The sequence below is a fragment of the Sus scrofa genome, chromosome 13 (assembly GCF_054392235.1).
Source record: "Sus scrofa isolate SSC_HxYL_T2T_F1_AM1 chromosome 13, Sscrofa_HxYL_maternal_Yorkshire_Landrace_v2.0, whole genome shotgun sequence".
Lineage (NCBI taxonomy): Eukaryota > Metazoa > Chordata > Mammalia > Artiodactyla > Suidae > Sus > Sus scrofa.
Window position 1 is genome coordinate 218,555,957 of NC_139395.1, and position 70,954 is coordinate 218,626,910.

The following is a 70,954-nucleotide window of genomic DNA, read 5'->3' on the forward strand; positions in this document are numbered from 1 at the left end:
TTTGGTCTGGGGGAGCTTTGTTTAATGATTCAGAAAATGGGTGGTGGACTGAAAAATCTAAGGAGGATACTGTCTTCCTGGCAACCCCATTTTCCAGGCCTCAAAGAACCTTTGATGTGGTCTCTGAATTTGCATGAGGGTCTCCAGGACTGTCTCAGCCACAGCCGCTGGTTCCACCAGGTTCATTGAAGGGCAGGGCTTCCTGCTGGCAGCAGCTGTCCCCTCTCCGAGACGAGTGAGCAGCGGACCACAGCCCCATCTCCTGAGACTGTAACACCAGATCAGGAGGGAAAGTCTCTTCCTGGCCTTTCCCAATCCCCGAGACCCAAGCCAGCAGCATAAATGGAGCCTCCTCCACCCCCTGCAGCCCTGCACACATCTCTGCCCCTGGCCACCCCTCCCTTATCTGTCGGATCCAGTATTGTTCAAACATCCATGCCAGGCGCCAGGCAGAGCCTCTGCTGCGGATGTGCCTGTCTGCCCTGAAGTCACATTCTGGAAGGGGAGACAGAGCACACAGCAGGGAATAGAGGGACTTGGCCCTGTCAAGGGGGCACTGAACTGAAACTGAGCATGGCCCTATGGGGCTCCTGGGTCCCCCATTTCTTGTCTGTAGGAAATTGGCCTCATTCAGTTTCCATGGCCTTCCCTGAGGTCTAAAGGGTCGGTTCAAACTGTTGTTACTTGGGGAAGGGAGGAGCCGTCAAGAAACAATGGTGTAGGAGTTCCCAATGTGGCTCAGTGGGTTAAGGGCCCAACAGAGTCTCCGTGAGGATCCTGGCCTTGTTCAGTGGGTTAAGGATCTAGTGTTGCTGCAAGCTGTGGTGTAGACCACAGCTGCAGCTCCGATTCGACCCCTAGCCCGGGAACGTCCCTCTGCTGTGTTCTTCTGCAGAACTAAAACCTCCAACAAATGATGTTATGAAGCATTTTTCATTTCAGAAAGGCAGACCACCAGACCCAGGGCTGGGGCCACTAAACACCAACTTTGAAGAAGAATGCAAGCTTGCCTCTACCCTCAATCCTTACCTGTGGCCCTATTTTTCACTCCCAAACGATAAAACCCCCTCCTAGTCTCTCTCAAAGGAGGGCACAGTTTCTTGGGCATCAGCCTGCTGTGGCCCCTTTGGTCTGTTGAAGTAATAAAGCAATTTTTTTTTTTCTCCTTTGCCCCAAACTGTGTCTTTACATTTCTATTCAGCACCGGTGGACAGCGGCTGAGTTTCGGCAACAAATTTTGGGGGCTCATCTGGCATCGACATGTGGGCAGCCAGCCTCTTGGAGCCCATGGGCTTCATCAGATACTTTGGGGTTTCCCTCCATGCCACCCTCCTTTCGGAGAGCAGAGGCTTCGAGGAGGCTCCACGGGCCAGGTAGCCAAGGATCCCTGCTGTAAGGCCGTGCCCCCATCATACCTGGCCTGCCATCTCAGCAGTGGGAACACCGAAGCTGGAGTGGAAGAGGAGAGAGAGGCAGCCCTACAAGGCTATCCTTGTCTCAAGGACCTCTCTTTCTTTTCTGTCTTCACCGGCCCAAACCTCCAACTCTGAGAAATCATTTTGGGGAAGAAGAAAATTAGCATCTGGGAAGTCAGGACACCTCTGCCAGTGTCTGGGGTGCCCTCCAAAGCCCCCTTGTCCTTGTCCATCTGGGGAACCTTTGGTTCCCATTTAGGAATCTTCCTTTTGGGAGCTCCCATTTGTAAGGTGCCTCTTGGCCTAGGGCCGTTTGAAGCAAATCGGAGCCTTGGGTATCTGTTTTTCTGGCTTGTGGCTTTTCCACTGGCTGGCGAGGATTCCAGTTTTGATTTTGGTTTTGGGCACGAGTGTTTAATTCAACTCAACATGGAAGGCACTTCTCCAGTTCTGAAACAGAAACATCTCTGACTCAAACCCAGCCAAAACCCAGACTGGGACTTGAACTCATGTTTTTTTTTAAATTAGAATCACTCACCTGGTGTCTGGACTCACTGGTTCAGGTTCTTTGTGGGTCAGTGTCGAAGGAATTCAGCAAGTGGCAAAGCGATAGGCAGGAACTAGAGTTATTAAAATATGGGAGTTTCCTTCATGGCTCAGTGGTGAACGAACCCAGCGAGGATCCATGAGGATTCGGGTTTGAGCCCCAGCCTCGCTCAGTGGGTTAAGGATCCGGTGTTGCCATGAGGTGTGGTGTAGTTCAAAGACATAGCTTGAATCCCATGTTACTGTGGCTGTGGCGTAGGACAGAAGCTATAGCTCTGATTTGACCCCTAGCCTGGGAACTTCCATATGCTGCAGGTGCAGGCTGTAAAAAGAAAAAAAGAAAGAGAGAGAGAAAGATAGGATGCTTGTGAGAGATGCAAGGGGGCAGGCGAGGAGGCTCTGCCCGAGGCTTAGGTGGGCTACAGTCATTTTAATCCAAGGAGAGTGGGGAGGGAAAAGACCAGCTCTTCCTCATTCTTTGAGTATGCGTCAGGCTTACGTCATTAGCTCCCATTAGCTCCTCCGTATCCAGTGAGAGTATTTGACTCTATGAGGTCAAACTAGGACTGTCCTGGTGCTTATTCAGATTGGCAGAAGGGTGGGAACCGATGCTAAAATAAATGGAATCATCTCAGGTTTCCATATAAATGAGGGTCTCCCACTTTGCTCTTTTTTTTTTTGCTTTTTAGGGCTGTACCTGCGGCATAGGGAGGTTCCCAGGCTAGGGGTCTAATTGGAGCTCCAGCTTCCGGCCTGCACCACAGCCACAGCAATGCCAGATCCCAGCCCTGTCTGCGACCTACACCACAGCTCACGGCAACACCGGATCCTTAACCCAGCGAGGCCAGAGATCAAACCCACAACCTTGAGATTCCTTGTCGGATTCATTTCTGCTGTGCCACAACGGGAACTCTTCGGGTTTCCTACTTTGGAAAGTCAACTTTCTCTTAAAGTCCTACCCCTAGTCTTAAGGTTCATTATCTTGCTGAGCTTGAAGGCAGGTCTCATTTTATCTTTCACTTAATGACCTGAGGCATATCTCATGCTTTCACTTATGGTTTTATAGTTAAGCAAGTCTGTTTGTCCTTGACGTTTTGATAGCTTTCTTGAGTGATTATTAACTTGCAGTGATCTCCCAAGTTTCCCTAGATTTCCCTCTTTCTCTATGGTCCCTATGGGACTTCTCTTACTACCTGTGCCACTGTCCTACTCCATCCATATCATTTCCACCTAACAGTATCCTGGGAAAGCTTTTGTTTTTATTTTATTTTATTATTTTTTGTCTTTTTGCCTTTTCTAGGGCCGCACAAGTGGCATATGGAAGTTCCCAGGCTAGGGGTCTAATTAGAGCTGTAGCCACCGGCCTACACCAGAGCCACAGCAACACGGGATCTGAGCCACATCTGTGACCTACACCACAGCTCACGGCAACGCCGGATCCTTAACCCACTGAGCAAGGCCAGGGATCGAACCCGAAACCTCATGGTTTCTAGTGGGATTCGTTAACTACTGAGCCACGACGGGAGCTCCCTAGGAAAGCTTTTAATAAACAGGTTGGCTTGTTGTTAACGAGCCCATGACTAAAGAAAACTTATTTCAGCTGTTATTTATAAACTAGTGAGTTTTATGTTGTGATATCTGATTTTCACCTAAGCTTAGAAAATGAATCTAAGAGATCTCCGGTTGTGTCTGTCTGCGTTTATGTGTGTATTCTCTCTGCCTTTATCTTTGTGTGGTATTATTGAAATTTGTGAGTGCTACTGAATGGCTTAAAAAAATTTAAGTGCTTATACAAATTCTCAAAAATACTGATGGCAACTGGCTAGGATCAATTTCAGGTTCACATGACCCAGGAAATAGTGCACATTAAATGGATACCTGGTGTCGAAGGTGGCTTGAACTAGATAGTTGGATCAATACGGACATGTTTCTAGAGTCATCAGTGTTAAATATATAATTTCTGTTGTGCCTAGCTTTACGAGAGATCAAAAAACATTATATCTGTTGCACATTTGTTAGCAAGGAAAATAACTTGGTACGATTAAACTAAATTAAATGTACATGAGATACGCGCTCTTGGGTGAGCCCTATAGGAATGATTACATATTAGGAATGTCTACTTAAGACTCTCTCTCTCTGTGTTTGGTAACATAAAAGTTTAGAGTTTTGCTAAACAAGTTAAATGATGGAAGTGTGTTGAACAGCTAAGTTATGCCCAAATAAACAAAAAACTGAGACATCAATTACTCCGCAGGGAAACTAGAGGTATTTAAGACGATTGAATGTGTTTAGTAACATCCTGAGATGCTCTCTGTAAGAAAACACAAGTTTTTAGAAATTACTGGTATTTATGGAGTTCCCATCGTGGCTCAGTGGTTAACGAATCCAACTAGGAGCCATGAGGTTGCGGGTTTGATCCCTGGCCTCGCTCAGTGGGTTAAGGATCTGGCGTTGTCGTGAGTTGTGGCGTAGGTGCAGACACTGGCTTGGATCCCGAGTTGCTGTGGCTCTGGCGTAGGCCGGCGGCTGCAACTCCAATTAGACCCCTAGCCTGGGAGCCTCCATATGCTGTGGGTTTGGCCCTAGAAAAGGCAAAAAAAAAAAAAAAAGAAAAAGACAAAAAAAAAAAGAAATTATTGGTATTTATGTTTACTAGTCTACAAAGTGCTGTTATAGAAGACAGTCCATGGTTGCTTAAGGAAATTAGGATGTATAATTAATTAATTAATGAAGTCTTTTTAGGGCCAGTCACGCCTGCAGCATATGGACGTTCCCAGGCTGCGGGTCACATCAGAGCTATAGCTGAGGGGCTACATCACAGCTACAGCAACGCCAGATCCGAGCCATGCCTTTGACCTACACCACAGCTCATGGCAACGCCAGATGCTTAACCCACTGAGCGGGGCCAGGGATCAAACCCGCATCCTCATGGACATTGTGGTTCCTTACCCCTGAGCCACAATGGGAACTCCAGGATGTGTCTTTTAAACAGAAGGTATGAGGAATGGCACTCCATTTTCTTAAGGGAAAGGGCTGATTTTTGTCCTAGAGGTGGCTGCTTCTGAATGGAAAAGGAAAGAAGAGACAAACTAATGTGGATCCAGAAAGTTGTGGGAGGTCTGTGGAAAAGGAAAAGGACATTTAGTGGGATAAATGGATTTTGTTGGGAATGGGCCGAGACAAGACTGGATTTGGTTTCTCCCAAGTTTGTTTGAAACATTACTTTTAATAACAGATAGTGTGAGGTTCTTTGCCTTTAAGTGATCTGTATTTGCTTTTGAAATACTTTCTCATCTTAGTTAAGCAAATAAGTTATTTGGTAGTTTTACAAGGTCTTTTGACCTCCAGCTAAATTTGGGATGCTCCAGGGGAAGCCTGAGGCATCTCAGAGAAACACTAAATTAACCAGGATTATTTGGTATGTTAAAATGCAGGAAGAAATTTTCACAAGAGGGATAAACCTACTTAGGTCATGTTAATATTATGCGTATTATTATTAGGCATTCTACAAGTACATGAAATTTCTAAATTTGGATGTGCCTGGCATACGGGGCTGTCAACCCTAATCCTGGTTATTGTCAGCAAGTTTTCTTTATTGATTATTTTAAAATCAGGTGTTAAGCTGTGCCCTTTTAAGGCTCTGTGTCATGTATATGTTGCAGAAAGGGGGACCCCTTCCAGGGCCCGAGAACAGGCTTCTTTGTAACACTCAGAAATGACCTGTCCAAGGAAACATACCTGCTGACAAAGCAAAAGACTTTATTGGGAAGGGGCCCCTGGCAGAGAGCAGCAGGGTGGGGGAGTCCAGGAGAACTGCTCTGCCACGTGGCTCCCAGTCCCTGGTTTTATGGGAATGGGGTTAGTTTCTGGGTTGTCCCTGGCCAATCATCTTGCTTGGCCCATACTTGGTCTGGCCCAGGGTCCTTCCTGGTGGAGTCTGCACCTCTCAGCCAAATGGATTCCAGCATCAAGGATCCTGGGAAGTTGGTCATCTCCTCTCTCCTATTGGCTCCTTCCAGACCCTCCTGGGTAGTCTTCAGGGCAACAGCCTATTCCTTATCAGGACCTCCTGTTGTGAGAAAGCCCATGCCAGCGGCTATTAACACGCCTGGCCAAGGTGGACCCTTTCAGCCAATGTCCCCTAAGATAGATATACACTTACTATTATACTCTGGTGGTTCTGCAAAAGTGTGTTATCATCAAGAAAGCTCATAAATTTCAGAAAAAAACTGCTGAGCTGGGTAAAAAAATTATAAAATTCTAGGAGATGGGATTAAGATGGCGGAGTAGAAGGACTGGAGCTCACCTTCTCTCATAAAAGCAACAAAATTACGACCAACAGCTGAAGAATCCTCAATCAAATAGACTGCGAACTGTCAAAAAAAAAAAAAAAAAAAAAAGAAAGAGGTGGCCATATCAAGGCAATGGGAGGGGTGATTACACGATATAAGCAACCCCATGCCCACCAGGTGGATAGTCTAAAGACTGGAAAGTAACTGTATCACAGAGACTCACATATGGGAGTGAGAGTTCTGACTTTGCAAAATTCATTGATGAGTTCTAATAATTTTTTGGTGCTGTCTTTAGGGTTTTGTAAGTATAGTATCATAACATTGGGAAACAGTAATGGTTTCACTTCTTTTCTGATTTGGATTCCTTTTATTTCTTTTTCTTCTCTAATTGCATGGTTAGAACTTTCAAAACTATGTTGAATAATAGTGGTGAAAGTGGACATCCTTGTCTTGTTCCTGATCTTAGTGGGGATGTTTTCCATTTTTCACCCATTGAGAATGATGTTAGCTGTGGGTTTTATATACATATAATTATTATTTTGAGGTAGGTTCCCTCTATCCCCACTCTCTGGAGAGTTTTTTTTTTTTAATCAGAAAAGGGTGTTGAATTTTGTCAAAAGCCTTTTCTGCCTCTATTGAGATGATCATACGGTTTTCATTCTTCAGTTTGTTAATGTGGTGTATCACAATGATAGATCTGTGGATACTGAAGAATCCTTGCATCCCTGGGATAAATCCTACTTGGTCATGGTGTATGATCCTTTTAACATATACTTGGATTCAGTTTGCTAGTATTTTGTTGAGGATTTTTGCATCTATGTTCATCAGTGATATTGGTCTGTACTTTTTTCTTTTGAAATTTCCTAGATTCTAGTTGTAGCTTTTTCCTTTCTGCTTAGAACACTTCCTTTACCAGCTGCTGTAGAGCTGGTTTGGAGCTGCTGAATTCTTTTAGCTTTTGCTTGTCTGTGAAGCTTTTGATCTCTCCTTCAAATCTGAATGAGAGCCTTGCTGGGTAGAGTATTCTTGGTTCTAGGTTCCTCCTCTTTACCACCTTAAAAGTACCTTGCCACTCCCTTCTAGCTTACAGAGTCTCTGCTGAAAGATCAGCTGTTATATTTATGAGGGTTCCTTTGTATGTTATTTGTTGCTTTTCCCTTGTTGCTTTAAATATTTTTTCTTTGTGTTTAATTTTTGTCAGTTTGATTACTATGTGTCTTGTTGTGTTTCTCTTTGGGTTCATCCTGTGTGGGAGCCTTTGTGCTTCCTCAACTTGAGTGAGTGTTTCCTTTCCCATATTAGGGAAGTTTTTATCTATAATCTCTTCAACTATTTTCTTTGGCCTGTTTTCTCTCTCTTCTCCTTCTGGAACCCCTATGATGATAATGTTGGTATGTTGAATGTTGTCCCAGAGATCTCTTAGGCTCTCCTCAGTTCTTTTTATCATTTTCCATTTTTTTTCCCCTACATCAGTGATCTCTACCACTCTATCTTCTATGTCACTTATTTGTTCTTCTGCCTTTGTTATCCTGCTGTTGATTCCTTCTAGTGAATTCTTCATTTCAGGTATTGTGCTATCTATCTTTGTTTGCTCGTTCTTTAGTTCCTCTAGCTCTTTGTCAAACATTTCTCATAACTTCTCCATCTGTGTCTCTATTTTTTTTCTAAGGTCTTGGATCATTTTACTATCATCACTCTGAGCTCCTTTTCGGGTTGATTACCTATCTCCTCTTAATTTAGTTGTTTTGTGTGTTTTTGTCTTGTTACTTTGTCTGAAGTTTATTTCTTTATCGTCTCATAATGTTTAACTATCTATATTTATTATCTCCTTGATGGCAGATACATAGATGCTGTGGTTGTTGCCTTGTCTTGAAGATCACAGAGGTGTTAGTGGCTCACGTGTATCTAGAGCACATGATGGGAGCGGTAGTATTACGCTACCTCCCCTGAAGACAGGTGGCTGTTATGGATGTGGTCCATGTGAGTCTTGGTGGTGGTTCATGGTTCTCTGGATTGCTTTCTTGGCAGTGGGGGGAGGTAAGGACTGACTCTTGTAATTCCTCTTGCTTCCAGGGAGCTCTCAGGACAGTTTCTTGTGATTGCCAATGTCAGCAATTGATCTCACAGTCCCTCCCTTTGAAAGGGAGGTTCTAGGGATTGCTCTCTGCATCTGGGAATGCAGGTGCCTCTCTGTAATCTCTCCCTTTGTTTGTCCAGCCTTGAGGGCATTCCCTGTAGCCCCAGGGGCAGGGGCTGCTCCTTGACTGCTGCTAAAAGGCTTTCTCTGTAGCTAAAAGGCCTGCACCATTCTGGGAATCCCTTCTCCTACCAGGCTGGTGATAGAGTGCTCCCTGTAGCTGCTGAACTATGGACATGCAACATCAGTGGGACCCTCTCAGCAACTTTGGCTAGCCATGCAACATACTCTGCTTCCATGGTCCCCTGGTTGAATGTTGGCCAGGATCCTGGGGCTTGTGCTTTTCCTGAGATCACTATGCCAATCCAATAGACTTTGTCTCCTGGGCTATGAGCATTGTTTCCAGGTTCACTTTGTCCCTTCACTAAGCCCTCTGGGGTTTTCCACCTGCCTGCCTGGGCTCTTCGACTCCCAGGGTCCTTTGTACTGTTTCCAAGTTCTCTTTCTCTGTCCCCTGTGTAGATTGAGGCTCTTTGCCTGCCTGCCAGGTCTTTTTAGATTCCCAGGATCTTTTGTGTCACTTCTGAAACAGCTTTACCAGCTCAGTGGGCTTTTCACAGCTCTCAACCCACATAGGAAGACTTTTGAAGATTTCCAGGATTCTTTGCACTTCTTCCAGGATACTATTCACTGCCCTCTAGGTAGATTATGACTCTGTTTCTGCCCAGGAGGCCCCTTGCATAACCCAGACAGTCCACACTGTTTCCCAAATTACCCTCTGCCTCTTCGGCAGATTGTGGCTCTGTGCTCACCCCAAAGGTCCTTTTCAGGGTCCTGTCCCTCCGTGCTGTTTCAGAAATAACTTTTTTCACCCCTAGGAAATCTGTGGGTTTCCATCAGCTCAGGAGGTCCCCTGCAGATTTCTGGACAGTCTGCACTGTTTCCAAAAACCCCTTTTGTCTTCTAGGCCCATTAGGGATGTACAGTCACCCAGAAGGCCCCTTGTGGACTCATAGGAGCTTCCCTGTTTCTGAGGTAGCTATCTCCACCACAGTAGGGATATCACAGCTCTGTACCCTTCCCAGAGGACACTTGCAGGATCCCTTCCCTCTGTGCTGGTTCCAAAATTGCTTTCTCCTCCCCCTAGGGAATTTGGAGGTCTTCAGCAGGTCAGGATACCTCCTGCCAAATTCTGCCCCCTCCATGCTGCTTCCAGAATCACATTCTCTGTGGTAGGCCAATTGTGGGTCTGTACCCACTTGTAAACTCCTTGAAGCTTTCCCTTTAGCTTGTTTCGAAGGTAACCTTCTCCACCTCAGTAGGGAGGTTGTGGCTCTACATGCTCCCCAGGGGGCACTTGAGAGATCCTGTCCCTCTGCACTGCTTCAGAAATAACTTCCTCCACCCACTAGAAAATCCAGAGGTCCCCAGGAGGTCAGGAGACTTCCTATGAATTCTGGGCCCTCTGTGCTGTTTCCAAAATTGTGATCTGTGTGCTAGGTCTATTGTAGGTCTGCAGCTGCCTGGAAGGCACCTGTGCACTCCTAGGAGCTTTCCCTGTTTCCAGAGTGACTTTCTCCACCTTGGTAGGGAGATCGCAGTTCTATGCCTGCCCCAGAGGGGACTTGCGGAATCCCGCCCCTCTGCACTGCTTCAGAAGTAACTTCCTCCACCCCTATAGGGAATCCGGAGGTTTCTGGCAGATCAGTAGACTTCCTGCCAAATTCTAGGCCCTCTGTGGTAACTGAGACCCCACTCTTGAAAGGTGCATACAGGCTTTCATGTGCACTGGGTCTCAGGGCAAAGCAGAGACTCCATGAAAATCTGGGTCAGACCTGACTGCATTTCTTAGAGGATCTCATGGGAAAACAGGGGGTGACTGTGGCTTGAGGTGGGGAAAGGACACTGGAGGCAAAGGTCTCTGGAACAATCATCAGCATTTGTTCCTCTAGAGGTGGACATTTTGGAAAATTCTGGCCCCACTCATCAGCACTGAGAAGCTCCAGGCCAAACAATAATCCAGATGGGATCACAGCCCCACCCATCAGCAAGCAAGCCTAAAGACCCCCCAGGCACACAGCCCCTCTAATCTTACCCAGAGACAAAACCACACACACTAGAGGGACAGGAATCAGCTCCACCTGCCAGGGGGCAGGGACCAGTCCCTCCCATCAGGAAGCCTACAGCAAAATCCTGTACCAACTTCAGTCACAAGGGGGATGGACATCAGAAGCAAGAGATGCTACAATTCTATTGTCTGCAAAAAGGAGACCACACCAAAAATCTCTATAAAATGAAAAGGCAGAGAATTATGACTCAGATAAGGAAGAAAGAAAAAATCCCAGAAAAACAGCTAAGTGATCTGGAGATTATCAACCTCCATGAAAAAGACTTTAGACTGATGATAGTGAAGATAATTCAAGATATTGGAAATAAACTAGAGGCAAAGACTGATAAATTACAAGAAACACTGAGCAAAGAAATACAAGAGTTAAGAATTAAGCAAGCAGAGATGCAAAATACAATAACTGAAATAAAAAATTCATTAGAAGCAAAACAGCAGAGCACAGGAGGGAGAAGAACGAATAAGCAAGGTCAGACTAGTGGAAATTACTGATGTGGAACAGAAAAGAAAAAGATTGAAAAGAAATGAAGACAGTCTAAGAGAACTCTGGGACAATGTTAAATGCACCAACATCCGTATTATAAGGGTGCCAGAAGGAAAAGAGAGAGAGAGAGAAAAAGGGCCAGGAAAAATATTTGAAGAGATAATAGCAAAAAACTTCCCTAACATGGTAAAGGAATCACTCACTCAAATCCAGGAAGCACAATGAGTGCCAAATAAAATAAACCCAAGGAGGAACACCCCAAAACACATATTAATCAAAGCAACCAAAATTAAAGACAGAAAGAATATTGAAAGCAGCTAGGGAAAAGAAACAAATAACATACAAAGAAACCCCAATAAGGTTATTGGCAGATTTTTCAGCAGACACTATGCAGGGCAGAAGAAAGTGGCATGATATAATTAAAGTGATGAAAGAAAATACCTTCAACCAACATTACTCTACCCAGCCAGGCTCTCATTCAGATTTGAAGGAGAAATCAAAAGCTTTACACACAAGCAAAAGCTAAAAGAATTCAGCACCACTAAACGAGCTTTACAACAAATACTAAAGGAACTTCTCTAGGTGGAAAAGAAAAGGCCACAACTAGAAACAAAAGCATTACAAATGGCAAGGCTCACCAGTAAAGGCATGCATATAGTAAAGGTAGGAAATCATCCACACCCAAATAAGCTACCAAAACCAGAAATCTCATGAGAAGAGGAGAGTACAAATGCAGGACACTGGAGATGCAATGAAGATACCAACAACTTAAAACAATCTTGTACGTATATATATACACATCAAAGCACAAGAGAAGAGAACAAGAGAAGGGAAGTAAAAAGAGCAAGAGAAACAAATCCAAAACAGTTAATAAAATGGCAATAAGAACATACATATCAATAATTACCTTAAGTGTCAATGAACTAAATGTCCCAACCAAAAGGCATAAACTGGCTGAATGGATACAGAAACAAGACCCATATATATGCTGTTGTCAAGAGACCCACTTCACATACACACACAAATTGAAAGTGAGTGGATGAAAGAAAATATTCCATGCAAACAGGAATCAAAAGAAAGGTGGAGTAGCAATGCTCATATCAAAATAGACCTTAAAATAAAGAATATTATAAGAGAGAGATAAGGACATTACATAATGACCAAAGGATCAATCCAAGAAGATATAACAACTGTAAATATATATGCACCCAACATAGGATCATCTCAACATATAAGGCAACTGCTAATAACCTTAAAAAGAGAAATTGACAATAACACAATAATAGCAGGGGACTTTAACACCCCACTTACAGCAATGGACAGATCATTCAGACAGAAAATCAACAAGGAAACACAGGCCCTAAATGACACATTAGACCAGATGGACTTAATAGATATCTATAGAACATTCCATCTGAAAGCAGCAGAACACATATTCTTCTCAAGTGCACACGGAACATTCTCTAGGATTGATCACATTCTGGGCCACAAATCAAGCCTCAGTAACTCAAGAAAATTGAAATCATATCAAACATCTTTCCTGACCACAACGCTACATGACTGGAAATGAACAACAAGAAAAACACTGCAAAAAAAAAAAAAAAAAAAACACCAAAAAATGGAGACTAAACGACATGCTACTAAACAACCAATGGATCACTGAAGAAATCAAAGAGGAAATTAAAAAAAATACCTAGAAGCAAATAACAACAAAGACACAACACTCCAAAATATATGGGATGCAGCAAAAGCAGTTCTAAGAGGGAAGTTTATAGAAATACAAGTCCACCTCAGGAAACAGGAAAAGGTTCAAATAAACAAGCTAACTTTACATCTAAAGCAGTTAGAGAGAGAACAGGCAAGACCTAAAGTTAGCAGAAGGAAAGAAATCATAAAGATCAGAGCAGAAATCAATGAAATAGAAATGAAGAAAACCATAGAAAAGATCAACGAAACTAGAAGCTGGTTCTTTGAAAAGATCAACAAAATTGATAAACTCTTAGCTAGACTTATCAAGAAAAAAAGAGAGAGGACTCAAATCAATACAATCAGAAATGAAAAAGGAGAAGTTACAACGGACATCACAGAAATACAAAGCATCATAAGACACTACTACATGCAACTATATGACAATAAAATGGACAACCTAGAAGAAATGGACAGATCCTTAGAAAACTACAGTGTTCCAAGACTGAACCAAAACGAAATAGAAAAGATGAATGGTCCAATCACAAGTAATAAAATTGAAAATGTGATTAAAAAAACTTCCAACAAACAAAAAGTCCAGGACCAGATCACTACACAGGTGAATTCTATTAAACCTTTAGAGAAGAGTTAACACTTATCCTTCTGTAAATATTCCAAAAAATTACAGAGGAAGGAACACCTCCAAACTCATTCTATGAGGCCACCATCACCTTGATACCAAAACCAGACAAAGACACCACAAAAAAAGAGAGAAAAGTACAGGCCTGTATCACTGATGAACATATTTGCAAAAATCTTCAACAAATACTAGCAACTGAATCCAACAATACATTAAAAGGACTGTACATCATGATCAAGTGGGATTTATCCCAGGGATGCAAGGATTCTTAAATATCCACAAATCAATCAGTGTGATACACCACATTAACAAACTGAAGAATAAAAATCATATGATCCTCTCAATAGAGGCAGAAAAAGCTTTTGACAAAATCCAACACCCATTTCTGATAAAAACCCTTCAGAAAGTGGGCATAGAGAGAACCTACCTCAACATAATAAAGGGAATATATGACAAATCCACAGATAACATCATTCTCAATGGTGTAAAGCTGAAAGAATTCTCACTGAGATCAGGAACAAGACAAGGATATCTGCTCTCACCATTAATATTCAACATAGTTTTGGAAGTCCTAGCCATGGCAATCAGAGAAGAAAAAGAAATAAAAGCAACCTAAATTGGAGAGGAAGAAGTAAAACTATCACTGTTTGCAGATGACATGATACTATACCTAGAAAATTCTAAAGACACTACCAGAAAACTTAAAGCTCATCAATGAATGTAGCAACTCGCAGGATACAAAATTAACACAAAAAAATCGACTGCATTTCTATATACTAACAACGAGAGATCAGAAAGAGAAATTAGGGAAACAAACCCATTTACCATCTCATCAAAATGAATAAAATAATTAGGAATAAACCTACCTAAAGAGATAAAAGACCTGTACTCTGAAAACTATAAAATGCTGATGAAAGAAATCAAAGATGACATAAACAGATGGAAAGACATACCATACTCTGGTATTGGAAGAATCAATATTATCAAAATGACTATACTACCAAAGGCAATCTTCAGATTCAATGCAATCCCTATCAAATTACCGAGGATATTTTTGCACAGAAGTAGAACAAATATTTTGAAGTTTGCTTGGGGAGTTCCCGTTGTGGTGCAGTGGAAATGAATCCGACTGGAACCATGAGGTTGCAGGTTCAATCCCTGGCCTTGCTAACTGGGTTAAGGATCTGGCATTGCCATGAGCTGTGATGTAGGTCCCAGACATGGCTCAGACCACGTGGCTGTGGCATAAGCTGGCACCTGTAGCTCTGATTTGACCCCAAGCCTGGGAACCTCCATATGCCTCTGGTGCAGCCCTAAAAAGCAAAAAAAAAAAGTTTGTTTGGAAGCACAAAATACACAAAGTAGCCAAAGCCATCCTGAGAAAGAAAAATGGAGCTGGAGGAATCAGGCTCCCTGACCTCAGACAATACTACAAAGCTATAGTCATCAAAACCATATGGCACAAAGAAATATAGACAAATGGAACAGGATAGAAAGCCCAGAATTAAACCCATGCACGTAGAGTCAACTAATCTATGACAAAGGAGGCAAGAATATACAATGGAGAAAAGACAGTCCCTTCAATAAGTGGTGCTGGGAAAACTGGACAGCTACACCTAAGAGAATGAAATTAGAACACTTCCTAACACCACACACAAAAATAAACTCAAAATGGATTAAGACCTAAATATAAGACCAGATACTATAAAACTCTTAGAGGAAAACCTATGCCAAACACTCTTCGACATAAACCACAGCAATATCTTCTCAGATCCACCTCCTAGAGTAATGACAATAAAAACAAAAATAAACAAATGGGACCTAATTAAACTTAAAAGTTTCTTCATAGCAAAGAAACCCTAAACAAAACGAAAGAAAAGACAATCCACAGAATGGGAGAAAATAATTGCAAATGAAGCAACTGACAAGGGATTAATCTCCAAAATTTATAAACACCTCCTGAAGCTCAACACTAAAAAAAAAAAAACAAACAAACAAAAAAAAAAAACAAAACCCATCAAAAAAAATGGGCAGAAGATCTAAACAGACAATTCTCCAAAGAAGACATACAGATGGCCAAAAAAAAAGAAAAAAGAAAAAATGTTCAACATCACTAATTATTAGAGAAATGCAAATTAAAATACTATGAGGTACCACCTTATACTGCCCAGAATTGCCGTCATCAAAAAGTCTACAAACAATAAATGTTGCAAAGGGTATGGAGAAAAGGGAACCGTGTTACACAGTTGGTGAGAATGTGAATTGGTGCAACCACTGTGGAAAACAGTATGGAGAGTCCTCAGAAAACTACAAACAGCATTACCCTTTGATCCAGTAGTCCTACTTCTGGGGATCTATCCAGAGGTAAAACCATGACTCAAAAAAGATACATGTACTCCAATTTTCATTGCAGCACTATTTACAATAGCCAAGACATGGAAACAACTTAAATGTCCATTGACAGAGGAGTGGATAAAGAAGAAGTGGTACATACATACAATGGAATACTACCCAGTCAATAAAAGGACAGATATAACGGCATTTGCAGCAACATGGATGGACCTAGAAATTATCATGCTAGGTGAAGTCAGTCAGACAGTGAGACACCAATGTCATATGTTATCACTTACATGTGGAATCTAAAAAAGGACACGATGAAATTCTTTGCAGAACAGATACTGACCCACAGACTTTGAAAATCTTTTGGTTTCCAAAGGAGACAGGTTGGGGGTGGGGAGATGGGTTGGGGTTTTGGGATGGAAATGCTATAAAATTGTGTTGTTATGATTGATATACAACTATAAAAGTAATAAAATTCATTGAATAAAAAAATTCCAATGCACAGCCTGATGACTTTATAAAGCAAATAACAGAAAGGATTATTTACAGAGTCAATTGGTGAATATGTTTATTATGTGTATGGTTTACTCTGTGTGGGGCATCACTGGTTTTGATCTGTATTTTCCAGACATAGGGAAGCCCTTCCACTGAAGCTACTTATGACTTAGAGCAGTTGGGCAAATTATACCTCTTTGAATAAAACTGAAATATTTTGCTTTTCCCTCTGCCTGGTCCCTCCAGAAACTGGAGACTCTTGGGTTCTGAGCAGCCTTATCGCATGAATAGGAAAGACTGCCTCCTGGCATGTGCAGGAATCTTGATATTTTGGGGACTTCTAGAAAAGAGAAATCCATGGCAGAATCTGATGGCAAGTCTTTGGCGTGGCTTCCCTGGCCTTGAGAACCTTTCCAGGAATTTAGTCTGAGGGTCCTGAGGAATTACACCAGAATCAACATGGAGGAGCTTATGGAGCAGACTTATTTTTGAAACAAATTAGACTTGGTTTGGCTGTGTTCAGTGGAGATGAGGGTAATTTTAGAGAAAAAGATTACATTTCAACAGCTCTGAAATTCTAGGTCTGTTAATTGAAGTCTGTATAAAAGTAATTGTGTTAGCCACACCTTTGCCCTGATGTTCAGAAGGAAAAGAAAATTACCTAATGGAATTATCACAGAGTAACTACTCATGACATACCAGTGCTTGCTTTAGCTGTACTGCTAAAAGCACATGCACAATATTTGTGTGACAATTGGGTGTAAATGAGCAAATGTATGGCCAATACAGTATTTCCTCATTGATATACTCCTGAGCTGGTTCATGTTATCAGATCAGTTTTCCCCCAGTGTGGACTGACTAGGCAAATATGAAGAAAGACTAGCACCAAGGTAAATGATCTACGCCTGGTGCAAGCAGCTGAATCACCCCAGCATAGAGGAACAGATAATTTGATCATCAATGCTTTCTATTCAAGGACTTACAATCAAAAGGGGGAAACGATGGGAAATCTGCATGTACTGAGAAATAAGGAAGTCACCCTGGCTTATACATGGCTTAATTTAAACTTTATTTACTCACCAAAGTGGCCTGCTTCATGGCCTTTCGGACATCACTGTACATCTGCTCCGGCCATTGTGGATTTCAGACCTCCTCCTGTATGGCTGAGAACCTGAGTTTTTCTGAGCCATGTCAGATGTCACTAGCCATTCTCAAAGCAATGTCTGCTGGTAGCTGCAACCTTATGATTTCAAAGTATCTCTTGTAAACATTAAATTTTAAACAATGAAATTTTAGATCCTATATTAACAGAAATTTTAAACAATGAAATTTTAGATCCTATATTAACAGAAAGAAGAGACATATGCGTAGTGACCCATAGCTCCTATTACGTATACATTAACGTTACATCAGAAGTTAAAACCTAGTTTTATTCTCCTGAACACCTCAAGGAATGGCATCTATTTTGTCTATTAAAGTTCCACTTGACACTCTCCCTACTTCTAACTGAGTCTGCTGCACGGGTGATGGTGGACCCTCAGCTAAAGGGACTTAGATCTTAATCATAGACTCCCTGATTAAGAAGTCCACGATTAAGAGGGTGTGGGGTGGGGGTGGGGGACACAGAGGCAGAGCTTCCTCTGCTTGGGCAGAGCCCTTTTCTGGGGCGGGAGAGGGGAGAGCAGTGTGCAAGGCTCACAGGTGAGAAACCTCCCCACCCCACCCCACCCCCGCCCCGTGCCCGCTCCCCCAGAAGAGAACAGAGCAGCCACTGCCTGGGCTCCTCCCTGAGCTTAGCAAACACCAGCCAGCCTCAGAGCCTTAGACAGCCCCCCTCTGATCCAGGAGAAGGGGCTTTTGTTTTCCCGACAGATGTGTTCAAAGCTGGGTGAGCTGTGCACACAGACCTGTGTCATTACAGAGAACTGAACCACCGGCAGGCAAATTCCTGTCTCAGCCTTTCCTCTGCCCGTGGCTGTCCATCATTCCGATCTCAGGGGATTCCATCTCTCAGTTTGGTTCTCCCCAGGCCCTTTTCTCTGGGGTCTGCACCTTCCTTGCTCTCCAGGATTAAAAATCACCTGGCCTGGGGTCACAGTCCCTTGAGGTGCCAGAATACAGGCCGCTGAGCTCTCTGAGCTAAGATGTGCGTGGCTGACAGAGGCATGGCTTGGTACCAACTCAGGATGGAGGAGCCGCTGGAAACGGAAGCCGAGATTGGGAGGGGCCTCCGGGAGGTCGAGGACAGGGGTGCAGGGGGGAGGCCAGGCTTCTCCTCACTCACCCTCCCGGCTCTGCCAGGCCCACTTAAGGCTGCGGAAGCGGCATCCGCCAGGCTGTGCGAGCGGCATCCAGCAGGCTGTGCTGGCTAATAAGCGCTCTGCTGTGAGGCCCCTTTGGTTACCCCAGGAGACGTGCTCCATCAACCGAGTGCATAAGCGCGGGGGAGGCCAATCACCCAGGCTGGTATTGGTGCTACCCTGCTACCAGGGCTGACTGCGCTCGGATTAGCCTCTTCACAGGGCGCCCGCCCCGCCAGCCACAGCTCCACCCCCTTGAGCCCTGGGGCCTCTTTCTTGCTCTTCAACTCCGCAGTGGCCTGCACCTTTCAGGCTTCCGCGCTGCAGCACATTAAACATTTGGGGGTCTTCTTCCTCCTTTGCCCCACCGTAGCTCATGTGCTGCAAGAAGGATCACATGCTAATCGTGGTGAAATAAGGCCTGGCATTGATCCTAGGCTCTTGCAGATATAAGATTAAGGGAAAAAAGTCAGTTCATTTCGCCGGGGTAGGGCCTGAGCGTTGGGAATTTTAAAACTTTCTCAGGCATTTTTACTGGGCAGCCGGGGGTTGACAACCCCTGAATTAGATGATCAATGATATGTCCCCAACTCTTAAAAAATGTACATTTTGTACATGAATCAATCAATCAATCAATCAATCTAGCATCGATCTATCATAATCATCATCTATTTTCTCTCAGCCAGAGAGCGCTGGGGTCTCACGGCCACCTTCTCAGCCATCTCACTGGTCATCCCCGCACCCCCTTCACGCTCCTTAATTTCCCCGTGCCTCAGTTTCTTCCTCTGTAAAGTGGGAATGGGACTAGTACCAACGTGGCCGTCCTGTGGATGAAACAGCCCGGATACGTCCACATTCCGTTATCTGACCTTGACTCTGCTCCTAACCCAACAGTGTGCTGGGAAAATGGCATCTCTTTTCTGAAAGGGCGGGGGGGTGGGTGTAGGCACGGCGGGGCCGCGCGGCCTTCCCCGCACAGACAGCGTTTTCAAAGTTAACTTTAGGATCGTCCCCTGGGAGGGCTGGACGCTGAACTCGGAGCCTCGGCCTAAGGGGATCTGAGCAAACTCCACCAGGGGGAACTGCCGGGGCTCCGGGAAAGATGCCCGTCCTCCAGGGGCCGCCGCAGCGGAACATGGCAGACCGTGCCTGTCGCCTCCCCTGGCGCTCGGCGCCGGGATCCTGCCGATGCCCGGAGCCCCGCGCGGGGCGCTGGCGGGGAATCCGGGCGCCCCGCCACCCCAGCCGCCGCGCCCCGCGTCCCCGCCCGCCCGCCGCCTCCTCACCTATCAGATTTCCTGTGCGCACCGCGCGCCGCTCCTCCCACCTCCTAAATGCAGTGCGGAGGGGCCAGCCGCGCTCGGCCTGGACCCAGCTCCTCCGGGGACGGTCCCCACGCGGCTCTGAGCTCGCGGCGGCTGCACCGGCCCCGCGAGGGGAGTGCGGGGCGCACGGTGAGGACCGGCCGGGGCGGCGCGGGCGCGCGGCCGGGAGCGCGGGGGCGCGGGCGGCGCGGGGCGCGCGAGGTGAGGCCCCGGGGCCGTGGCGCGGGGGCGGGGGTCCGCGCGCCTCTGCCCGCCCGCGCACGCCCGAGGGCCGCCTCCTGCCAGCCTGACCCCCTTGCTTTCCTCTTTTTAGATCCAGGAAAAGGAAAGGTTCCAGACCAGATGTGATCAAACTTGGTCTAACGGTGGATTCATGTTAAAAACTGATCTTGTTGAGAACATTCAAGTTCTGCCCTTTTAGCGATTTTCAGTTATGCAATATAGTGTTTTCAGTTGTAGTCACCTTGCTGGCCCGTGGCTCCTCAGAACCTCTCTTTTCCTCACTGCTCTAGCCCTTGGAAGTCACTTTTCTCCTGTTTCTATGATTTCCACGTTTCTTCCTCTTTTTCTCTTTTTTTAATGAAGAGTCTCTGTATCAGTCATGCAGTGCTTATCTTTCTCCTTCTGGCTTCTTCGACGGGGCATAATGCCCTCTGGGGTCATCCTTGTCGTTTGCAGAGGGCAGGATTTTTTTCTTCCTTTTTCTTAAGGCTGAGAACATTCCATGTATATATTGGGTCTCCACCTTGGCTGTTGTGAATAATGTTGCAGTGAACATGGGAGTACAGCGAGCGCTCTGAGATGATGTTTTCATTTCCTTTGGGCTGTATCTTCGGAGGTGGGATTGCTGGGTCATATGGCAGTTCTGATTTCTTGAGGAACCTCCATGCTGTTTTTCCTTGTGGCTTCTGCACCCCTAAGCATTCCCACAAACGCAGTGCGCAAGGGTTCCCTTTATTCCACATCCTGGTCAGCATTTGTTATCTCTTCTTGGTAATAGACATCCCAGCAGGTGAGAGGTCCTCTCTCACTGTGGTTTCGATTTGCCTTTCCCTGATGGTTGTTGATGCCAGCGCCTTTTTCCTGTACCTGTTGGCCACCTGTACGTCTTCTTCAGAAAACCAATGTCTGTTCATGTCTTTTGCCCATTTTAAAGTGGGATGCTTTATTTATTTCTTGCCATTAATAACAATGTATTCATTTAGAAGGTGTTACTCCTACTCACACCACACCGCAAGGAAGTCGTGTGCTGGGGTGGCCTGCAACCATGCGATTAGGGAATTAACACTAGACAGAAACATCTCACAGTTAAAACGAATAACCCAATCTTAAAAAAAAAAAAAAAAGTCATCTCCTTAGCACCCTGCACAGACAGCTCCCAGCGGAGTGTAGGCGTCAAGGAGGGACTGGCAGGCAAGATGGTGAAAAGACATCTTTTCACGGAGTGCCAGGAAGGTTTTGACTTGGTGGAAGAGGCAAGAAGGAAGTCTCTTTAGGTCGGTCCTTCCTAAATGCAAGTAAGCTGCTTTATAATTTCATTACCAGCAGTTTTGCAATATTTGTGCCAGTCGTATTTGTGCGCGCGTGTGTAAGATCTGTGATACATAATTGCATTTGATTTAAAAAAAAGATCCTGTTTCTGTTTCACTTTTTTGTTTGTTTCCGTTTCTGAATCGTTGGGGATAAATACTGCTTTCAGGAATGAAAAACCCTTTCCAAGTCAGCAGTCATCAGAGAGTTGATTTCCACCCTCCCTTTGTGTTAGTGTGACAAACTAAAAAGAAAATTGCTCATGTCTTTATCTTTTGCAAATAGGACCATCCCTTCCCAGCCTGTGTCTCCCTCACTTACAGTTCCTGCCCTTTGCCCCACGAGAGGGAGGAGTAGAATTTAATGAACAGAGATTTGGGGGCGGGTCGTATTCGGGGTGCGCTGGCGAGGGGTGGGGGTGGGGAAGGGCTGCGGTGGAGCGTGTCTGACAGACTGGAAATTCCTAGCGGCGCATTGGTAGCTGTGTGCATATTGCTTCTGCCCATCTTTACACACCTAACATGTTTCCGTTCGGTTATGCAGTCTTGTAGATGCCCATCCTTGGTGAGTTGTCTTTTAAACAGCTACGTGTGAGAGGCAAACTGGTTCAAAGAGAGAGCACGGACTCTCTTCCTTGTAGTGACTAAGTGAGACCGAGAAAGACAAATCCTGTCGGATCTCACGTCTATGTGGAATCTAAAACCAACCCCAACAGAACCCCCAAAGAACTGAACTCATAGAGAACAGATTGGTGGTTGCCAGAGGCTGGGGGTGGAGGAGGGGGTGGTTCAGGGAGTTAAGTGGGGGCACAAATGGGTGAAGGGGCTCAAAGGGTACAAACTTCCAGTTACAAGAGAGGAGAGCCCTGGGAAGTAAAGTACGACATGCTAACCACCCCCCCATCTGTCTGTCTGTCTGTCTGTCTATCTACATATATAATTTTTTTTCTTTTTTTGTCTTTTTGCAATTTCTTGGGCCACTCCTGTGGCATATGGAGGTTCCAAGGCTAGGGGTGGAATCAGAGCTGTAGCCACCGGCCTACGCCAGAGCGACAGATCCGAGCTGTGTCTGCGACCTACACCACAGCGCATGGCAACGCCAGATCCTTAACCCCCTGAGCGAGGCCAGGGATGGAACCCGCAACCTCATGGTTCCTAGTCGGATGTGTTAACCATTGCGCCACGACGGGAACTCCTACATATATTTTCTTTTTAAGGAATGACTGCCTATCTGTTAAGACCTGTTTGGGGGGTTCCCTGGTGGCTCAGCGGGTTAAGGATCCAGCCTGTCACTGCTGTGGCTCTGGTGACTGCTGTGGCGCTGGTTCCATCCCTGGCCTGGGGACTTCTGCGTTTTGCAGGCGAGGCCAGTAAATAAATGCAGAAATAAAAATACCAGTACGCTCTGTCCATGGACTCGTTCCCTTCTCTTTTTGAGTCAGTTCATTTTCTATAGTTCCTTTGTAAGGTTAATTAAAACATAGTTGAGCTCTGATATGTGCTGAGGATTTCAGTGTGAGGTCCACTGATATTTAGCTCCCGCAAATGCCACTCAGGGTGTAATGATATTTCACTAAGCTGAAACCTCCAAAAACTGACAAGGACCGTGCCATCTTTGCAAAGATTCTACCAGACATAGGCATTCTTTCCTTTGTAGGATTTCTAAGTAGGTGCTTTGAATAAACAAGAACCACAGGTAATCTCTGATTTTAGGAGTGGCTACATGCCTGGCTAAGCTTCCTTGCAGGGATCAAGTTCATCCTTTCATAAGGAGACGGCTCAGCTGGCCGCAGGTCGTAGACAGGTGCAACTCAGACCAATCCTGGAAGCCTGTCAGGGGCTCCATCACTTCCTAGAAGTCCTGCCTGGGTTTGGGGTTTGACGTGGGCTCAGAGCCAGGCCCCAGAACCCCAGGGGAGCCCTTTGCCTCCTCAACATGCTTCCCTGGTTTGATGCTGATCAAAATTTTTTTTCTTTTCTATTTATTTATTTGTTTATTTGTTTATTATATTATTATTATTATGTATTGTTGTAGTTGATTTGTTCTGTCACTTTCTGCTGTACAGCCAAGTGACCCAGTCATACGTATAGATACATTCTTTCTCTCGTATCATCTTCCATCTGTTTCATCGCAAGTGACTGGATATAGTTCCCTGTGCTCTAGAGCAGGACTTCATTTCCTGTTTACTCCAAATGCCACAGTTAACATCTATTAACCCCAAACCCCCAGTCCCTCCCAGTTCCTCCCCCAGCCCTTGGCCACCATGAGTCTCTTCTCTGTGTGCATGAGTTTGTTTCTTTTCTGTAGGTAGGTTCATTTGTGCCAGGTATTCAATTCCGCAGGGAAGTGACATTATATGGTGTTTGTCGTTCTCTTTCTGACTCCCCTCACTTCGTATGAGACTCTCTAGTTCCATCCATGTCGCTGCCGGTTTTACTTGCTCCTGCTAAAACTCGATCCTCGTCCTGGATGCCGGTTCCAGTGGCTGTGAAACGCGGCCTGGCCCTGGTCGGCCTCTCGCCCTAGATACGGTGCTGACTGAGACCTGGCAGACTTTGAACGGCCACATCCTTCGGTCAACAGTCAGGAGCTTCCAGCTTCACTTCTGTCCGCCCCCGCCCCCACGCACTGGTGCTGTGCTCTTGGGTGTCCCCAGGTTGGGAGCCTCTTCGGCCGCTCTGTCGACCTTTCTCCTCTACTGTCCCTTCCTGAAGCCCCTTGGATGGGCGAGGGGCTCCCTCCAGCCCTCCTAACTGCAGCCTTTTCTCCTTTGCTCTTGGCCTGGGGTTCCTTTCAGCCATGCGGCTGGCCTCCTATGGGTTTGACCAGATTTTTCTTTGCTTCCAAAGGGAGTGAACCTGTATCCGAAGAGGCAAAGTGAAGGGGTGGGTGAGGGGATTTACAGAGGTTTTTGACCATGTATGTGGCCTTCGTTGAAAACCAGAATTGGAATGAGATGTATTTAAAGAAACCCATCACCAGAATATTTATTATTACATTTTGATCTAATTTGGAACATTTTCCCATAGGCTTGATAGAAGAAAAAGAGCCAGAAGTCTTTGGAGAACACGATGGGTAAAGGAAATAGATGACCCTCCATTCATTCCGTCGGGAAGCGAGAAGGCGTTTGAACACTGGGCCCACATGCCTGGGTTCATATCCCAGCTCGGTCAGGTACTTGTTCCGTGACCTTGGCAAGTCACTTAACTTCTCTATGCCTCAATTTCCTAATTGAAATCAGAGATAATAGGAATACGTATTTCACTGGGGGTGCTTAGGAGGATGAAAGGGTTCCATAGCTATAAATTTTTACCACTGTACCAGGATAAGTACTAGCAGAGTTGTCCCTGTTACTGTTATTTGCCTGTTTGCCAAAGCACTTAACCATGTTGTATAAAATCGTTTCAGATCAAGAATGAGGGATGAGGAGTTCCCATCGTGGAGCACTGGAAATGAATCCGACTAGGAACCATGCAGTTGCAGGTTCGATCCCTGGCCTTGATCAGTGGTTAGGGATCCAGGGTTGCTGGGAGCTGTGGTGTAGGTTGCAGATGAGGCTTGGATCTGGCGTGGCTGTGGCTGTGGCTGTGGCTGGCAGCTGTAGCTCTGATTCGACTGCTAGCCTGGGAATCTCTATATGCTGCAAAAAAAGCAAAAAAAAAAAAAAAAAAAGGGAATGAGGTATGAAGATTGCCCCCAAATGTACCCAAACTGTTTTGAGCAATGGCAGAATTGCTGGGACAAAATGACTAATGTTAGGGCCACAGTACTTAATTCGATGTTTCAGTTTTGGCCGCTACCCCTTTTATTTTTAACTTCTGATTCTCTGTAACTATTGAAGCCATTCCTGGGCGTTACAGTTAAATTTTCAACTCAGTCTATTGTGTGTCTAACTCTTCCTACTTCATGTATTAGTTTTTTAAAGGTGTTTTGCTCTCAGGTTGTTTGTTTTCTGAACTCGGCAGGTTCCCTTTTTAATCTCATTCCTTTGCTTTGTCCTTTCTTTTCCTTTATTTTTTACTTTTTTGCCATGCCCATGGTGTGCCAAAGTTCCCTGGCCATGGATCAAACCCGGGCCACAGCAGTGACAACACTGGATCCCTAACCCACTGAGCCACCGGGAAACTCCATCTCGTGTCCTTTCTTGTTGCAGTGATTTCATGTTCTTAGTTTCTTATAGCAGGAGATCATTTATTGTAAAAACTTTTTTGGGGGGTAGCTTAGGGTGTGGTCAACATTTTTAAAGCCTGAAGTGCATAGTATTACACAGACAGCATTAAAAATCATAGTTTAGGAGTTACTGTTGTGGATCGGGGGTAACCAACCCGACTAGTATCCATGAGGACTCGGGTTCAATCCCTGGCCTTGCTCAGTGGGTTAAGGATCTGGCATTGCCTTGAGCTGTGGTGTAGGTCGAAGACATGGCTTGGATCCCATGTGGCTGTGGCTGTGGTTGTGGCGTAGGCCAGCAGCTGTGGCTCCAATTCAACCCCTACTTTGGAAACCTCCATATGCTGTGGGTGCAGCCCTAAAAAAAAAAAAAAAAGCCAAAAATAAAGATAAAAATCATAGTTCGGAGTTCCCGTTATGGGGCAGTGGAAACGAATCCCACTAGGAACCATGAGGTTGCGGGTTCGATCCCTGGCCTCGCTCAGTGGTTTAAGGATCCAGTGTTGCCGTGAGCTGTGGTATAGGCCAAAGATGAGGCTCGGATCCTGAGTTGCTGTGGCTGTGGTGTAGGCTGGCGGCTACAGCTCTGATTCGACCCCTTGCCTGGGAATCTCCATATGCCGCGGTGCAGCCCTAAAAGAACAAAAGACAAAAGACAAAAAAAAAAAAGAAAAAAAAAAAGAAAAAAAATAAACCAAAAAAAAAGCCAAACCAAAAAAATCGTAGTTAAAAGTCCTCATTACTCCCGTTTCTGATGAAGTGTTCCAAATCAGAACACTAGGGATGGAGAAATAAACATCCAGAGATAGTTCTCTGGTGTTTGCTGAGCATCACCAGGACGTGTGTGAGAGCTTTTCATCTACTTCTGGGAGGGTATTGGCTTCTGCACTTTGCTTCTCTTTTTTTTCTGTTGTAATTATGTATATTTGCTCTGCCATTAAAAAAAAAAAAATTATGGGCGTACCTTCAGCATATGTAAGTTCCTGGGCTGTTGTGGCAGCATGGGATCCTTAACGCACTGTATTGGGCCAAGGATCAAACCCATGCATCCAGAGCAACTCAGCTGTGGCAGTCAGATTCCTAACCCACTGCACCACAGAGGGAACTCCTCCTCTGCCTTTCTTTTTCTTTCCTTTTTTTTTTTTTTTTTTTTTTTTTTGTCTTTTTAGAGCCACACCTGGGCATATGGAGGTTCCCAGGCTAGGGGTCTAATCGGAGCTGTAGCCGCCAGCCTACACGAGAGCCACAGCAATGCAGGATCCAAGCCACGTCTGCCACCTACACCACAGCTCACGGCTACACTGGATCCTTAACCCACTGAGCAAGGCCAGGGATTGAACCAGCGTCCTCATGGATGCTAGTCGGGTTTGTTTCTGCTGAGCCATTTCGGGAACGCCCTGCCATTTCTTTCTTATGTCAAGTGTATTTAACAGGGGCAGGTTCAGCTGTACCTTCAGCTGTAATGTGAGGGACTTGTCCCTGCTTGTGTCTGTCCTTGTGTGAAATGGGTTTTCTTCTCTGAGCTTCACCTTGTGTCCCAGATAGCATGTTTTATCTGCTTTTCTGTTGCCTGAGATGAAGGAGGTGGTGTGCCTGGAATTGGGGGTAATTAGGATTTTATGACAGTTGCATTTAGTCTCTATTTGTTTTTCCTGTGATTCTAACTTACTTGGAAAGTTCTTGGGATGTCACAGTGTGACAACAACATTCTCGTACCTTCCTGTCTCCTTTTGCACACACGTGTGATTTCCCTTTAGTGTGCATTTCTAGAAAAGAGTAACTGGGCAAAAGGGCACGTTATCTCCATCCTTCCCTAGATGCTTAAGAATGCTTTCCAGGATGGCTGTACTAATTTATATCTCCACCTGCAGTGTACAATTTCTGTTTCTGCACAGCTTCATCAACACTTAGAATTATCGGACCTGTAAAGTTTTGTTAATTTGGTGGCTATGAAACAGTATCTCTGTTTGAACATGCATTTGCCTGATTCTAGTAAAGTGTCTTTTTATATATATGTATGTATAATTTTATAGATATATGTATATATAAATCATTTTTTGTGAGTTGTTTGTTTATGTCTTTTGCTTATGTTACATTTTGGGGTGTCTTTTTAAAAACTGATTTAGAAATTTTTAGAAGAGATTCTAGAGCTTTCATTTCAGTAATACACATTGCAAATGTCTGCTACTATCTATAAATCTATGGCTTATATTTTTACATTTTTTGACCAGTATTTTTTCATTCTTAATTTAGTGAAGTTGGCCAAATTTTCACTTCTGGTTTGTGCTTTTTTTCTGCCTTAAGAAAAATTTCCCGGAGGAGTTCCCATCGTGGCACAGTGGAAACGATTCCAACTAGGAACCATGAGGTTGCGGGTTCGATCCCCGGCCTCGCTCAGTGTGTTAAGGATCTGGCATTGCTGTGAACTGTGGTGTGGGTTGCAGACTCAGCTCGGATCCTGTGTTGCTGTGGCTGTGGTGTAGGCCGATAGCTGTAGCTCTGATTAGACCCCTAGCCTGGGAACTTCTATATGCCACAGGTGTGGCCCTAAAAAGCAAAAAAAAAAAAAAAAAAAAAAAAAAAAAAAAGGAAAATTTTCCTAGTTTAAGGTTTTAAGGATAATCTCATATATTTTCTTCTAAAAGTCTTCAAGTCTTGACGTTCCTGCTGTGGTGCAATGAGTTAAGAATTTGACTGCAGTGGCTCAGATTGCTGCAGAGGTGAGGGTTTGAACCCTGGCCTGGTGCAGTGGGTTAAAAATCTGGCGTTACTACAGCTGTGGCTGGGGTTTGATCCCTGGCCCAGAAGCTTCCACATGCCCTAAGTGAGGCCATTAAAAAAAAAAAAGTCTTCAAGTTTTGCTTTTCATGTTTAGGTTTTAATCCTTGTTGGGTTTCCTTTTGGGATGTTGTGAGCTAGGGATTCAAATTGGATTTTTCCGAACAATAATTCACAAATAGTGATCCTTTCCCTCGTGATTTGTAATACTATTTCTGTGCATAGAGATGTAGATTTCTGGGCTGTATATTCTGTTTTATTGGTTGTCTTGATCTGCTCAGGCTGCCATAGTAACAATGCCATAGCTTGGGGTAGTTTAGATGACAGAAATTTATTTTCTCATAATTCTGGAGGCTGGAAGTGGGAGATCAGGGTGTCAGCAGAGTTGGGCTCTCATGAGAACCTTGTCCCTGTGTTGCAGATGGCAGCCTTCTGGCTGTGTCCTTATAGGGAAGGGACAGTGTCCCTTCCTCTTCTCCTTTTTTTTTTTTTTTTTTTTTGTCTTTTTTTGCCATTTCTTGGGCCGCTCTCGCAGCATATGGAGGTTCCCAGGCTAGGGGTCTAATCGGAGCTGTCAGCCTACACGAGAGCCACAGCAACGCAGGATCCTAGCCACGTCTGCAACCTACACCACAGCTCACGGCAATGCCTGATCCCCAACCCACTGAGCAAGGCCAGAGATCGAACCTGCAACCTCATGGTTGCTAGTCAGATTCGTTAACCGCTATGCCACGACGGGAACTCCCCTTCCTCTTCTTATAAGGTCATGAACTGGATTAGAACCTAATATTAAGACCTCATTTATCCTTAATTATCTCCTAAAAGCCCTGTCTCCAAATATACTCACATTGGGGTTAGAGCTTTTTTGAGGGGAAACAATGCAGTCCATAACTTTGGTCTGTGTGTCTACACCTCGCAAATGCCTCATTGACTTAATTAGTATGGCTTTACCCTAAGTCATAATAAACTGACCAAGTTTTCCTACTTTGTTTTTCTTTATAATGTATTTAGCTATTTGGGGCCTTTTATTCTACATATGAATTTTAGATTCCCTTGTCAAGTTTAGTTCAAAAATCTGTGGGTCTGCTTCTAGGGTGTCTGCTCTGTTTTGTCATGGTTTTGTGGTTTTGCTTGTTTCTGCCCAAATACCAGAGTGCTTTCATTGCTTTCTTTATAGCATTTTGCTTTGATAGGGTAAGTTTCCTCATCTTGTTCTTTTAAGCCCTCTTTCCAGATCTTTTAGCTACAGGGAGAAATGGCATCATACTTATGATATAGCATCTTTCTATCTATGAACATGGTATGTCTGTATATAGCTCATGTCTTTTTGTTTTATTTATTTTATTGCTATTTGTGGAATTGTTCATTAAATGTTCTTTAATAGCATTTTATAATATGCCAGTCTGGTACATCTTTAGTTAGATTTAGCTTTTGATACCTTCCTTATTTTTTTTTTCCTTTTTTGGTGCACCCACATTATATGGAAGTTCCCAGGCCAGGGGTTGAATCTGAGCCACAGCTGTGACCTACACCGCAGCTGTGGCAATGCCATACACTTAATCCACTGCTTGGGCCAGGGATCCAACCCGTGCTGCCACAGAAATGCCAGATCCTTTAGGCATTGTGCCACAGCAGGAATTTCCTTTATAGTTTTTTTTTTAATTGAAGTATAGTTAATTTACAATGTTGTATTAGTTTCAAGTGTACAGCAAAGTGATTCATATATATATATGTATACATATATATTCACACACACACACATATACTCTTTTTCAGATTTTTTTTTTTTGGCTGCACCTGTGGCATGCGGAAGTTCTCAGGCCAGGGATAAAACCTACATTGCAGTTGCAGTCTGTGCTAAAGCTGTGGCAGCAATGCCAGATCCTTAACCCACCATGCCACAGGGAACTTCCTCAGATTTTTTTCCATTGGAGGTTTTTACAAGACCTTGAGTGTAGTTTCCTGTCCTTCCTTGTAGTTTTTAATACCCTTGTGAATGAGATTTTTGTTAATTTTGGAGCTGCTTTAAAAAATATTTATTTTGAAATAATTCTAGACTAACATTAAAGTTGCAAAATTGTATAGAGTGTTCCTAGAAATCTTTCACCCAGATTTTCCTTTACTTGGTTGTGTAAAATGTTAACACTAATAGTTCAGTTATTGAGATCAGGAAATTAACATTGACACAGTTTTGTGTTTTTTTTTTTTTTTTTTTGGCCATGCCAGTGGCATGCAAAAGTTCACAGGTCAGGGAATGAACCCAAGCCACAACAATAGCCAGAGCCACTGCAGTGACAATGCCGAATTCTTAACCACTAGGCCACCAGGGAACTCCTACATGGTACTCTTAATTAATCTTCAGATCTTATTTGAACTTTGCCATTTTTCTTGCTAATTTCATTTTCTGGTCCAGGATCTCAGCCAATCCCATCTTGTATTTGCGTGTTTTGTCTCCTGAATCACCTTCAATCTGTAATAGTTCCTTAGATTTCCTTTGTCTTTCAGGAACTTGGTATTTTAGGAGAGTCCCGGGCAGTTATTTTGTAGAATGTTCCTCAGTTTGGATTTGCCTGATAGTTTCTTTGGATTAGATTGAAGTTATGCATTTTTTTTTTTTTGTCTTTTGTCTTTTTTTTTTGTTGTTGTTGTTGCTATTTCTTGGGCCGCTCCCACGGCATATGGAGGTTCCCAGGCTAGGGGTTGAATCGGAGCTGTAGCCACTGGCCTACGCCAGAGCCACAGCAACGCGGGATCCGAGCCGCGTCTGCAACTTGCACCACAGCTCACGGCAACGCCAGATCGTTAACCCACTGAGCAAGGGCAGGGACTGAACCTGCAACCTCATGGTTCCTAGTCGGATTCGTTAACCACTGTGCCTCGACGGGAACTCCGCATTTTTTAACTGTAATAACACAGACGCTTGATAAATTTGATATGTTTTTCCCTTCCTTCCTTCTTTCCTTTCTTCCTTCCTTTCTTTCCTCCCTCCCTCCCTTCCTTCTTCCTTCCTTCTTCCCTTTCTTTCCTCTCTCCCTCCCTCCCTTCCCTCCTTTCTTTCTCCCTTCCTTTGGCTGCACCTTCAGCATGCAGAAGTTCCTGGACCAAGGACTCAACCTCAGTCACAGCAGTGACAAAGCCAAATCCTTAACTGCTAGGCCACCAGGGAACTCTTTAATTTTTTTATCTGTTACATTTCCTCATAAGTTATAACAGTTTATGGTCCCCCTCCCCCCCTTTTTTTGGCTGCACCTGTGGCATGTGGAAGTTCCTTTCTTTGGGCCAGGGATGGAACTCATGCCACAGCAGTGACTCGAACTGCCATAGTGACAATGGCAGATCTTTAACCTGTTGAGCCACAAGGGAACTCTGGTTATAATGGTTTATGTGTAGATTCTCTTGGATGTTTTCCATAGAAAATTGTACATTTTGGTTACTTGTGTCTTCCTAGCATGGAGGAGGACTCTAAACTTTTGAAGTTAGGCACAGTCAGCTTGATATTCCAGCTCTCTCTGCTCTGCTTGTGTAAGCACATATTGATAGGAACATATCAAAAGGTCAAAATACCATAAAATGATAAATCAGCATATGAAGGACAGCTGCCTGCAAATGTAGCCTGGATCAGCAGTGGCCTTGGCCTATGTGACAATAAACTTTATAGTGTTTAGACCTGATATGAGGTTGTCTGTTAGTGTGGTATAATCTGGACTATTTGGTTTGATACACTATTTTCTGTAAATAAGAATAGCTTAGTTTCTTTTTCTTTCTTTCTTTGTTTTTTAGGGCTGAACTTGTGGCATTTGGGAGTTCCCAGACTAGGGGTTGATTCAGAGCTGTAGCTACTGGCCATAGCAACATGGGATCTGAGCCGCGTCTGCAACCTACACCACTGCTCATGGCAATGCTGGATCCTTAACCCACAGAGTGAGGCCAGGGATCAACCCCCTCCCCCCCCATCCTCATGGATACTTTGTTACCATCGAGCCACAACTGAACTCCTCCCTCCAGCATTGTGAAGATAACATTCCATCATCGACTGACTTATATCATCAGTCATGAGACACTTCTGTCAGTCTCATCATCAGGATTTCATGGACAATTTGCCTTTCTCTCTGATGGCTTGTAAGATTTTTCTCCTTATCCTTCTTGTTCTGCAGTTCCCCTACAGTGTGTTGAGATGTGGATTTCAATTTATTTATGATGCTGAGCGCCGTTGCGACTTGAGAATTCCTATCTTCAATTCTAGGAAAGTTTCAGCTGTTATTTCTTCTTTGCTCTTCCCTCAGTTCTTTTCTTCAGGAACTCTTGGGAAGAGTAAGCTGACCCTTCTAACCTATCTGCCACATCACTTTTGTCCTTCTGATAAGTCCTGGTTGTTATTGGAGACACTTATCTCTGGGGAAAGAGAATAATTCTCCTTTCAGTAGGGGTCTGTCTTTCTCTGTGGCAAGTGGGAAGGCAAGACTGGAGGTTTAACCTCACTTTACTCTAGAGGGTCATTTTCCTCATGCTTCGTACTTACACTTCTGTTCACATTTCTCCACCTTGGGAAGGGGGACAGGTAAGACTTTTATGAATTTCAGTTCCTCACCTTTTCCCGTTTTCATCTGCTCATTAAAGATACATGTAAACTTCTGGTCTTTTCAGTGTTTTTCGCAGACTGCCACTTTCAAGGAAGATGCCAAGAGGTGGGCCCCTTCCCTGGGGTGTTGTTTGCATATTTTTGGCCAATTTGAACTTATTGTTTCTTTTCGGTGTGGAAAAAGTACAGAAAGAAATGTTCAGTACACATTTAAGCAATAACAATTGCTAATATTCTTCAACCCATCTGCAGCGGGTCAGAATGGGTGTGCAGTGACCCTGTTTTGTATGAAGCCTGGCACCATGCCAGGTGATGGGACTCTTTGGAAAGAAACAGGTACCCATTATATTTGGACATGGAATTAAGGAATCAAGAGTTCTGAGTAATGAGGCAACTAAATGGTGGAGAGATGGCTTTCCTAAGGTGGAGGAGGAGATGGGAGATGGGTGGCCAATATTCCACAGACACAGCCTTTCAGGACGGCCTCACGACTCACTAACTCTCAAAGAGTCATGAGTTTGCTGGAGAAACCATAAATAACTAAATTGGACTTTTTGGATAAACTTCTTTGATTTTCTCAAGGACAAAATGCCCCAATTCCCTCTTTGCTCGTTATTAACTAACCTGTTTACCCCTCAAAAAAAGGTGCAAGTAAGACTTGTTACCCCCAGACTGAAGTTTTTTCTCCCTGTTCTCACTGTCTTGTAAATCTTGTTTTTCGCTCCTGTTCTGAGAATCAGTTTACAAGCTGACTCCTACGGAAGATCATTTGTAAGGAAGATAACCCAACTGCATGCGATAAAACTGCAGTTTTATCTGAATTACTCTTTGACAGATATACCCTTCCCATTTTAGACTTCAAGTGCAGCACTTATGTGAGTATCACCCACACGCTTTTTCAGTTTCCTGTTTTGCTGAGGCTGACACGCTCTTCACACTTGTCTAATTGTAGCTCCTTCTTGGGTCATCTTTATCACCTGTGGCCAGGTAGTCTTGTCTTGTTACTCCATCAGCTAAAACGGAGACGCTTTTTCAGGCTAAGGAAAACCTATCATCCCAAACACCATGTGGGAGATTTGAATGGTTAGAGAAGACGATTTCGGAGGTAAGAAAGGCATTTTGCTAAGGGTTGGTTACTCAGATTCATGGGGCCTGATGGTACTTTCCTGCTGACTCACCCCACTCCTGCTGCAACCCCACTCAGTCAGTCTTTTCTTTACTTGTTTGAGTTTGTTATTCTGTGGGGTCTGTTTCTCATACACGGTGCAAAGATCAAAGAAGTTTGGTCAACCCTGCCTATGAATCGTCTTTTGAGATTCACGTTGCGTGTGTACTTTGTGAAGTCTCGAAAATGTCGTGCCGTAAAGAAGCCTGTTTAATTTCGTTCAATCCAGTGTGGTTCCCCAACTTGCACTTCCAGCTGTCTCCCACCCCAACCCCGCTGCCCCAGAGATACCCCATCTGCTTGATGTCTGGCAGGGCCCCAGAGTGGGAAAACTTGCCCTACGCCAGCAGAAAGGACTCCATATTCCCACTCGTTCTGATTACGGCTCCCCTTCAGCTGTTGAGTCTCTGCTTTCTTCTTGTTTTTCTTTGTTAAGTTTTATAGGGGTATAATATCGATGGCATATATTTTATGCATAGAATTTATAATTCATTGATTCTCAAATTTTCAGAATTAATTTATGCAAAGTATATATAAATGGACCACGGTAGCCACAATTCCATGACATCTTGTACATTCACAGTGTTTTGCAACCAGCCCTACTGTCTAGAGGCAGGACATTTTTATTGTCCTGAAAGGAAATCCTGTTCATTATCAGTCACTTCTCCCCTGTAGTCCCTGGTCCTTGACAGCCACCCTTCCACCTTCTGTCTTTATGGGTTTGGCCATTCGAGGGATCTCATATAAGGAGAATCATACAGTATTTGTCCTTGTAGGGCTGGCTAACTTCCCTTAGCATCGTGTCTTCACGTTTTCTCCATGTTGTGTGTGTGCGTGTGAGAATTTCTTTCCTTTTCAAGGCCAAGTATTATTCCATCGTGTGTCTATGCTGCATTGTTTATCCATCCATCCGTCTATCAGTGGATGCTTGGATTGCTTACACCATTTGGCTGTTGTGCAAAATGCTGATATAAATGTAGGTGTGCAAATATTTGTGCAAGTCTTTGCTTTTGTTTCTTTGGGGTTTATACTAGGAGAATTACTGGATCGAATGGTATTTCTAGGTTTTATTTTTTGGGGAACCGCCATACTGTTTTTCACAGTGCCGCATCCTTTTACAGTCCCTGTAGCAGGACCCAGGGTGGGTTCTCATTTCTTTACATACTTGCCAGCACTCACTAATTTAAAAAATATGTGTCTTGTAATAGCCGTCCTGGTAGGTATAAAGTAGCGTCTCAGTATGGTTTTGATTTGCACTTCCCTAATGATTAGTGATGCTGAGCATCTTTTCATGAGTTTATTGGCCATCTGAGTATCTTCTCTGGAGAGATGTCTATTCAAGTCCTGTGCCCATTTTAACATTGGGGTTTTGTTTGTTTTTTGTTGTTTGTTTGTTTGTTTGTTTTGTCTTTCTGCCATTTCTAGGGCCACTCCCACGGCATATGGAGATTCCCAGGCTAGGGGTCTAATGAGAGCCGTAGCCACCGGCCTACGCCAGAGCCACAGCAACCCGGGATCCGAGCCGCGTCTGCAGCCTACACCACAGCTCTCGGCAACGCCGGATCCTTAACCCACTGAGCAAGGCCGGGGATGGAACCCACAACCTCATGGTTCCTAGTCGGATTCGTTAACCACTGAGCCATGACAGGAACTCCAAGGGGTGTTTATTTTTTGCTGATGAGCCCCTCCCTGTTCACAGGTAAGATGCACCTACTGTCGTGGACTTTACTTTTGGGAAAGATGTTGGCGGGCATTTCTCTCTTCCCGTTGCGGTTTCCCATCCGTTATCAGTTAGTACTGTCCTTGCTTGTCCTATTTCTCAGGCTTGACCCAGAAGCTCCATTCCTTCCCACTCCTTCCCACGTCCCTTGCTTTGGACTTTTGTCTCTTTAGCTGTTGTTTTCCTTGGATGGAGCGCTTTGCTTAAGCCAGCGGTCCCCTGTGGCCTTCTTTTCCTTCCTAAGGAGTGTCATCTGCTGCCTGATTTGAGCCACGATTCCTCCACCGAAGCTGCGTTCTGGAAGGTCACGAGCCTCCGGCTCCACAGGTTTTGGTAGGATTGACCTGATGGTGACCTCTTCCGTCTTTAGGCCCCTTTGGTCCCTGGGCCCCTTCCCTGTGACCCTGAGATGGGGAGTGAGCCATGGGGCTGAGGACTGTGGACCTCTGCTTTGCTGTAGATGCTAGCTGTGACCATTGGCGCGCTCTAGGACCCAGGCTGGTGACCTCACTTGGTGGGGGTCCCCTCGGTGGAGGAGAACACTGGCTCCTGCTGGGAGATGTGTGGTGAGCACCGAGTGAGTCATCCCCTGAAACATGCTCAGCACAGGAGCAGACACGCAGGAAGTGTTAGTTTTTAGCCACCGTTGGAGCGGTGCAGTTGGCCCTCTGTCTCTGTGGCTTCTGCATCCTCGACGTCAACCAACCATGGATAGAACGTATTTGGGGGAAAAAGATAGCAGAATGTTGCAAAAAGTGAAACCTGAAGTTTTCCTAGCATTTACATTGTATTTAAAACTATTTGCATATCATTTACATCGTGCTAGGTAGGATATGTAATCTAGAGGTGATTTAAATTATACGGGAGGATGTGCCTAGGTTATATGCAAATACCATGCCACTTCATATAAGAGACGTAAGCATCTGAGGATCCTGTCATCTGCAGGGGTCCTGGAATCAGTCCTCCGTGGATACTGAGGGATGACAGTAATCTGGTTTTTCTCTTATGTGTCCAGTTGGTCCCTTTTCACCTCCGTGTCCCCCCCTCCTGACTCTTGTTTTCTAAATTCTCTTCTTTGCTCTTCTTTGTTCTCTTCTTACACGTTCTATCCCTCTTGCCATTTCTTTTTTCTTTTCTTTTTGTCTTTTTTTTTTTTAGGGCTACGCCCACAGCACATGGAGGTTCCCAGGCTAGGCGTCTAATTGGAGCTACAGCTGCTGGCCTACGCCACAGCCACAACAACACTGGATCCGAGCCGCATCTGCGACCTACACCACAGCTCACGGCAATGCCGGATCCTCAACCCACTGAGCGAGGGCAGGGATCGAACCCGCAACCTCAACGTTCCCAGTCAGACTCGTTTCCTCTGCGCCATGACGGGAACTCCCACTCTTGCCATTTCAACGTCTGCCTTTCTGCAGGCAGGGCCTCGCCAGGTCACCTCTGTGGTAGGAGGCATCTTGTAGCATGAGGCCATGCTGTCTGGACTTATTTGGGGGAGGAAATTTTGACCCTTGTCAAGTCAATCCATGTCAGCTGCCCCCTCATCCGCTCTTACACGGCTGTGTCAGCTCCACTTCAAGTCGGGAAGAATTTGCCCTTTCACCAATTTCTAGGAATTGTATTGTTTTGAAGATGAAATCACAAATGTCGTCTTGCATGGCGGACCTGGTTGGGCAACATTAAGTGATTATGTGCTGAGCAGATGGGAGACGGGGGTGGTAGGGCTTTACGAATCAAACCAACGTCATGCAAGTCTTAGGAATGGTTTAGAATAATGCCTGAGTGCTTATTAATTCCTGGTCACTGTGAAGTACTTACTGGACTTGCACAAAAACTTTAAGAGGTAGTTGGTATTATCTTTTCCTTTCACAAGTTTTCCATTTTGAGTTTATAGAGAAAACCATCTTAAGAAGATAAATATTCCTGGAATCTCACTACTAGAGAGTGGCTGATTTAAGATTTGACCCAGTTAGTTCTCTTGGGTTCCAAACATAGACCTCTACACATTTTGATTGTCTTCTATATGTATCATTTCCCATTTTATTTTTTCCTTCCCCCTGTTTCTAAATTTATTGGCTATTTCAAAGAGAGGATGTGTGCATATTTATCAATCATATCTTATTGTAATGTTTGAATTAATTCAATCTTCTTTCGAATTTTATTATTCCTGCTCTTGTCTCTAATATTTGTCTGTTTTCTAAAGTCTTTGAGAGCTTAATCCTTTTCTTTCTTTTTATTTTTTTGCTTGTTTTTTTTTTTTTTTAGGGCTGCACCCATGACATATGGAGGTTCCCAGGCTAGGGATCGAATCGGAGCTATAGCTGCCAGCCTACACCACAGCCACAGCAACGCAGGATCTGAGCCGTGTCTACCACCTACACCACAGCTCACGGCAACGCCGGGTCCTTAACCCACTGAGGGAGGCCAGGGATCGAACCCTCAACCTCATGGTTCCTAGTTGGATTTATTTCTGCCGCACCACAATGGGAACTCCATCTTTCTTTCCTTTAATAATGGAAATACTTCGGGCTATGCCCCTGAAAGCAACTTTGAACACATTTTCAGGAATCTTACCCAGTGTTCTCGTTTGTTTTGTTTTATAAGTAATCTGTTATTACACCTTTAATTTCTCCTTTGCACCTCATAATTAATTTTTCTTTTTTAAAAGTACAGTTTACAATGTTGTGGCAATTTCTGCTGTGCAGCAAAGTGACCCAGTCATATGCATAATTCCCTTTCTTATATTATCTTCCATCATGGTCTATCCCAAAAGACTGGGTAGAGTTCCCTGTGCTGTACAGCAGGACCTCACTGCTTATCCATTCTTTTTTTTTTTTTTCTTTTTGCCTTTTCTAGGGCCACTCCCACGGCATATGGAGGTTCCCAGGCTAGGGGTCGAATTGGAGCTGTGGCCGCCAGCCTATACCAGAGCCACAGCAACTCGGGATCCGAGCCGCGTCTGCAACCCACACCACAGCTCACGGCAACGCCGGATCCTTAACCCACTGAGCGAGGCCAGGAATCGAACCTGCCACCTCACGGTTCCTAGTCAGATTCGTTAGCCACTGCACCACGATGGGGACTCCTGCTTATCCATTCTAAATGAACAGTTTGCGTCTGTTAACCCCAGACTCCCCATCCATCACACTCCTTCTGATTTTCTTAATTTCTAAGTGGTTGGCTTCTTGATGATCTTGTCAAACTCTGTCAATTCCTGGTAATAAAACTAGCAATCAAGCTGTATCCTGGGGATGCTGGCCTGTTGTGTTCCTCTTAAGCCTGACCAGAGTTACTCTGTCATCCAGAAGTACATGTCGCTGTACTCATGGACCTGCTGGTTTAAAATGAAAAAGAGCAGGATTTGAAAACCGTCCTTATAACACCCTAATTTTAGTCTACATTTGAGTTCTTGCTTCTCCAACCGATATACTTCATTTCTCTTATTATTAAAACAAAATCTATATTCTCAACAAAATCCTGAAGGCACACTTCCAGCTTTGGTGTTTAGAGGCAAATGGTCCCGCCTGTTCTGTAACAGCCAGATACGAGTGAAAAAAAGGAAGCGGTGTTAAGGGGAACAGGAAGACGCGCTCACAAACCCATCGATGTTTGCCAATTTTCATAAGCGTTTAAAAAGTGTCATATTTTCACGGTAATCATTTCACAGTAAAACCTGTGGTTTCCTGGTCAAAGTCATCTTAAATGAAAGCCGTGAGCTTTCGACCAGGTTTGGAGTGAAGGGACTGAAGGAGCTGGAGGCAGAATCTGTAAGAAACCCGCGTGTCCGAGGGAAATTTCCTGAACGTCTGGCTCTTGGTTCTGCTCACTCCCTCTGCACACATTAGCCGCCCCCCGACGCCCCCGGCTGTGACGCACCGAGGGCTGCTTGAGAATCCGTGACTTTGGTCCCTGAGACGTCTCTCTCACATGCTTCTGGCTTCCTCCACCCATTCATGGCATCTCTGCTGGTTTGCACACGACACCCAGGGAAAGGCACCAAGAAGGGACCAGGATTTGACGAGGGAATGATGACCTGTGAATGTTTTCTTTTTACATTTCAGGAAAGGCAGTTTCCGTAGATTTGCTGAAAAGCGCTGCTTACCTAGAGGGGGTCGGAGGAGAGAGGGCAGTGCCTGCGACCTAAGGCGAGGCAGGAAAACAGATGATGTGGGACAGCTGTTTTCGATGCTTGCATGTTGTAACCATCCGTCAACTCTTTGGTAGCAGTTCCTGCCTCTAGAGTTTTCTTTGCACAGACGTAAGAATCTAGTGGGGAACAATTATGGAAAATACATTTTTCCTTTCAAAATATTCATGGGGAGAGGAGGAAGCCTGTCCCGTTAGATCTAAAGGCAGGGTGCCTGGTGCACGGAAACCCGGCTCGTACCACTGTGGTGTTTGCTGCCTAGCAAAGTTCGCACAAGGCACATTGCAGATAATCAGGTAATAACTGCTTTGAGCGATCGATTCATGTATTCATTTAAGAAATGCGTAAGTGTTCTGGGGCCGACCTGACAAGGTACCATGGATCGAGTGGCTTAAACAACAGAAATGTCTTGTCTCACAGATTTGAAAGCTGGAAGTCCAACACCAAGGAGTCGGCAGGGCTGGTCTGAGGCCCGTGAGGGGGAGTGCGCTCCAGGCTTCTCCTTAGCTTCTGGTCAGTTTAGTGACATTTTTTTTTCCTCTTTTTGGCTTCCCTGGGGCATATGGAGTTCTGGGGCCAGGGATCAGATCCAAGCTGCAGTAGTGACCTATACAGTGGCAGCAAAGCCTGATTCTTAACCCACTGTGCTGGGCCGGGGATTGAACCTGAGTCCCAGCAATTCAGAGATGTTGCCAATCCCGTTGCGCCACAGTGGGAACTCCTGATGACAGTTTTATTTTTATTTTTTTTAATGTTTTTGTCTTTTTAGGGCTGTACCCACAACCTATGGAGATTCCCAGGTTAGGAGTCGAATTGGAGCTGTAGCCACTGGCCTATGCCACAGCCACAGCTATAGCAAGGTCAGATCCCAGCCACGTCTGCAGCCTATACCACAGCTCATGGCAATGCCAGATCCTTAACCCACTGAGTGAGCCTGGGGATCGAACCTGCGTCCTCATGGATGATAGATTTGTTCCCACTGAGCCACGATGGGAACTCCTGACGACAGTTTTTGATGTTCCTCGGCTCATGGAAGTGTCACCCAGCCCAGGTCTCTGACTTCAGCTTCACGTGGTGTCTGTGTCCAAATGTCCCCTTTTTATAAGGACACCAGTCATATTGGATTGGGGCCACCCTGCTCCTGTCTGACCTCATCTTAAATTAATTACCCCTGCGGTGTCCCTGCTTCCTAATAAGGTGACATTCTGAGGTCCTTTGAGGGTTAGGCCTTCAGCATATGGATTTGAAGGGAACACAGTTCAACCCCGTCGCGGTGAGTATTTGTTTACATAGCCCGTGACTGTTTACTGAGCATCTCTTACAATGAAAAGTACATTGCGAGGCATTGGGAGTGAAATAAATATGAATGACACAGTGCCTGTCCCAAGCCACTTACTAGAGTAGGAGACAGATGTATGAACAAATAACTATAATTGGGCAGGGCCGGGGTCAAGGTGTGTCAAGGGATTGTGGTGGCACCAGGGAGATGTCAGGGAAACTGCTCTGAAGGGGCAGAGTCTGAGCTGGATCTGAAAGGATTAAGAGGAGATCGCTTGGGAGACTGTGGGCGGCCTGGCTGAAGAGTAGCAGGGCGGTCTGGAGCAGAAGGGCCACTCACGGGACTTTAAACCGTCTTGCGATGGGAGCATAGGCTGCTCGGTGGAGGAGATGTGATGCCATGGAAAGTCTTTTTTTTAATTGAAGGGTAGTGGGTTTACAACATTGTGTTAGTTTTAGATGTACAGCAAAGTGATTCAGTTATATATGTGTGTATAATAGGTGTATATATATTCTTTTTCAGACTCTTTTCCATTTTGGTTATTACAAGATATTGAATGCCGTTTCTCATGCTATATCATAGGCCCTTGTTGTTTATCTATTTTATATATAGTCGTGTGCATCCATGAATCCCCTGCTCTTAATTTATGCCTCCTTCCTCCTCCCCCCTTTGGTAACTCTAAGTTTGTTTTCTGCATCTGTGAGTCTACTTCTGTTTTATAATTGTGTTCATTTGTATCATTTTTTAGATTCCGTATAAATGATGTCACATGAGACTTGTTTTTTTCTGACTTCCTTCACTTAGTATAATAATCTTTAAGTCTCGTCATGTTGCTGCAAATGGCATGATTTCATTCTTTTTTATGACTGAGTAATATTCCATCGCCACTGGAAAGTCATAAGTGCAGGAATGGTACTACTGGACTGTGGTTTGGAGAAGTTTTGGTTGACGGCATAGAGGCTGGGAGTGGAGGTGATTAAGTCTAGCGTTCTCAAGATAAAACAGTGAAAATGGGCACGGATCTGATACTTATGTCACTGAGTAGATCCTAAGGCCCTTCAGCCTGAAAGGAAGAGGTATTGGAGATGTCTGTGGGTGTCCATTGGCATTTGGATTTGGAGTTGGGCAAAGCATGTGACATGTGCAAGGACAGGATGGAGTGAGGGATGATTTTGTGTGTCATCATGAGAGCGGATAAGGGGGACTGCGTCTGTACGAAGAGAGGGTCAGTGGCACACCTGAACTTGATGGGCTGATAAGGATGAAGAGCCAACAAAGGCGAGTCAGAGTGAAAATTCAGAGCAATCAGGGGAGAAGCAGATGAGCATAGCATAGAAGCCAAGGACAGTTACCAGAAGAAACACCCAAGCTCACAAGTAGGTCCTGGAAGCCGAAGCCTGCATAGAGCCAATGTGCCCTGTGGCTCAGTCTTGATCTTGAATCTTTCCCAGTCTCATCTGATCTGTATGAAAATGTCATCAGTTGAATATCCACGAGGCAATTAGGATCTTTACAGAAACCTTGCAAAGAGCATCTAAGACGATTCCATTCATAGTGCCCCACAAATTTCTAAATTCTCTCTACTCCATCCCTGTGATCTGCCACCTTCCAAGTTACCTTTCCTCAGAGGGGACTTCCTCTGAGCTCTTTTTTTTTTTTTTTTTTTTTTTTGTCTTTTTTTTGCTATTTCTTGGGCCGCTCCTGCGGCATATGGAGGTTCCCAGGCTAGGGGTCCAATCGGAGCTGTAGCCACCGGCCTACACCAGAGCCACAGCAACGCAGGATCCGAGCCGCATCTGCAACCTACACCACAGCTCACGGCAACGTCGGATCGTTAACCCACTGAGCAAGGGCAGGGACCGAACCTGCAACCTCATGGTTCCTAGTCGGATTCGTTAACCACTGCGCCACGACGGGAACTCCCCTCTGAGCTCTTCAAACGCCTCTCCAATCCAGCCCTTGGAAGCCCTTTCTGTCACCCCAGCACCTCTTATCTCCTATGTTGATTCTACTCTCTTCTCCTAGTAACTCTGCATTTCTCAGCTATTCCCTCATCCATGACCCTGATTCCTGTGCAAGGAACGAGCTGGTAAAGACTGCATTCTTGGCAGAGCAGGAAAGAAGAATAAGCTGTCACTGCTTTTCTGCTAATTCTTCCCAACTCAAAGCAGACTGTTGGTGGAGTGCTTTCAGATAAGCGATGGGAGTAGAAGCAGGTTGCGGTGGTTGAAGATTAAGTAATTGATGGATAAACTGTACAAAGTGATGACTCCAGGCTATTTATGCCAGAAGCTTGACTTGAAAGGGAAAGAAAGTAAGAGGCTGCTGACCAGAAGATATCAGGTTATTGAGATAAGGCCTTTTAAACATTTTTTGGAGGGAATTTTGGTTTTGCAATCACAGTTCCAGCAGAAATTCACGTAGGCTGTGGCTGTCATCGGAAGAGAAAAATAAGTGCCATTTGCTCTGCTTGTCATTAACCTGTTTTGTTATTGGAACTGAAGAGGAAGGAATTCAGAGTCTCCTCAGGCTGGAAGCCTGGGTCCCAGAATGTGGACGATTTCTACGAAACAGAATTAAACATTAGGACAGGGTGAGGCGTGAATGTGGATCCACCTGGAGAGGAGGGCTGAGCGGATCGATGGGGCTTATTGACGCCGGGGAAGCATCCTAGGCTCCACCCAGATGATTCATTCAGCAACTATTCCTGCATCTCTTCCTGTTTCCTTCCCACGGTGCCAGGCCTTGGCATTCCTGGGGCTTCTGGGGATCTAGCAAGGCAGGTATACTATCCCATTGTTCCTTTGCTAATTAATTTATGACCCAAAGATTCCCGGTGGCAAGTGGCCATTGAGCCGTCCTGTTTAAAAGGCTGCGTGATTTGGGTCTGGGAACCCAAATTCATTGAGAAGGGGAGGGGGATGCAGACAGGTGGCTTCATCCATTGCATGAAGACCATGAGGGTTGGCCTTGAGTCCCTGTCTTATACCCTGGCCCCGGGGTGATAAAGGAATCCTAGAATGCACGTGTAAGTCAGCATCCCTGTGTCACCACTGCGGCAGGGTGATCCAAGGTCAAAAATCTGGGGAAAGGTCAGTTTAAATTAGTGAATGCTTCTGGGCACTGGCATTCGCTTTCTTTGCTTCTGCACTTGCACAACGCCTGGAAATACAAGACAGCCCACAGAATCCTGCCATGGAAGTGTCTCGAGGAGGCCTGCGCTGTGGTCTGGAAACGAGTTATTTGTAACTGGCTCACTATTTATACACATGTGGGGCAGTTGTGAAATTTGTTTCTAGGGTGTTGTGTGGAAATTGGCTTTCTTAAGAAGACTAAACAGATGTTTGCCCAATCTTTCCTTCTAGTGTCTAATTCTCCTCAAATGTCTACTGTTTTACTCTTCATGGCTCATACTTAGACATGAAAATCTGGGTTGAGCAGTCTTGGAAGCTTGAGTGAAATCTCGAGGCAACTGTATCGGTGGGTGTTTGAATCATAAAAGGGGGCCTTAACCCTCTCCCACCAGGGAGTTTCTAGGCTAAGTGTCATGACCTTAAAAATCTTATCCAGACCCTCTGGCACGGGGTGCTCCTTCAGGCCGGGCCGAGGGATCCTGCACCCAACAGCAGAAGTCATGAGCTTTTCTGTATTTCTTTTTCTTTCTTTTTTCTTTTTTAGGGCTGCACCTGTGGCATATGAAGGTTCCCAAGCTAGGAGTCAGATCGGAGCCGCAGCTGCCTGCCTATACCACAGCCACAGCAACGGCAGATCCGAGCCACATCTGTGACCTATGCTGCAACTTGCAGCAATGCCAGATCTTTAACCCACCGAGTGAGGCCAGGGATTGAACTTGCATCCTCACAGAGACTATGTCGGGTCCTTAACCTGCTGAGCCACAGTGGGAACAGTGGTTTTCTCTATTTCTACTAGAAAAACAAAGCTCCTTTCCTGCATTGCTAGAACCTGACCACTTTCTTAGAGATGATCAGCGAGGAAGGACTGGCTGGAGGAAGTGATGCGATCACTGGGTAGGAAAACACAGGCAGGAGGTGTTCTTTGCCTCGAGGTAAAACACACTCACTTGTTATAACAGCATCTGCCATGACGTCAGAATGTCCTACCATCCCTCCTGCAATGAAATCCAAGCCTGAAACAGCCCGTGTCCAAAGAACATTCCAGCAGAAGACAAACGATAGTAATTGCAGTCCCCATCGGTAGCCTCAAGGGTGGACTGGTGGATGTTAGGATTCAGCTTTTCGCTTGATGCTTGGAGATTTCTGTGGTTGTCCTCTCTCGGGCTTGAGAGGTCGCTGTGAGTGATGAAATCAGGGGAGAGAAAGTCTTCCCACAGTTAGAGAAGTGGCAGATGGAGGGCGACCTGCGTGTGACCAGGGAGAGCCGGCTATGCGAGTCGGGGGCTGGCTGCAGAGTTTTAGCCGATTCTGAAAGAGCCACTTCTGCTAGGTAGAAAAATCACGTGTGATTTTGAATTTTGCGTCTGGACAGCCATGGTTTATTACTATGGGTGCATTATTATTAGTATTTTTAGGGCCACACCTGCGGCATAGAGAAGTGCCCAGGCTCGGGGTCGAATCAGAGCTTCAGCGGGCAGCCTACACCACAGCAACGCCAGATCCGAGCTGCATCTTCGACCTACACCACAGCTCGTGGCAACGCCAGATCTTTCACCCACTGAGTGTGGCCAGGGATCGAACCCGTGTCCCCATGGATACCAGTCGGGTTCCTAACCCACTGAGCCCCAGCAGGATCTCCTCTTTTTAAGTTTTAAAGTTTTTGGAAGTGTAGGTGATTTACAGTGTTGTGATAGCATCGGCTGTGCAACACAGCAGTTCCGTTATACGTGTTGTGTGTGCACGGGTTTCAGAATGAAGAGTCTCGTCTCTCCTCTGCCTTCTTCCAAGAGGCACATACTGGAAATGGTGCCCCGTGTGTGCCATTCAGTCCCCATCTGTCTTCTCTGCAGTTTTTTATTCCCCTTCCTGCTACAGCGGCTGGACTCAGCTTTCTGAACGCTCCTAAAAGCATCCCACACCTCCCCTCTCATGTCCCAGCAGCCTCCGTGGTGTGAACAGCAGGGGGTGAAACCCCGATTCGACTGTTTTCTTCTTCCATGGAAATAAGCGAGGTTCGGTTTCTTCTGAGAAATAAATGAAGTCGTTTGCCGTGTGCATGGAGCAAAAATACCCAACGCGCCCAACCGCTTTGCGGGTGAGCTCATCCTCAGATGCTGTGTCAACCAAGCGTTTGTCTTCATGTAAGAAACTGTTTTCAGGTTGCAAAGAAGCAGAATTTGACTTCTGGAGCCCTGGGTGGCTTCTTCTCATTCAGATCTTTTCTTTGGGCTTCTTTGTGTCAAATGCTGTGAGTCAGCGGACGTGACAGTGGTGGAAAATACAGGCCGTGGTCCCTGCTCTGTGCTTCTGGAATGATCCACCGGTGGGAAAGGTGGGTGGTTGCCCAAGGTTTGCACAAAGAAATGATAAAATCTGATTCATGAAGCTGTTAAGTACCATGCAGTGGGTGGCATGAATAATAAGGAAAGGAATGAGCCCTAAGGGGTGAGGTCGAGTGGAAGTGGGGGCGGGGAGAGCGGGGAGGCTTGGAAAAGTCGCAGAAGGAAGGCCTTTTGCTCTGGAAGGAAGGAGCATGCTCAAGGACCTGGAAGGGAACAAGTGTGGCTTGAGGGTGGAGGTGGGGGGAGGTCAGATGGAACAGAAAATGCAGGACGTGGGCTGATTATAGGAGCTTGGCGGATGGGTGGCTGGCCATCTTAAAGGGCGGCTGAACTTGTTTGTCACAAACTGAAACTTCAGGCCATAAAGACTTAGGATGGGAGTTCCTGTCGTGGCGCAGTGGAAACACATCCGACTAGGAACCATGAGGTTGCGGGTTCGATCCCTGGCCTTGCTCCATGGGTTAAGGATCTGGCATTGCTGTGAGCTGTGGTGTAGGTCGCAGACATGGCTCAGATCTGGTGTTGCTGTGGCTGTGGTGGAGGCTGGCAGCTGCAGCTCCGATTGGACCCCTAGCCTGGGAACCTCCGTATGCCACGGGGGCGGCTCTAAAAAGTAAAAAACAAACAAACAAAAAAAGGGTTAGGATGCATTACCCACAGCACAGATGCAGCCTACTGTGTCCATTGCCCCTTGTTTGGGGTGCTTCATAACAGCTGGAATCTGGGTAGGCCATATTTCCAGAATGATCCCTAAAATACCTTCCGCAAGCTCAAAAGTCACTGATTCTGAGACTACTGATCATTGATATGAATCTCTGGCTCTGTTTGCTCCATCACTTGGTTAGGCTGGAGCAGCCATACTCAAAATAAGAGAGAGGGGTTCCCGTTGTGGCTCAGCACGGGTTAAGAACCTGACTAGTATCCACCAGGATGTGGGTTCCATCCCTGGCCTCGCTCAGTGGGTTAAGGATCCTGCGTTGCCATAAGCTGTGGTGTAGGTTGCAGACACAGCTTGGATCTGGTGTGGTTGTGGCTGTGGCGTAGGCTGGCAGCTGCAGCTCCAATTCCATCCCTAGCCTAGAACTTCCATCTGCTGCAGGTGCGGCCCTTCAAAGACACCAGTGATAATGACAAGGTAAGCGAGAGATTTCTCAGTTGTATCAGGGAAGGGCAGAGAGGCCCCATGGACCCCAGAGACGCAGCAGTTCAGAAAGCCTAGAGAAACCCTCAACACCCACCCCCTAAGCTCCTCGAGGCTGTGCCAAGCTGCCCTGCGCCGTCTTGGGCCTCACCTCCAAGCGTTCCTTCTGCACACCCCCTGTTTCCACCCCTACCCCCCAGCCCTTCTGGATCCCTGCCTCCACCATGGGCCTCCCCGGAGCATCTGTCCTGACCACGTGCCTTCATCCTCTGTGCTGTCAAAGAAAAGCCAGAGCTGGACCACAGATAAAATGCCAAGACCAGATTTTATTCCAGAACCACGGCGATAAGGGAAATGTGGCCTTGTCACAGCCAGGCTCAGCTCTGAATACAAGCCTAGAAAAGTGGGAATTCACAGCTGAGGGCAAGTTGGGGGACCCACTGGGGGGGGCGGGAATTTTACTGCGAGGGAATATGGGTGGGGGAGAGGAGCCTGGATCAACTGAACTTGACAGGATTCCTGCTGAAGGCAGGCTAGAGGATGCGATACCAAGCCTGGGGGTGAGGCATTTGACCAGATATTGAGGGCGGGGGTTTCTGGCTGACATTGGCTGACGTGGGGTCCAAGGTCAAGGCCTCACTGAGAAAGGGGGTTGAGAGGAAGTTTGGTCCAGGCAGGGCCCATCAGACTCACACGCCTCCTTGCTGTGTTGTGTCTACTCATCCTGTGGGTGTGCGAGCCCCTCAAAGGTTTATTTATCGTCTTCCTCCTTGAGCCCTGTGCCCCTGGACCACTGCCTGCCTTGAGCAGGCTCAGGGAGGCCGGGAAGGAGTCTGGGAAGAGGGCGTGGTGCTCTCGCCTTCCTGACGGTGAGGGAACAGCTTTTCCAATGGGAGGGTCCTGTCTTAGCCGGGTGGCCTCCAAAGAAGAGCCCGGGACGGCCCTGAGGCCATGCCGGTGGGGACACTTAACCCATGCAACTTCCAGCATCCTGAAGGGTGACTGGGATTTTCGTACACAGTTCTTGTTGAGCAGATGAGGGAATGTGAAAAGCAGAGAAAGAAGCCATTCTTCGTGGGGATGGGACATCCGAAGTCCCTTCTCAGCAAAAAGACGGCTCCAGGCAAAAAGCAAAAAAAAAACCCCAAAAACCTTCCTAGAGCAACTGAAAATGCAGGGGTGACCTCCCCCAGTGCCTCAGACACCCTCGGGGCCGTCCTTCCTCTCCTGGAATCACTGCCGTTGTTCACCTTGCAGTGTGACCCTCAGCTCAGGTGTGTGAGCAGGTCCACCCGTGGCGAGGGGCCTCTGAGCGCCAGAGCAGGACTTGTGAGGGAGGTCTGACAGGATGGGACAAAGGGACATTCTTAGTTTCACGGAACTTCCACTGAAATTGAGCCCTTCCCTTTGCCATGAATGTGGGCTCCTTATTCGTTCCCGAGGCTGGTGGTAACCAAGTGCCATGAGCTTAGCAGCGCTGGTGGTAGAGGGGTGAGCATAGCTGCCTTCCAAGGACCAAGAACTGAAGGCTTAGGACCAGATGAGGTTGGGTGGCAGGGCCAGAGACAGACGAGTGTCTGTCGATACCTATTTTCTCCCAGCTCTGGAGGCTGGAAGTTCGAGGTCAAGGTGTGGGCAGAGTTGGTTCCTGGGAGGGCTTGGGGGAGCATCAGTTCCAGGCTCTGCCCCGCTTCTGGTGGTTGCCGGCAATGCTGGACATTCCTTGGCTTGGAAGAGCATCCTTCTAGTCTGTGCCTCTGTCATTACATGGCGTTCGCCTTGACTGTCTGTCTGTGTCCAGTGTCCCCTTGGAATAAGGACACGGTCATGACTGGATCAGGGCCCCCTGTGATGGGCCTCTCTATTTCTTGCTAAGGACTGTTGACACGGATAGTTATCCGTCATACCACAAGAGCTGCGTTGCTCCACTGCTTCAGGTGCTGGCGCTCAGCTTCCGCCACTGGACAGGGCTGGACACCAGGTGGGAGCTGAGGGCTTGGTCCAGCCTGGGTCTGGGCACCTGTAGGGAGCTTCACTCCACACTGGCTCTGACCACATCATGCCCATGGGGGTTTTCAAAGGGGCCAGCCTAGAGTTATACGGCCGACCTGGGACATACGAAAATGCAGGGTTCTGGGCTCCAGACCTGCTTTATCCGAGTCTGTGTGGGATGGAAACCGTTTTTAAACATTGTTACTTTGTGGAAGTATATTGATTTGCAATGTTGTATTAATTTCTACTCTTAGCAAAGTGGTTTAGTTGCATATACACATACACATAGATTCTTTTTCAAATTCTTTTCCATGATGGATAATGACCGGATGCTGACGCTAGTTCCCTGTGCTCTACTGCAGGGCCCTGTTGTTAACCGTATTCCATATACCCCATTTGCACCTGCTGAACCCAAACGCCCAGTCCTTCCCCCCGACCCCCGGCAACCACAGGTCTGTTCTCTACATCTGTGAGTCTGTTTCTGTTTCCTAGACAAGTCTCCTTGTGTCATATTTTCGATTCCACATACAAGTGATATCATACAGTGTTTGTCTTTCTCTGTCTGATGTACTTCACCTCGTATGAGAATCTCTCCATCCATCCACGTTGCTGCCAATGGCATTCTTTTGTTCTTTTTAAGGGACGGGGCCTTGGGACTTTCGTTTTTATCCGGCCTCCTTTGAGATTCTTCCACCTCCTGAGTTTGAGAGCCTCTGGGTTGTTCAGGCTGCCTGGTATCTGTTTATTCTGCACTGCCCACAAAGCCACGCTGTCCTGCAACGGCCTGTGGGAGAGCGAGAGTCTTCTCAGGTGCGTGAAGACGGCTCTGGGGCAGGTGTCCTAACGGTGGAACCCAGCCTCCTGAACTGCCCGCCACACTCCGAGAGTCCCTGGGTTTGGAATTCCTACCCGCTCCCACCTGTCCCATCACACTGTCCTTCCAGAACAAGCTCAAACACCACACCCCTCATGGGGCCCATCCAGCGGGCTGAGTTGGTTAGTTCTGGAAAGTTCCATCAGTGTTCCGTTTCTTTTATGGTGAATGTATTTGGAACAAATTTTAACAACAAAATTTTGAGGATCTCATTTGCCATCAAAATAACCAACCCTTTCTTCATGTCATTCGGTCACTTTCTTTTCTTGCAGGCCTCTCTGTTCTCTTATGCAGCATAACATTCTGAAAACAGGACACTGGGTTGAAAACTGATGAGTTCCCTCCTTGTTAGTTTCTTTAAGCCTCAGCCCCTCAACCTCTGTAATGTGACGATAACTGACTTATGAGCCTCCCGTGTCTCCTTAAAAACTCTGGGTGCTGTCCTGATCCATTCGGCCAGAAAGCCTCTCGGATATTTGCTCACTGTTATTATTGTCAACAGGTGAATTACATGGTAGGGGTCTGTCTTGATGGTTCCCATTTTACAGATGAGAAAAGTGAGGCTGGGGATTCATGTCTTGCAGGCAGGTGGTGCATCAGCACTATGGCAGATGCTCCAGCAGGTGGTGAAGAGCTGCTGGTGAGGCGTGAATGATTTGAAGGACTCCTTTCTTTTCGTTTTTTTCCTTATAGGGCTTCCCGAGGAAGAGAATGATTTTTAGGTAAACCAACCAAGCCCAAAACCTGATAACACCGAACGTCACATGCTGACAGCTCTTTGGAAAACCTTTCCCCTTGGAATCTACACTTTGACTGAGCTTTCAAACCAGAAGTTCATCTTACCCAGGAAAGAGTGAGTAATTTGCTTTCTTTCTCTTATTTTATTTTATTTTTTAAATTTTATTTTACCTTACCTTAACTTATCTTATCCTATCCTATTCTGTTTTTCTTTTTATGGCTGCACCTGGCATCATATGGTAGTTCCCAGGCTAGGGGTCAAATCAGAGCTGCAGCCACAGCAACGCCACATCTGAGCCTCATCTGTGACCCGCGCTGCAGCTTGTGGCAATGCCAGATCCTTAACCCGCTGAGTGAGGCCGGGGATTGACGCCCCATCCTCACAGACACTATGTCAGGTTCTTAACCTACTGAGCCACAATGCGTATAATTTGCTTTCTTAATGTTATAATGCTGACATGGATGATCCTGGATTTGTCAGGAATAAGATAATTGAGCAAAAGATGAACGAACCAGGGGATTTAAAAAAGTAACCTAAAAAACCAAAACGCAGCAAAAAAAAAAAGAAGCCACTGCTAGCAGGTAGTTGGGTGCATCTGAAAACTGCTCTTGCTTCTTTCTGGGAGGGTTGAAATGGTACCCAAATCCATCAGAGAAGAATGCCAGCGGCCCACACAGATAGATCTAGAACATGTGGTTTCCAGTCCTGCAGGTTCTCTAGCTGGACGTCACTCTGGAGTCAGAGAAGGGCAGAATCGGAAGGATCCGGTGAGAGACGGGGTTCCAGAGACTTCTTGATAAGGAAGCTGAGACTCCCACCAGCGAGGGGCTGGCTAGCTTTAGAACCAGCACCAGGGCCCATTTCCTTGTGGTCTTGATGTGCCACCTTGGTGTGAACATCACTGGTGGCCATCCCAGCCTCCGTGTGGACCCACGACTCTCCACCTGTCTGTGCCGAGAGGTGCCAGGATTTCTGAAACACGAGCTGTGAAACGTGGGTCTCGGCTTCCCCGGGAAAGGGAAACACGCCATCCTGCTTCTGAGGTCTAACCATGTGGCTGTGTTCCTTTCAGATGGCTTACGTGAAGATGAGATGGGTCTATATTTCCCTGGTGGTCGTGGGAGCCCTTTGTCTGTATTTTAGCTTGGACAGTCTGAGTCCTTCTCAAGGAGAACCCTTGGCTTTCAAGAAAAAAAACGAGGACTTCCTTCAGCTCCCGGATATAGACTGCAGGCAGGATCCCCCCTTCCTCGTCCTGCTGGTGACCTCGTCCCACGAGCAGCTGTTGGCGCGCAAGGCCATCCGGCAGACGTGGGGAAAAGCGAGCACCGTGCAGGGAAAGCGAATCAGGTCCTTCTTCCTCCTGGGAACCACAAACAGCGGGGACCTGTCGCGAGCGGTGGCCCAGGAGATCGAGCAGTATCACGACATCATCCAGAAGGACTTTCTGGACGTGTATTTCAACCTGACACTCAAGACCATGATGGGCATGGAGTGGGTGTCCCGCTTCTGTCCGCAGGCGACCTTCGTCATGAAAACGGACTCCGACATGTTTGTCAATATCTACTATCTGACGGACCTGCTCCTGGCCAAGAACCGAACGACGCGGTTTTTCACGGGCTTCCTGAAACTGAACGAGTATCCCATCAGGAGGAGGTACAACAAGTGGTTTGTCAGTAAGTACGAGTACCCGTGGGAGAAGTACCCGCCCTTTTGCTCGGGCACCGGCTATGTCTTCTCCAGCGACGTGGCAGGGCAGGTGTACGGTGTGGCCGAGAGCGTCCCGTTCATTAAACTGGAAGATGTCTTTGTGGGGCTCTGCCTGGAAAAACTGCAAATCAAACTGGAGGAACTGCACTCCAAGCAGACATTCTTCCCTGACGGGCTGCCCTTCACCATCTGCCGCTACCGGAGGATCGTTGCTTCCCACCACGTCAAGCCTCAAGACCTCCTGAACTACTGGCAGGCTCTGGAAGGTTCCTTGGAGGCAGAGTGTCCGGAGGCCTGAGCGGGGCCCAAAGGCACAGCTGGACACATGCCCGACAGCCCACCGCGGTGGCGTCCAAAAGATCTTCGAGGGCATTGCCGAGGCGCCTCGGGGGGTGGGGAGGGAGCGAGGAAGGAGGAGGCGGAAGAAGAGGGAGGGTGATAGTTTGAAGGCTTCCCAGTCTAAACGCGAATGCCCCTGCAGATGATGGCCACCTGGTGCCCCAAAGCCCTAAGATCGTGTCTCTTGAGCACCTCCACTGTTGCACTAGCGCGGGAGCTGCCTGCACCTGCGTCTCTTCATCTTGGGGGTCAGCATCCGGACGAAGCGGTGGATGTTACCGACCCCATCTCACACGCAAAGACCGGGCCACTGAGAGAGGTACCAGGAGCTGTCCCGAGATTCAGCCAGCAGACACTGGAGCCAGGATGAGAAGCCCCCGCCCCAGTGTGCCCCTCCGGCTGCCTCCCTGGAAGAGGGCTGTGGGGAGCGGGGCTCTGAGGAAGGAAGGCCTGGCTGCTGGTGTCTGTCTGTCCCTTCCTAGAATCCTCTCCTCCTCCTCCAGTCCCATTCCTCTGCTTTCCAGTGCTGAGTCTGGGGTGAATGAATGCATCCCCCACATCCACCTCCAGATGGTGATGGGTCTGGCTGGCCTGAGACCTTGCTAGCCGCTTGGCACTCAGCTCGCCACAAACACGTCCCTGGAGATATTCCTGCAGTGGCTGCACCCCAAGAAACACTCGGCTCTGGACAGAAATCGGGTTTATAGATTTGGCTCAGAAATCACTGTGAAGCTTGACTCGCTGTACAGAGTTGGCCACTCTGCTGAGCGTGGGACCCCAAGAGCAGCACAGCGTGTCCTGCCAGCCACCTGTGGCACCCCCGTCTGTTTGCTTCACCTGCCCTGCGTCTGCTCTTCAGGTCTCCAAGCGCAAACCAGAGGGCTGCTGGGCGCAAGGCTGCATCTGTGAAGGCTGCTGGGAGCTTGTCTGGGAATTCAGGTGAATTTAAGTCAAGACCTTCCCAAGAAGCCCCGGGACACAGCGCTGAAGGGACTTCTGGTCAAGGAGGGTCTCCCTGGGTCCAATTCCTGAGCCCGATCTCAGCTCAGCTTCTTTGACTTTCTCCGATGGCCCTGGGACAGCTGAGTTCTGTACGGTGGAGTTGAACCTTCGATATTCTTCCCCTGGAGGTTTGGAAGAGCCTGTTCTGCAGGATTGTGGGGAAGTGGGGCACTTCTCTGCAAGGGTCTTTGCCGGGAGAGCCACTGTCACACGCAAAGCCATCTTGCTTCCGATCAGGATGCTCAGCTCTTACCTTATACTTTACCAGCCAAAGCCAAGACCTCAGGCGGCTGCGTAAGCTACAAACATTGGCCAAAGCTCCTGCCTGGCCTCGGGAAGAGGTTTGCTGCAGGATGGCCATGGCAATGGTAAATTGCAGAAAGAGGCCTGGCGTTCTCTTTTGCACAGCATTTCTTGTATCTGGGTGGAGCTGCTTCTTGGCGGATATGTTTTCGTATCCTGGCTGCTCTGAATGTGCTGGGTCATGTTCAGAAAAGCCACCTTCTCAGGTGGGAAAATCAGGCACTGAACTTGTTTGGGGAAGCCCAGATTTTGCCAGGGCTGGTCCCTTGGACTTGTAGAATGGGCTGTCTCTGATTCTGGAGATAACAGTGGGTTGTGAGGGTGAAGGAGCTAGTCTGGCACTATGCCTGGGTCTGGGCTTAGCTGTTCCCCTTATCTGGTGTGTGTGTCTATGTATGTGGCCATCGGGCTGGGTGGGTAAGTGTGGCTGACTCAGGATCTGGTTTTCTCAGCATCCACCATAGCCCTTGGCCCTAGGGGCCCACGAGCACGGGCTTGGTTCCACTACAGCCTCTGTGTTCTCTCTCTCTCTCTCTCTTTTTCTTTTTGTATTTTTATGGCTGCAGCTGCTACATATGGAAGTTATCAGGCTAAGGGTCTTCACAGCCACAGCAATGCAGGATCCTTAACCTACTGAGTGAGGCCAGGGATCGAACCTGCGTCCTCATGGATACGAGTCAGGTTCGTGACTCTGCCAACTCCCCTCCCTCCGTTCTATTTCTTTATCTAAATGAAGATCTTTCTTTCTCTAGGGAAACATTTTCCTGTGACCGTAGAACTTGAGAAGGGGCCTTAGAGCTCGTTTGGTCCTGCCTCGGCATAGGATGAAAATGAAGTTCAGAGAGCCCCCGAGGCTTGCCCAGGACCTCACACCCGGGTTTGTGTACTGAGGAATATGCGGGTGTCAGCGGAGGCCGTGTTCCATGCTGCCGCCTTGCCGGTGTGTAAGAGTAAGGAGCCGTGCTAGCCTGAGTCAGGAGGCAAAGCGGTGCTTTTCCAATAACACCCAACCTGGAGTTTCCTTTTTTCTTTTTTTCTTTTTAGGGCCGCACCTACAGCATATGGAAGTTTCTGGGCCAGGGGTTGGAGCTACAGCTGCCAGCCTAGACCACAGCCATGGCAACACGGAATCCAAGCCACACCTGAAAACTACACCGCAGTTTGAGGCAACAGTGGATCCTTAACCCACCGAGTAAAGCCAGGGATTGAACCTGCATCCTCATGGTTACTAGCTGGGTTTTTTTTTGGTCTTTTTAGGGCCGCACTCACGGCCTATGGAGGTTCCCAGGCTAGGGGTCAAATGGGAGCTGCAGCTGCTGGCCTACACCACAGCCACAGCAATGCCAGATCTGAGCCTCATCTGCAACCTACACCACAGCTCTTGGCAATGCCAGATCCTTAATCCACTGAGTGAGGCCAGGGATCGAACCTATGTCCTCATGGATACTAGTCAGATTTGTTTCCACTGAGCCACAACGGGAACTCCACTAGTTGGGTTCTTAACCCCCTGAGCCACAATAGGAACTCCCCAACCTGAGTTTTAAAATGGGACTGGAGGGGAGCCAGGCTGGTGGGGCATCCAGAGGAAGTGATGCTGATGGCAGATGCTATTTGCCAGGCCCTGAGATAAGGGCTTTACAGGTGTTACACCCTTCAGGGCTCACAACCACTCCTCGGGGAGGTGGCTGCCGACTTCCCTGCTTTCCAGATGAGGACACAGAGGCAGAGGGGTGTGGCAACGTGCTCGAGCTCACATAACTGAAAAGCAGCAGAAACAGGAAGTGAACCGAAGCTCTTGGGGGCACCGGGCCGTGTGGTCACACCCAGCACTGTGCCCCCCGGGCCATCAGCTGGCCAGAGGGTTGCAATCTGTGTACAGATGGAGGCAGGTGCCCTCTGCCTGGGCTCGGGCTGCGTGCCTGGCCCTTCCTCAGTTTTCCCACCACGCATGCCCCCCCTCCAGTGTCCGCCGCCTCTGCTGGACTGCAGAAAGGGGGGCTCCGGAGCACCAGCCCCTCCACTTTGGGGCTTGATTGCCAGCTCCTCTGAGCTCCTCAAGAGCAAGACTCCTGCCTGGGCCTCACGCCCACCCTCGCTGCAACGTCCCCTCTGCCAGCCGGGCCCACACGTGCCCCTGCGTACCCAAGTTCCCTATCTTCCAAAGCATCGTGAAAACCCCTTCCGTTCACACCCAACTTCCACTTCCTTTGCTGTTCAGCCCCACAGGAGAGTTTTCCATATTTGTTCTCTGAAATGTGTCTCCTGTTCTATCCCAAAGCCCCTTCTCATCAGACTCGAAAGCCTGACTCCATCCGATGGTTCTTACCGAGGCCGCTGCTGATCTGTGATGCTGGGTCTGTGGTCTGGTCTCCCGTCTCATCTTGCTGTCCCAACAGCTGGCCTCGCCCGCTTGCCTCCAGGACACTTGATGCTCGCAGGTCTCCCGCTCACTGGCCACTTCTTTGCTTGTTCCACCTCTTGGCTCTGCCTCCTCGGTCTGGGGTGCCTGGTGCTCAGCCTCCACCTCCTACATCCCTGGCTGTCCTCGGGGGGTCTCGTCCAGCCCCTCGGTTTAAAATACCCTCTCTGGTCCTTAGGATGCCCATTGGTCTCCAGCCCAGAACTCTCTCTTGCTCCTCGGTATCATAGATTTCATGGCCTCCTTGACGTCCCGGGGTGAGCGAATCCAAAAGTAAACTGGTGATGAACCCTGCCCCCCTCCCCCCCCGGAATCTAAGCCACCTGCAGCCTCAGCCCCCTGGGGAATGGCCGCTCCACCCTTCAGTGGCTCAGGTCAGACACTCTGGAGCCATCTGTACCTGCTCTCTCAGCCACTGTGTCTGGAGAGCCCACTGGCTCTGCCTTCCATTTGTATCCGGAAGCCGAACGCTTCCTCCCACCTGCGCTGCGGCCCCCAACCAAGCCCCCATCACCTCGCACCTGCGTTCCTGCCGTAGCTTCCACCTGGTCTCCGGGCCTCCATCACTGCCTCCCTTGGTCTGTTCCCACGCAGCATCCAGACTGCCCTTTTGAAAACACAGATCAGAGCATCCCCCTTCTCTGCTCTGAACCCTCTGGTGGCATCCCACTTCCGAGGAAAAGCCACATCTTCAATATCCCTGTCTGCCTCTGATTCCCTGACATCCCTTCACGCCTCCGCGCGCTCTCGCTGGCCTCCCTGAAAGGCCATATGATGCCGCTGCACTGGCCTTCTTGCCCTTCCTGGAACATCCCAGGCACACCCGGCCTCCTCAGGGCCTTTGCACAGGCTGTTCCTTCTGCCAAGGTCACCCTTTCCCAGGGCAGTCTCAGGGCCCAGTTCCTGGCCTCCTTCACATCTTTGGTCAATTAGCTCCTTTTTTTCTTTTTTGTTGGCTGCAACATGCAGCAGCTTCGTGTGGGATCTCCGTTCCCAGGCCAGGGACTGAGCCTGGGCTGCAGAGGTGAAAATGCCGCGTCCTAAACACTAGAGCACCAGGATGCTCTCAGTTGTCTCCTTAAGGAGACACACCCTGATCACCTGCTATGGAAAATGCAGCTCACCCCACCCAGTGGGCCCCCACTGCCTGGTTATGTTTTTCCCATCGCACTCATCCACTTCTAGCAGAGTAGACAATATCTATTTATTATAATATTTCTGTTTTGTGTATTGTTTACAGTTCATCCCACTTGAACGAAAGCTTTGTGCAGGAAAGGGTCTTGGTTTTCTTCACTGAGGAACCTCGGACTCTTGGCACAGTTCCTGGCACAGAGTCGCTGCTCAAAGATATGGGTTGAATGGCAGTGAAATGACCTTTAGAAGGAGGTTTTGAGGGAAAGAGATGAGCCTCAACTGAGGGGTGAAGGATTTCTAGAACGTACCCAACATTATGGTTCCAACATAGAGTTCCTCTATGAGTCTGTGAATGGGGTGCTGACATCCTGTGTTTACTGGAAAACCTGGGACCTGGAAGCCTCGAAATGCTATATGGCGGCCCTACTTGACCACATGTCCCCTTTCGCTAGAATGGAGAAACACCTACACTCAGAAGTGGATAAAGCCCTGTGATGTCCCCCAGCCCCCACCGGCCAGCCTTAGCTCCTCTACAACCTCCTTCCTCTGTTTTCATGATTATAGAAATTCACCTCTTTTCTTCAACTGTATCCGCCTTTTCGTGCTGCGGGAATGACAGCAATAAACCCAGGTGTCGGGAAATCTACCTGGGATTATTAAAATAACATCAGTTCCGCTGTCTTCTGTAAGTAACTACATAAGGCACATGCTTCAGACACTCAAAACCACACTACACCAACATTTGAGGTTATTTTTATTTATTTATTTTTGTCTTTTTGCTATTTCTTGGGCCACTCCTGCGGCATATGGAGGTTCCCAGGCTAGGGGTCTAATTGGAGCTGTAGCCACCAGCCTTCGACAGAGTCACAGCAACACGGGATCCGAGCCGCGTCTGCAACCTACACCACAGCTCACGGCAACGCCGGATCGTTAACCCTCTGAGCAAGGGCAGGGACCAAACCCGCAACCTCATGGTTCCTAGTCGGATTCGTTAACCACTGCGCCACGACGGGAACTCCCCGAGGTTATTTTTAAAAACCAGACCTACAAAACAGCGCAGCTGTGCAGGTGAATTCTGAACTTCGGGGCCACTGCTGGTGCCCCAGGATCTGGGCTGCCCAAGTGCAAGGAATGTGGATGGTCCTTGGTCACCCAGGAAGGGTGTCACCTTCTGAGGCTGTTTTGACCCCACTGAAGGGATTTAGTTGCTGAAAACCTGGCCTTGGTTTAGGAGGCAGCTTTGCTGATAAGTCTGTTGCATAGATTTCAAGGACGATGTCTGGTAACAGAAGAGCCAAGTGTAATTGCCTGTATCTTCGTCGAACTAAGAAACTACGCATACAATGGTATGGAATAAACCGCTCGAATATGACAGCAAATGGCAGAACTTTTTACAGACTGCAGCACCTGCCTTTTATTTAATTGCTGAAAGTGGTGGCCTTGCTGTCCAATCTCAGAGATTGGTATAATGAGTCCCATCAGTCATTTGGGTGGAAATCCTAATATCACAGCCACTTTTCAGAGATGGCATTTTGTCCATGGGTCTAATTGAATGATCCTAACCCTCTCGCCTGCCCTTCCCACAGCCTAGTCATTGAACGCTTTCCCTATCCTGTAATGTCTTTCTCCAATTATATTCTTTTTTTTTTAATTTTTAATTTTTCTAGGGCTGTATCTGTGGCATATGCAAGTTCCCAGGTTAGAGGTCAAATTGGAGCAGCAGCTGCTGGGCTACACCACAGCCAAAGCAATGTGGGATCTGAGCTACATCTACGACCCACACTGCAGCTCACAGCAACGATGGATCCTTAGCCCACTGAGCAAGGCTAAGGATCAAACCCACATCCTCTTGAATATTCGTGGGTTTCACTACCTGCTGAGTCACCGTGGGAACTCCCCTCCAATTCTATTCTTAGAAGCATCTATTTGGGTCCATCCCTACTTCTTGTTATGCTCCGAGGTTAACCACCTTCTCTGACGGGATCCCCCTGACCCCAGGCACACAGGGTCCTCACTGCCCCGAAAGCCTCAGGATCCTCTGGCTCCATTTTTCCTCCTGTCAAGGTGGGTCAGGCCCCGGGCCACAGTCCTCATTTCTAAAGAGGATGACACCGGAGTTCCCACTGTGGGAACTGATCCCACAGGATCAGCGGTGTCTTGGGAGCAATGGCATGCAGGTTTGATCCCCGGCCCAGCACAGTGGGTTAAGGATCCCATGTTGCCGCAGCTGCGGCTCAGGATTGGATCCCTGGCCCTGAAACTCCATATGCTGTGGGGTGACCAAAAAAGAAAAAAAAAAAATAATAAAGATGACGAAACTGGAATGAAAGGTGAAAAGACAGTTTCGGATGAGGGTAGGCTTGCTGTGCTTCCGTGCGTACAGAGGCCTTAGAGCTCTGGTCCCATCTCTTTAGTTTATATGTGAAACCAAGAGTTGCAGAGTTTGAGCATCAGCTCTGGGCTCAGAAGGGCCTCTGACCCTCAGCCTGATGCTACTCCCATGGTGCTGTACAGCCACCTTCTTTGTTTTTAAACTAAATATACTTAATCCCCATTTGTCTTAAAACACACTCTTGTAGCCACACAGCACTCCGTGGAAAGGGAGAGAGGAAGAAACCCAAGCCAACAAAACCTGCAGGCCTCCTGTGCTTGAGTTTCCACATCTCAAGTCCGCTGCCCGAGCGGCACCTGCCCGCTGGCCACCCCGCGTGTGCACAGCTAAAGGCACGCGGCTAAAACCACGCCTGGCCTTCCCCCCAGAGTTTCTGGTCGCAGAAAGTGTTGTCACTGTCCATCTGCCCATTCAGTTATGTGACTTTCCTCGGCCTGGCTTTGGCCCTGCCATGCCTGATGGGTGCTGATTCCTGTGGGTTTGGCCTCTTCTTTCCATGTCCATCACTGTAGCCTCAGTCCAGGCTGCCATCTTGGTTCAGGTGACCTCAGAGAGCAGGTTCCTAACTGGTCTCACTGATCCGATCAGGCTGCCTTCCAACCTGTCCTCCAGTTTATTATTATTATTATTATTTTGTCTTTTTAGGGCTGTACCTGTGGCATATGGAAATTTCCAGGCGAGGGGTGGAATTGGAGCTACAGCTTCCAGCCTACACCATAGTCACGGCAACACCACATATGAGCTGCGTCTTCGACCTACACCACAGCTCACAGCAATGCCAAATCCTTCACCCATTGGGTGAGGGTAGAGGTCAGACCCACATCCTCATAGATGCTAGTTGGGTCCATTACTGCTGAGGCACAATGGGAACTCCACGTGGGTGCTTCTGATAATAGTCAATTTTAGGGTGGTGAATTTTGGCACATACTATACTGGCATTTTATAATGATCTGTGGGCTCACCCAGAGACTTTTGGGGTACTCTTTACAAGACTGTGTTTCAGTTCTTGCCCTTTTCTCTCCTTGTAATCTTCCCTGGCACTCTTTTTTTTTTTTTTTTTTTTAATGTCTTTTTGCCTTTTCTAGGGCCACACCCGTGGCATATGGAGGTTCCCAGGCTCAGGGTCTAATCGGAGCTGTAGACGCCGGCCTACACCAGAGTCACAGCAACATGGGATCCGAGCCGTGTCTTCGACCTACACCACAGCTCACAGCAACGCCGGATCCTTAACCCACTGAGCGAGGTCAGAGATCGAACCTGCAACCTCATGGTTCCTAGTCAGATTCATTAACCACTGAGCCATGACAGGAACCCCTTCCCCGGCACTCTTGAAGAAGTTCTTGTGTCCACTGCATTCTTCAAAATTGCAGAGCACAGCGTCTCTGGACTCAGTTAATTCAGAAGGTAGACAACCTGAACTGGTGAAAAACAGAGCTGGAGGGGCCTTAGACGTTATCTGCAGTTTAAAAAAACAGCCTCAGCCGTCAGCTGTGGTGTAGGTCGCAGACGTGGCTCGGATCCTCTGTTGCTGTGGCTGTGGCATAGGCTGACAACTACAGCTCTGATTAGACCCCCTAGCCTGGGACCCTCCATCTGCCGAGGATGCAGCCCTAGAAAAGACAAAAAAATAAAATAAAATAAAATAAAAAAGCAGCCTCCTTTTCTAGACGAGAAAACCAAGGCTCAGGAAAATGGAGTGACTTTGCCAAGTTCCTCCATGAGCATCCTCTCCGGGATCAGCATGCAGCATCCGAAAGCTCATGCCAGCTGTTGACGCTCCTACTGATTCATTCCCTGGACAAATATGCTCAGTGCTTTTTACAGGATGTCGGGAATGAGGGTCAAGCTGAGGGTCATGGCCGGGGATTCTGCAAACAGAGCTCTAGCTGGGAAGACACACAGCATCACAAAGATGAACGGGGCACCTGTTCTCTTGACAGCTGACAGAGGAAGCCTTTGCTCAGTGCCTTCTCTGTCGACAGACATGGTAAACCATTCCTGCACCTGCTGAGTCCTTGATCCCTTACAGCAGCTATTCTTATAATCGATGCCCTGACTTTGAGCTGAGAAAACGGAGGTTCAGAGTGACTCACTGACTTGCCAGGGAGGCTCAGATGTGACAGAGGCCCCTCCTCTTGGCCTTCAGGGCCCCACCCTTCACCAGGGTGGGGTTGGCCAGTGCTCCCATGATGCCGCAGGACAGCAGAGCACCCTGAGTCTCACCGGAAGCTCAGGGCTGGCCCCACCCAAGGGGTCTGCCATCTTCTCTTTTTTCACTTGCCACCGCCTCTTTCCCAAGTGTTGACAGCATCTCTGTCTGCCCCTTCCCGGTCCTAGTTGGCCTTCTGGAACTTGGCCCTTTGTCATCTGTGATGTCCCCAGGGACTTCCCGTTTAGCTGGGTCCTCCGGTCTGTCCTGTCTAGGCCTGCCCTTTCTTGAGTTCTTTCAAGTCTCCATCTGACGGCTTCAACAAGTGTCTGGCTTCAGAACAGGGACCCCCTTCAGTCCAGCCCACTTTCCACCTTCTCTTCACCCGAAGCCCTTGCAAAACTAGCCGTCCCTCAGAAGAGTGTGGGTTCAACACTCCAGGCATTGGCTTCTATCAGCCTGTGTGTGTGTGTGTGTGTGTGTGTGTGTGTGTGTTTGTGAGAGAGAGAGAGAGAGAGAGAGAGAGAGAGAGAGAGAGAGAGAGAGAGAGAGAAAGTATGATCCGAGGCTCTAAACAGAGGCACAATATTCAGGCGCAGCCTGTTTCTGTAAGTTGTCTGTCTTACCCCAGTGTGAAGGGCACTAAGAAGAGCGAGGTGATGCTTGCTTCCGTGGGATGTAGACAGCAGGAGCCCCCAGCATTCTCAGCCATTGGGGTGACAGTGTGGAGCCCCAGAGGTCTCACTTGTCACCTATTACATAGCAGGTATATGCCACATGTCACTCTGGGTGTAGTGGAAACACAGGCTGCAAGAATGGTCTGCAGTCGCCTTGTTCACAGTTTTCCTGAACTCCACCTTTCAGGGAGGATATTTAGAAAAGGTGAAAGGAAGTGAGAGAGATCAAACAGCCTGTCGAACATGGATGTCTTTCTCAAAAGCAAGGGCTGTGCCCATACTCCTGTTTAGCGTGCTCTGTGCCACTTAGCCCTGGTACACTGGCTAAAGGGAAAAGGCCAGGCCTGGGTGGTTCTCCTGGGCTCTGCACTCTGAGAGTCTACGGCTCAATGAGACATTAAATAATTGACAAGCCTGCTTTCATAGGGCAGCTGCTATGCCTCCTCATTTTAAAAATAGATGAGCTGTTTACCTGTTTCTCCATGCTTCTCATTTGGAAGTATTTGTTTTCTCACTTTTTTTTTTTTAAAGAATTCATTTTTAGGAGTTCCTGCTGCATTGCAGTGGCTTAAGAATCCAAAGGCATTGGCTTGGGTTGTTGTGGAGGCACAGGTTTCATCCCCAGCCTGAGGCAGTGGGTTAAAGGATATGCCGTTGCCACAGCTGTGGTGTAGGTTGCACCTGTGGCTTGGGTTCCGTCCCCGGCTGAGAAACTTCCACACACCTTGGATATGGCCATAAAAAAAAAAAAAATTCGTTTTTAGCATTTGTCCTCTTGGGACTGGCATTAGAATTTCCCAGGCGATTGTTAGCTTCTCCCAGGCTTCTCTTCCCTCTGTCCTGGCGCCTGGCCTGTGCTTGGTGGGGAAAAGATTCTTTTTTTTTTTTTTTTAATAGGGATTTGAATGATTTTTTATTAAAATTCAGTTGATTTACAAAGCTGTGCCAATTTCTGCTCTACAAAAAGTAATCCAGTCATGTATATATATATGATTTTTTTCTCATATCACCTTCCATTATGTCCTATCCCAAGAGACTGGGTCGAGTTCCTTGGCTGTGCATTAGAACATGTGTGGTATAGGGGAGATGACTTTCCAGGGTTTCCAAGTAGCTGCCGGGTGAGGTATCAGGCCAAAGGGTGGGCCAGAGCAGAGAGAGGGGTGAACTGCAGGTCCCTTCAAATACCAGTTCCAGAAGCCTCTTTTACAGGTTGTTATTGCCACTTATCTTTTATTTCTGTTGGTTCTGCCTAATGTGAGCTTGTGCTGAGATGTGTGAGAAATAAACTCTCAGTTATGTGTCTGGGATGTGAAACGTGCTTCCGTTTTCTGGAACTTGATGGAGGAAGGATTTGTGCTATTTAGAAGCAGAGGTTCCTCCATTCTCCTGCTTTTCAAGTAAGACTATGAGGAAAGGACCCTTTGCTCCCAAAGTGGTCCCCAACCTGAGCAGCGAAGCCACCCCCTTCCGTCCCCCACTAGGGCAAAGATACATGAAGGCTGGGTGGGCAAGGGGACAAGGCATCAGGGGTACGTCCTAGTGCCTGCGACTGGAAGAGGGACGGACCTCCAAATTAGTTCTTAATTAATTTGAAATACCCAATTCCTTTCTTATCTGACTTAAATCAATCTTAAATATAAGTAGAAATATGAATTCCTTAGCCCCATGTGGTTTTGGGGGGGGGTGTCATATTATTGTGCCTTGTCTGTTTGTCCTGCCACCTCTGTTCTCCAGTTGAAGGAGCCCACACCTGAAGCAGGCAGAGTTTTGGTGGCCAGGGTGGCCGTTACCCAGCCTGGCTCAGACCTCCTGCCACACGTGCTCCTGGGAAGTCAATGCGAAGTCTTCGCGGGCTCAGTCCTTTAGTCCCCAGACAAAGAGAGGAACCGAAGGAGTAGTGATAGGCTTAGTTAAATTCTGCTTCGGAAAATATCAGATGGAGGGGAATGGATTTATTTTCCACTTGATCAAATAAGACATTAAGAAAAGTCCAGCGCGACTGGAAATTACTTAAGGTCAACTGAGGACACTTTGTGGTCAATTTCCTTTCATCCCAAAAGACCAGAAATAAAAGTAAATCTATACACTACTGAAAGATATTGGAAAAATGTCCCCTTGTACCCGAGAGCAATTTACTTGATTCTTATGTTATCATATTTGGGAGTAGGCTATGTATTTATTTATGATTTATTAATATGATATTTATCTTTGATGAAAATTAAATTATTACAGTAGTATAATACACCTAACTTGGTTCATTCTAAGTTGTAGATAGATATGATAAACTTGGCCTCTTCCCGAAAAGCCAGCAATGTAGAGTCTGAACTGGACAATTTTTTTTTTCCCCCCACATGGATGTTTTCTATATTTATTTTGTTTGGAGAAACTATTTTTTAAAATTCGACTTTGATTTATGTGTTTAGAAAAAATCTGTTGATCAGCCTTGACAGGTTTGTCTCTGTGAGAGATGGGGGTTTCTTGTTTTCCTTGGATTTGGGAAGCAAACCAATGGAGCCCTCACTCCTGTAGGGTCTTTAGAGGGCAGAGCCTGGGTGAGTGGCAATTGGTGAGCCACCCTGTCAGAAATCGTAAGCCCTGGGTAGTATCAGGGAGACACCGTTGGAATTTTCTTTCTCTCAGGTATATTTATATTTTTAAAAAGCTACCTTTGACATTTAAGAAATCAAATCTTGTGAATGGAGGTGACTGTACCTTTCGAATCTTCATGGGAACTCACCTCTGAGGTAGAGCTGGGATCCTTGATCTCGCAAAGTCTCATTTACATGGAAATAAAATGATTGAAACTGTTGTGCTTTATTTTTTTGTTATTTTCCTATCATTTTTAAAGTAGAGTATGGTTGATTCAGGGTTGTATCAATCTCTGCTGTACAGCACAGGGACCCTGTCATACACACACACACACACACACACACACACACACACACACACACACATTCTTTTATCATCTTCCATCATGGTCTACCCCAAGAGATTACATAGAGTTCCCTGTGCTGGACAATAGGACCTCATTGCTTATCCATTCTAAATGTAAGTTCGCATCTATCAACCAACCTCCCCGTCCACCCCACTCCCCCCCGCCCCGCGACCACAAGTGTGCTCTCCATGTCCCAGATCTGTTTCTTTTCTTTGACTTGAGTGTGTATTGGCCATGACGCCTGCCGTACTTTGCACCTGCAAGTCATTGTCCACCCATGCTCCCGGCAGGTGGCATTCTCAGCCCATCTTAGACGTGAAAGGAAGCTGGCGGGCCCGACGGCGGTGCGTTTAAGGGGCAGTGGATGCCTGGAGACACAGAAAAGGAGTGTCTTCAAAGGATGGGTGACCTGCCAGCCAGCCTTGCCCTCCCTGCTGTGACAACGTGGAGGCTGTCCCTGGTGCCCTCAAAGGCCCGTCCTGCCCCCCCCACATCCACCCCACTTCCCCCCACAGACTCCACTCCCACCACTGCCTCTTCCTCCGACGGCAGCGCCCATCACCTCCTCCTTTCTCGAACATTCCCGCCACACCGGATGCTCACGTCCCACTCAAAGACAACTTTCTAGGCTTTCCTCCTTTCCAGTACAGTCCCCTTTCTCTGTTCGCCCTTAATAGTAAGACTTCTCCCAAAAACAGCCTTCCCGCCGCCCATCCTCCGCTCCCATTTTCCCCCCAACTCGACCACGGCAGGACCATTCCTGCGGCGGCCCCTTTGCCTTACAGCTGCCAGCACCTGTGTCCGGCTGCAGCCCTCGGTGCCATCTGACACCGCCGAACCCGGCCTCCCGCTTCGCCTCTCCCCACTCCCCCATCGCCCCGCCCCCATGGCCCCCACTCCGGGCCTCCACCTGCTCTGCTGCGTTTCCTCTCACCTGCCTCTTCCTGTCTCCGTGGCCGGTGCCACTTCCTCCCGGAGCCGTGCCAGCCGGCCGAGGTCGCCACGCCTGAGACCTCGGACCGCACCCCTTCCTCGCCATCGCCGCTGGCTCTGAGTGAGGTGCCCCCTCTTCGTGGGTGCTGGCCTGCTCGGGCTGCCCTGACAGGATGCCGCAGACCTGGAGGCTTCAACCACAGAGACCTATTACTTGCTCTCAGTTCCAGAGGCTGACCGTCCTAGAGCGAGGGGTTGGCAGCGTTGTTTCCTTCTGAACCCTCTTGGCAGGTCCACAGCGGTCTTCTCCTGTGTCCTCTTCTTCTCAGGACACCTGCTGTCTTGGATTAGGGCCCTAAGCCCTCCCTTGACCTTAAAGGTCCCCGCCCCCCCACCTCCAAATATAGTCACCTTCTGGGGTCTTTACTGTGAATGTGGGGGGGTCCCAGCCCCCCCCTCTGTGGCCTTCCCTGCCATCCTGCCCTTGTTCCCTCACGCTTTTCTATTTGCTTTATAGGGAGCATCACTACCAGACATGGTGCTGTCTGGCATAGGTGTGTTGTCTCTCTCCTCCGTGGACTGGGCATGTGAAGCGATGCCTCTCGCAATGACCCGTTGTTTTTTTCTGAACAAATGAATGAGGCTGTGCGTGGGAATTGAGCCAGAGCTTGGCTGCATGAGCCACAGGGTGGGCCTGTGATTCCAACCACCAGGATTCAGAGGTGGTGGAGCTGCTGGGTGGGAGCCTTTAATCAGGAGATGATAAAAGTAAAAAGAGCAGTGGCAGGAGTTCCTGTCATGGCTCAGCGGGTTGAGAACCCAACGTAGTGTCTATGAGGAGGTGGGTTCGATCCCTGGCCTCGCTCAGAAGGCTAAGGATCCATTGTGTTGCCGTGAGCTGCAGCGTAGCTCTCAGATGTGGCTTGGATCCCGCATTCCTGTGGCTGTGGTGTGGGCTGGCGGCTGCAGCTCGGATTCAGCCCCTAGCCTGGGAACTTCCATATGCCGCAGGTGTGGCCCTAAACAAACCAAACCAAACAACAAAAAAGCTACAGCACTCACATCCTGTATCCAGTGTCTTAAAAGAACAAATGTGGGGACCCCTGGTGACATGACGTATACGTGGTGATTGGGCTTGAAGTCATTTCTCTGCCGTAGCCCCAGCGGACGTGGGGTCTCAAAGAGGAGTTGAGACACCGTGTTCCTTTTTCATGAGACCAGATGAAAAGTAAGGGGTCAGCGTAAGCCTGGAAGGACTGTGGTCCCTCACTGTAGGGGCCTCCCCTCCCCATGCCGGCAGCAGTGCCGTAAGGTCAGGAGATACTTAGTTTCTTTAAGAGGGCCGTTAAAGTCATCATCTCTTGTCACTTGGCATTGGCCGAGACCAGCTCAGCAGGTTGGGGCTGAAGAACCGGGGCTGTGAAACTTAAGGAAAAAAGTTAACATAAAATAAGACACAGAGACATGTATCTTAAGTAAAGGTGGGAACCGGGGGACTCAAGGTCTCAGGGACCCAGAGCCCCGCCTCAAGAAACCACACTGCTTTTGTTGTGGTCTTGAGGATGACGTCAAGTGAGGAGGGGGTTGTAACTGCAGGATATAGGTTTTTTTAAGTTATTTTAAAAGTCACATAGCCGGTTGTCGATGAAGCTTTTATTCTGACCTTTAGGCATTTAACAATCATTAGCATCAAGGAAGCTTGGCGTCAGCTCTCTATGCAGAGCATCTGGAGAATCACCACTGGGCTTCCGCAGATGGTGGCGTGCCTATCTGCAGCAACCCCACAGGTGCTTAGGTTTGCACCTCGGTTCTTGCTAATGCATATCCTGCTAACGACCCCTCAACAACCCCTTGGGAAGAGGACATATCATACTGTGCAAACGGCGTGCCCATCTGCACAGGTCTGGCATGCCTAGACCAACACATTATGTCTCATTCAGCTGACCCCATGGCTAACTTATGCCTTTAGGTCTTTGTGCTTAAGCTTAAGTCCTTCACCAGCACTGCGACTGTTTCCTAAGCAGGAAGATGGGGTAAAGGAAAGAGGACAAGATGGAGTTTTCAGCAAAGAGGCTGAGAACAGATTGTAGAAAGATGTGTCGCAACAGGCATTGACCCATCCTGGATGCCCCCTGAGTGTGGCAGTCTCTCTTCAGATATTGATAGTAAATAAAGACATGAAGTAGATCTTCTTTAAATAACAGTTGGAAAAAAAAGTCGCTTGGGTTGGGAGGTTTTTAATGGTTAGTGAAAGAAATTTCTCCAACTAGCTTTATTTTAAACATGTTTTGGTCTTTTGAGGGCCATGCCTGCGGTATGTGGAAGTTCCCAGGCTAGGGGTCTAATTGCAGCTACAGCTGCCTGCCTACACCACAGCCACAGCAACACCCAATCCAGAGTCTCATCTGCAACCTGCACCACAGCTCATGGCAATGCTGGATCCTTAACCCACCGAGCAAGGCCAGGGATCGAACCTGCGTCCTCATGGATGCTAGTCAGATTCATTTCCTCTGAGCCATGATGGGAACGCCCTCCAACTAGCTTTAATTCAAAGGATGATTTGTTGTCCCCCCTGGCCGGCTGGGTTCTGGGGACCCCATAGGATTGAAGGGGAAGCTGGTCTGTGGGTGAAGAAGCCTGCTGGGGGTCAGTTGCCCCACTGCTTTGGTTAGCACTTGACCTTGTTGGCCCACTGCATCAAGTCCTTTTTCAGTGACAGAGGCCATGGACCCAGGGCATGGAAGCCGGCAGAAGGGGAAAGGATTTTTTTCCCAGTTTTTTTTTTTTCATTTCCCTATCATTTTTAATTTATTTTATTTTTATTAGCGGATACCTGATTGACAGCTTTGTGTGATATTAAGTCAAGTATAGAGAAATGAATAAAAAGCCCTTGTTTCTGGTGTCTCCTGTAGACAAGTCAGGTCTCACTCAGTTTCACTGTCTCTACAAGAAAGAAATTGGGAGTTCCCGTCGTGGCGCAGTGGTTAACGAATCTGACTAGGAACCATGAGGTTGCAGGTTCGGTCCCTGCCCTTGCTCAGTGGGTTAAGGATCCGGCGTTGCTGTGAGCTGTGGTGTAGGTTGCAGATGCGGCTCGGATCCCGAGTTGCTCTGGCTCTGGTGTAGGCCGGTGGCTACAGCTCCTATTAGACCCCTAGCCTGAGAACCTCCATATGCCTCGGGAAGTGGCCCTAGAAAAGGCAAAAAAGACAAAAAAAAAAAAAAAAGAAGGAAATTGGACTTGTGCATCTGAGGCCCCTCTCCTGTCTGGTACTCCTGGCCTCTCGCCTGAGACAGGAAGGCAGCACGTCAAGCATTTCTGCCAAAAGCCCTAACGAAAGTTGTCTTCATATGGGTGTAGCCCAGTCCTCACTGCTGTACAGGAGGCTGATGGTTGCATTCCAGTCTTCCTCTCTGTTGACTGTGTCCCAAAGAAACCCTCAGGCCCACAGTGCTATTCAAGCAATGAGAGAAGAGGCTGGAGCATCTGTCAACCCAGAGTCGGGAGTGGCCGCAGGTGCCTGATAAGAAGCATGTTTTGTCACGGTTTGTAGAATCATTGGCCATTAGGCACAAACACGCA

The 70,954-nt window shown here is 47.3% G+C and overlaps 1 protein-coding gene and 1 long non-coding RNA gene across 12 annotated transcripts; one reads left to right on the plus strand and one right to left on the minus strand.

The window, feature by feature from the left end:
• Positions 1 to 5,705: 5,705 nt before the first annotated feature.
• On the minus strand, positions 5,706 to 19,884 carry LOC110256490 (uncharacterized). Its single transcript, XR_002338075.2, has 3 exons — positions 19,747 to 19,884; positions 17,241 to 17,400; positions 5,706 to 6,030 (listed from the first exon to the last, which is right to left on the minus strand). It is a non-coding gene; the product is annotated as an uncharacterized LOC110256490 (long non-coding RNA).
• B3GALT5 (beta-1,3-galactosyltransferase 5) lies at positions 19,821 to 59,664 on the plus strand. 11 transcript variants are annotated; one of them, XR_014825208.1, is made up of 6 exons: positions 19,821 to 19,914; positions 24,345 to 24,489; positions 24,724 to 24,798; positions 51,333 to 51,492; positions 52,451 to 56,020; positions 59,106 to 59,664. XR_014825208.1 is itself a non-coding variant. In XM_021070992.2 (5 exons), the coding sequence occupies exon 5, from the start codon at positions 52,451 to 52,453 to the stop codon at positions 53,384 to 53,386; it is 936 nt and encodes a 311-aa protein (XP_020926651.2). In that variant the 5' UTR covers positions 19,821 to 19,914; positions 24,345 to 24,489; positions 24,724 to 24,798; positions 51,333 to 51,492; the 3' UTR covers positions 53,387 to 59,664. The 11 variants fall into 11 exon arrangements, 7 of the variants coding, with proteins under 7 accessions (XP_020926651.2, XP_084848286.1, XP_084848284.1 ...); XR_014825207.1 differs by lacking the exon at positions 24,724 to 24,798 and adding an exon at positions 46,232 to 46,385; XR_014825205.1 differs by lacking the exon at positions 24,724 to 24,798.
• The last annotated feature ends 11,290 nt before the right edge of the window (positions 59,665 to 70,954 follow it).

Coding starts and splice junctions, on each gene's coding strand:
- B3GALT5 (XM_021070992.2), top strand. CDS start 52,451: ATGGCTTACGTGAAGATGAGATGGGTCTATATTTCCCTGGTGGTCGTG.